Raw genomic sequence first — 72089 nt, forward strand, 5'->3', positions numbered from 1 at the left:
AGATCAACCCCATCTCCATTGATACAGATTATACCCATGGAGACATGACTCTCCCTCCTTGGGTTGGTGTAGCTGACTCTTCCTTCATTCTTGCCCTTGCAGGGCAGATGTACTTTTCATTATTTATTAGGGACCTTCTCCCAACTCTTATCGGATCATGTGTTTCATTCGGCAACCTCCCATGAGGATAGAAGTTCCATTCCTCAGTTTTATATGTGTCCACCCTGCTGCAAATGCTTACGAGACAAGAAGAGACGTCGTTAGGGAATTCAGATAAATCAAATTCTAACCATTCCTTACCAATGGCCAGAGATAATTTATGATTCTTCACATCAATAACTAAGGAGCAGTCCAACACCAAGCTTGATCTGATAATCCTCGAAGGTGTTGGGTAATAAATTTATGATTCTGTACTTAATTATTGTAAAAGGAAAGTGTAGCATGTTACACTTGTCCTATTCTTTCCCTTGTACTCGATCTCTCTTCCGATGATTCTAGAAGAGGTGTTTTAGTAGATTATCCATTAATAGGTTCGCGGGACCTGAGTCTTGGAGTAGGAGTCACCAAAGGCTCTGAACTAAGTAAAATTGAATCGTGTCTCTTACTTATACTTACTTTTGTATTTTCTTTCCGTTGCATACTTATTTCAAAAAGAAAAAAGCTTTTCAAAACTTGTGCATTTTCAAAATATGTTTCAAAAATACTCTTTATCTAACATTTTAGAAATAATACACTTATGTATTTTACTTAAAAATATATATTTCAAATTTCTTCTATTTCCTTTAAATATTTCAAAAAGTTGTTTTCTTATTTAATTATCATTTTCAAAATTTATCTTAATTCAAACTTAATTTTTTTTCAAAATCTTAAATTCTAACTTATGAAGGGGAGCCTTGGCGCAATGGTAAAGTTATTGCTTTGTGACCAAAAGATCACAGGTTCAAATCCTGGAAACAGTATCTTGTAAAAAAGTAGGGTAAGGCTGCATACAATGGATCCTTCCCTGGGATCTCACATAGTAGGTGCTTCATGCACCGGGCTGCCCATAGTTAAATTCTAACTTATGTTTGAAAACTTTGTTAAAATTTTTGAAAGTTAAAGTTGTACCACTCAAAGTTTCAAATTTTGAGACAAAATTTCTAAGACTATTTCAAAGCTTATTCCTTTCAATGAAAAAATAAAAGGAATTTTTAAGAAATTTATCTAATACTTTTGGGTCTAAGCTTTCTTTAGAAAATTTTGACAGTTATCATATTTTTAGAGTTATCAAATTTTGACTCAAAATTTCCAAAATCTTAGTTTTTCCCTTTGAAAGTTTTAAACTTGGTGTTTACTATTACCCTAATTTTTGAAGTGTGTCAAAGGGGAAGAGATATTGTCACGCCTCTAGAGGAATCCCTACCGAAAAATTTCGGTAGCATCTCCCCTGTACCGGTGACAATCTGAGGCATACATACATACAAAATATATCAGCCACATACGGCTGGAATATACACACAACCATGCAGTTAATAATGCAGCTCACATGGCTGAAACATAGCATAACCACGCAGTTAATAATGTAGCCCACTCGGCTGAAACATAACACAGTGGAAAGCACAAAATAAATAACATGAAACGAAACAAAACAATGAACTGCGAGCCGGCTCGGCTTGACACAAGATCCACAAAACATATACAAGATACCACAAAATAAAACTCCATATAAAAGAATACACAAATATAAGAACAAGTACAAGACCAACAATGTGAAAGGAAACACCAATGAAAGGAGAAGCTCGATGTGACTTGGGATTAACGGACAAGATCTCCAGGCGACTCCATAAATCCTTTACCTGCTATCTGGCGAAATAAACCAGTTTACGAGGTGGTGAGTACTAAGACTAAGCGGGTAATAGATATATAGTACATGAACATAATAAAGAACTAGAAATACAAAGATATACAATCTTGTAGGGAAAATAACAGATACAACAGTAATATCATAATTAGTGTCCATACCTGAAACAATATCCTAGGCTAGTAATAGAAGGTCAGGTGTAGCAAAGTCCTGCTACAGTATTGCTCATAACTACATGAGTAACATGTGAGGTATATACATATTACCAATAAGCAAACCAGTGTCTAAACTCATACCTCAGGTATATATCTCAACCTATGTGAGAATATGAGCATAAGTAAGCAATAACAGCGTAAGCAACAGCAGCATAAGTAGCAACAACAACATAAGAAGCAACAACAACAACAGGTATAATAATAATAGCATATGCACAGATGGTCACTCCCGCCCACCCCTCTGTACCATGATCCCTGTATGGCCGAGAGACCGGTACAATGACAGACTGTACACCACTCCAGCTACCACTACTCTCGAGTGGACGAGGGGACAGTTGCATAGTAACTAACTAGCTACATCTGCGGCGGGGTCCCTATTGCTCGCAACTCCAGCTATCACTATACATGAGTGAGCGAGTGGGAGCATGTTAGGACAAGCTGCACGCTCAAGCTACCACTACCCATGAGTGGCCGAGCGTGCGGCCCTGACCAACGACCCTCTCAACCACAAGGGAGACTTGGTCGCCAGCATGCATGCAATGACATGATGTGAAAAATACAACAGTCATCATATATATATAAACAGAAACATGTATGTTACATGAAGCCAGCATGCTCAATAAGAAACATGAATAAATAGCAATCAAAGCAAGTAAACATAGTATCTGGTATCTATATATCCAGTAACTAGTATCTAGTATCTTGTGTCTGGTATCTGTTAAATTTCATAGATAGCAACAAGAGACTGTATAGATACAGAAACAAGTACCTTAAATTTGAGTGGAAGTATCAAACGCATGAAAAATAAGAGTAGAGTCAAGATGAACACATTAAATATCTGAATATTTAGCTCATGCACCAAGATCAATGTGCTAAAGAGATAAAGTAAGAAATACCCGCCTTTATATATAGATCGAGCTAAACAATCCCCACGTCGAAGCGCTCGTCTCGAAATAACGTCCTGCATATAGCATATACAGCATAGTTAAGTTTTATCACAAACTAAATAGCTAAACCTAATCCTAATCTGATTAGGAAATTATACTTAAATTCCATCTAATAATCCAATACTTCCTTCACATCTAATATTCTTATGAATTAATCCAATTCAATTAGTAACCCTTCTTATTAACATGCTTTAATCCAACAAAACCTGAACTAACAATCCAACTTATCCAATCAGGTTTAATTCTATCAACCAATCCATCACAAATACAAACCAATCTCTATAAACAACTTACCTCATTATCTCTTATCAAATAGGTGATTAAGCATCAAGAACCATTTAACCAAATCAGTTGCTTAATTCTTACTAATCAATCACAATCAAATCCCATCATAATTCTAATCCATCCCTACACACCACAATATCAATCCAATGAATTTGATTAATGATCATGTAGTTATCTACAACAAACCACAAATTAAATCCATAACCAAATCATATTAACAACCCTAACATGTCACCAATCAATCTAGTTTTAAATTTAGACATAACTCAATCCAAAACTCACCTAAACCTCATATGCTCCCTATTAATTCATTGCTGAAGGAGCTGCTACTGGAAATTCATTATCGAAGCTACTGTGAAGCTACTGCCGGAAGAAGGGTGGCTGATCCAAAAGCTACAAGCATTTCAAACCAATTTCACATAATCTGATTCATGTACCCAAATCATACCAACAAGCGTATGCACTTACCAGAGGATAATCGGAGAATAAAAGCGTCGGGGCAATCGAACAGAGGCTGTATCAGGTGACGCTCAGCCCAGCATCGGCGGATTAGGAGCTGGAACACAGCCAAGGGGTGGTAACCTCAGGCAAGTCGAGAGGAGTCTGACGGCTCACCCTCGCGACAGCGATGACTACGGCATCACCGATTTGTCCTCATGCGGAGGAGGCAATAGCGTCGGGTGAGGTGGTCAGCAATGATGTAGAAAGGCGGAGGGAGATGTGGCAGGAGATCAAGGAAAAAGGAGAAGAGCTCGAGCTAGGGCTCGACCTTTTCCCTTCGTAGGGGAAGCTCTGCTCGCACGGCAGCGACCCGGAGAGAAGGGCAACCGCCAGTAAATTTCAAGCGATCGGTGGAGGAGATAAGGTGATGCTCTGTCGCCGACGATCAGTTCCCTTGTGGAGTCGGCATCGGAGAAGAAAAGTAATCCAAGAGGCGGAGGAGGAGGGTCGGCAGCGGTAGATGAAGAGAGGAATTCACGTAAATGAGAAGAAATAGGGAAAAAGAAATAAACTTAGGGCTTTTCCAATTAAAGCCTATTCTATTTCCTCAATCAACTCCCAATTAATTCATCTCATTATTTATTTATTATTTGGGTACCGTATTTTACATTCTCCCCCACTAATAAAAATTTGGTCATCAAATTTACTACTCAACTCAAGTATCCTCATCTAATAGTAACATTCGAGCAACATCCAAGCAACAAATTTTCAACCGTAAAGGATGACTCTATGGGTAATGAGCTCACCCTGCCTCCGCTACTTTCACACTGCTGTCTAGCCAACTGTAAGTAAATCAACCATCTCACAAATCCATAATGCCTATTATCAGCAAAGCCTCTAACATCCATATTATGCACTCAATCTGTCCATCTGTCTGAGAGTGAAAACTTCTATTATAACAAAACTCAATACTCACAGCCTGCTGTAAACACTACTGGAACCACGATGTGAATCACGAATCTCCATCTGATACCATACTCAGAGATATACCATGAGGTCCGATAATCTCTCTACAGTATAACTCTGCTAATCGATCCAACAAATCTATCCTAGAAATCGATAGCTAGGGAACAACTTCGTCAACCCAACAATAATTGCCCAAAACATCAGATCCTCTCTGTGTCTTGGGTAATCCGACAACAAAAATCCATCGTAACATGCTCACATTCCCATTCCAGTCTCTGAATCTACCAAAACAATTATGCTAGCCTCCGGTGTTCAGCCTTCACTTGATGACAAACTAGACATCAAGCTATAAAATCCGCGATGTCTTACTTCATGTCGTTCGACCTATCGGAACGCTTCAAGTCTCTATACATCGGGTGTCACCCAGATGTATCACAAATCCATATTAAAGTGTTTCCTGCAGTAACTCCTCCCGGATAAGAAGTGACTCAGGAACACACATAACCTCCCACAGAAATAAAGAATCTCATTCCTGTTATACGAGAATTTTGTTTACTAGCATAAGACTACTCTGCTCATGCTACATCAGAACTGCACTAAACCCCAGATATGATACATCTGTGTAGAGTACAAATCCATCTACACTAGAAAGTAACACTAAGACGAGTGCAGTTATCAGTTTTTCGTTTCAACTCCTGAAACTAGTCTCGTAAGCATCTGTCCAGGAAAGTTCTATACCCTTACTAGATAGTCCAGCTACCGACATAACAATGCTAGAGAAACCCTCATCCAATCTCCGGTAAAATCGAGCCAAACCAAGGTAGCGGTGAGTCTCCTGTACAGATTTCAACTACTCCCAACTAGTAACAGCTTTTATCTCTTGTGGATCCATTGATATATCCCTACTAAAGACAATATGTCCCAAAAATTCCACAAAAGATAATCGAAATACGCACTACTGAACTTCGCATATAGATGTTCCCGTCGAAACATCTCTAGAACTATACGAAAATAGTGTACGTGATCCACCTCGGATCGGGAATAAATCATAACCTCATCAATGAAGACAATAACAACTGATTCAAATTCTCTAAGAATACCAAATTTATCGAGTCCATGAAAACATCTAAAGCACTATAAGCCTAAATGATAAAACCAAAGACTCATAATATTCGTACAACGAGCATTCTCTACCTTAAGATCACAGCAATAGGTCTGTAAGCTGATCACCAACTACAAGTCACCAAATCCATAATATCAAGGCATACTACTACTCATATCACTATCAACAACAAACACCGAATAATAAATCACCAAGTCAAAGATCCATGAATAGATCATCAACAAATAACATATCACCACATTTGATCTAGTAGTATCTATCAATGTCAAACCATCCACAATATCAATCAAACCTGATAACTTTCTTAGTGCCCTATTCTCATCATGATATACTATCATGATGTTGAAATATATCACAATCCTACCAATGGTGTATACCTACTGAAGTCTAAGGGATATCTCTTGACTTCCTGATCGATAATCAACAACTCTCCAAGAGGTAGAGATACGATCCATCCAAAAGATATGTGCAGAAAAACTCTACTAATCCTATCCAAAAATATCCAAAAAGTTTGTCTAATCTCATCCTCCAGATACTCAAATATCCACCGTAAAGGAAATAACAATGCAAAGTCCAAAGGATCACTCAACCTCCTACTGAAAATCTACCCATCAGCGAATATCACCTCAAATCTCATAATCATACCCGAAATGTCTTCCGAAAAATGTCGATAAAATATCGAACAACTTGATCTAACATATAGACTTCAAGATCTTTAGTAAATAATCGTGTGGTCAAGGTCTTGAGCTACCTATGGAGACAACGTTAACTAGGACAACTAACCATTGTCTTGTAACACATACTACGATTGCTCTAGAGGCTTAGTAACCCCTAGCGACAAGCCACGCACATAACAACAAAGTAGTTTATCACTAGATAGTTGGTCGAAATAACTATCAATCAACACTCTGCTACTCGAAAATCATCGTCTGATATTTCCACTTAGTAACATATTGATTTCATAGGTGTTAATAAACTAACACCATGTTCTCCACACAATTACGGGTCATACAACTCTAGGTATCAACGAGGATATCCGCGATCGGTCCATGAGTCAGGATCCCCATGGAACAACATTAGGCAAATTGACTGGTCATCACCCTATAAACCATTACGCTTCTAAAGGAAGTAGAGAAGTACTCTCTCAAAACACCTCAAAATAATCACCGAGATGTTTTGTTCTCAAAACCATCTTTTGCATTTTCCTTTACGTGGTGTCGGGCCACGTAAGAGATACGCAGCTAACATTATCTGTTCCACATCAGTACAAGTCATGTATCTGAATATGCTCACCACTTCATACACCTATATAACAAATGTATCACGTAAGTGTTAAGCAGCTAGCTCTATATTTTTCCACATCAGTGGGGGCATCTATCCAAATATACCCTCTAGGTCATCCTACCAAGTATATACAATCCATGGTCAGAGTCCCCATGGAATAGGATACATCAATCCTCTACAGACTAGTCAAGCCAACAATGGTATGCGACTAACTCAGTCAATTCTATGTCTATGCAAGTCATGAACTCAAATGTGCCCTCTGGGCTATCTAACCAAACACAAATAACCCAAAGGTCAAAATCTTCATGAAATAGAGTAAGTCAGTCTCTTACTGACCAAACTAATAAAAATATCTCAGTACTCTACTAACTACACCAATAAAAATGGATCAGTCCTCTACTGACCAAGTCAGCAAAGGTAAATCGAACCTCTACAGACTGAAGCAACTAGGATAAATCAATCCTCTACTACCCCAAGTCAACAAAGGTAAATTGGTTCTTTATAAACCGAAGCAACAAGAGTAAATTGGTCCTCTACTGATCGAACCAACACGAGTAATTCGATACTCTACTGATCAAGCCAACATGATATTTAACAGATACTATCTACTACCAAACTAGTGATAATAGAAACTAATAATACTGGTAGTATGGTGAAAGAAATCTCATGAGACTATAATCCTTGATCTCCAGTAGAGTCAACCGTGATCAGTGATTGACTCAACACATGTGATGTATGCTACAAACAACTAGACAGATACTAACAAAAGAGTACTAATATATGACATAACTATCAGAACAACTATGCATGTACAACCAGAAATATGAGATAATAATATGTAAATATACCTCCTATAGCTTGGAGATTCCTGTCGTTGTCTGGTCCCAAAACTCAAAAAGTCACATAGAGAAACCAAATTATCGAATACCAAAACACAGTAAATATGCCTCGTAAAATCTGGCTCTGATACCAATAAATTGTCATGCCCCAAGAAGAGTCCCTACCGAAAAATTTCGGTAACATCTCCCCTGTACTGGTGACAATCTGAGGCATACATACATACAAAATACATTAGCCATATACGGTTGAAATATACACAACCATGCAGTTAATAATGCGGCCCACACCGTTGAAACATAGCATAACCATACAGTTAATAATGCAGCCCACTCGACTGAAACATAGCACAGTGGAAATAATAAAATAACAAACATGAAATGAAACAAAACAACTAACTGCGAGCCGGCTCGGCTTGACACAACATCCACAAAACATATACAAGATACCACAAAATAAAACTCCATATAAAAGAATACACAAATACAAGAACAAGTACAAGACCAACAATGCGAAAGGAAACACCAACGAAAGGAGAAGCTCGATGTGACTTGGGACTGACAGACAGGATCTCAAGGCGACTCCATAAATCCTTTACCTACTACCTGGTGAAATAAATCAGTTTACATGGTGGTGAGTACTAAGACTCAGCGGGTAATAGACAGATAGTGTATGAACATAATAAAGAACTAGAGATACAAAAGTATACAATCTCGTAGGAAAAATAGCAGATACAACAGTGATATTATAATTAGTCTCCATACCTGAAACCATATCCTAGGCTAGTAATAGAAGGTCAGGTGTAGCAAAGTCCTGCTACAGTACTGCTAATAACTACATTGGTAATATGTGAGGTATATACATATTATCAATAAGCAAACCAGTGTCTAAACTCATACCTCAGGTATATATCTCAACCTATATGAGCATATCAGCATAAGTAAGCAACAACAGCATAAGTAAGCAATAACTGCATAAGTAAGCAATAGCTGCGTAAGTAAGCAACAACATCATAAGTAGCAACAACAGCAACATGTATAATAATAACAGCGTATATACGGATAGTCACTCCCACCCACCCCTCTGTACCATGACCCCTATATAGTCGAGAGGCCGGGAAAATGACAGAATGTACACCACTCCAGCTACCACTACTCTCGAGTGACCGAGGGGACAGTTGCATAGTAACTAACTAGCTACATCTACGGCGGGGGTCCCTGTTGCTCGCAACTCCAGCTATCACTATCCATGAGTGAGCGAGTGGGAGCACGTCAGGACAAGCTGCACGCTCAAGCTACCACTACCCATGAGTGACCGAGCGTGCAACCCTGGCCAACGACCCTCTCAACCACAAGGGAGACATGGTCACCGGCATGCATGCAATGACATGATGTGAAAAATACAATAGTCATCATATATATATAAACAGAAACATGTATGTTACATGAAGTCAGCATGCTCAATAAGAAACATGAATAAATAGCAATCAAAGCAAGTAAACATAGTATCTTGTATCTATATATCCAGTAATTAGTATCTAGTATCTGGTGTCTAGTATCTGCTAAATATCATAAATAGCAACAAGAGACTGTATAGATACAGAAACGAGTAGCTCAAAGATTGAGTGGAAATTTCAAACGCTAGAAAAATAAGAGTGGAGTCAAGATGAACACGGTAACTATCTGAACATTTAGCTCATGCACCAAGATACATAGCATATACAACATAGTTAAGTTTTATCACAAACTAAATAGCTAAACCTAATCCTAATCTGATTAGGAAATTATACTTAAATTCCATCTAATAATCCAATACTTCCTTCACATCTAATCTTCTTATGAATTAATCCAATTCAATTAGTTAACCCTTCTTATTAACATGCTTTAAATCCAACAAAACCTAAACTAACAATCCAACTTATCCAATCAGGTTTAATTCTATCAACCGATCCATCACAAATACAAACCAATCTCCATAAACAACTTACCTCATTATCTCTTATCAAATAGTTGATTAAGTATCAAGAACCATTTAACCAAATTAGTTGCTTAATTCTTACTAATCAATCACAATCAAATCCCATCATAATTCTAATCCATCCCTACACACCACAATATCAATCCAATGAATTCGATTAATGATCATGTAGTTATCTACAACAAACCACAAATTAAATCCATAACCAAATCATATTAACAACCCTAACATGTCACCAATCAATCTAGTTTTAAATTTAGACATAACTCAATCTAAAACTCACCTAAACCTCATATGCTCCCTATTAATTCATTGCTGAAGGAGCTGCTACTGGAAATTCATTATCGAAGCTACTGTGAAGCTGCTACTAGAAGAAGGGTGGCTGATCCAAAAGCTACAAGCATTTTAAACCAATTTCACATAATCTGATTCATGTACCCAAATCATACCAACAAGCATATGCACTGACCAGAGGATAATCGGAGAAGAAAAGTGTCGAGGCAATCGAACAGAGGTTGTATCAGGTGGCGCTCAACCCAGCATCGGTGGATCAGGAGCTGGAACACAGCCAACGGGTGGAAACCTCAGGCAAGATCGAGAGGAGTCCGACGGCTCACCCTCTCGACAGCGATGACTACGGCATCACCAATCTGGCCTCGTGAAGAGGAGGCAATAGCATCGAGTGTGGTTGTCAGCGATGATGCAGAAAGGCGGAGGGAGATGTGGTGGGAGATCAGGGAAAAAGGAGAAGAGCTCAGGCTAGGGCTCAACCTTTTCCCTTTATGGTGGAAGCTCTACTCGCACGACAGCGACCCGGAGAGAAGGGCAACCACCAGTAAACGTCAGGCGATCAGTGGAGGAGATAAGGTGATGCTCTGCCATCGGCGATCAGTTCCCTTGTGGCGCCGGCGTCGGAGAAGAAAAGGAATCCGAGAGGGGGAGGAGGAGGGTCGACGATGGTAGATGAAGAGAGGAATTGGCGCAAATGATAAGAAATAGGGGAAAAGAAATAAACTTAGGGCTTTTTCAATTAAAACCTAGGTTATTTCCTCAATCAACTCCTAATTAATTGGGATATTACAAACAGGCTTTCACTTAGCTTACAAATTTATCCCCTTAAACTCGTCATACGAGTTCCAAAAAATTTCTAAAAATTTCTAAAAAATTCTAAAAAATTTAATAAGATTATTTGTTAAATAACCTTATTATTTACTTATTATTTGGGCACCGTATTTTACAGATATTATGGCATAAATTTAGGATAAGTTATTAAACTTAGGAGGAGAGTTAAGTTAAAATGCTTATTTACTTATTTTTGAATATTTTAAACTTAACTATGAGCCTTGATTGCCAAACATCAAAAAGGAAGAGATTGTTGGTGCAGAGTGCACCAGAATCAAACTTGAATTTTGATATTGTCAAAGGTTCAAGTTAAGTCTTGTTGTGATCTGACAAATTGACTAAGTGTGTAGGCTATTTACTCAATCGGTAAAAGCCCTAGTCACTCTAGGAAGGAAAGTCTTAATAGATCATGGAAGTCAAGCAGGAAGTTCAGGTGGGTCAAGAAGCTGACACTTGGCAGTTGGAGTCAATAGGTCTGAAAGACCTGATATCAAAAGGTAGCTTGGTGAACCAATTTGATGCTAAGTAGAAGCCCAAACAGATTTGGAGAACCTGATGTTTGGCAGGTAGGTTGAGGTAAGCAAGTGCAGTGGAGCGACGGGGATGTCATGTTCCGGGAAGGAACAAAACATGTTGGAACCCCAAGGTTATTTTGATGTGATCAACCAAGTTAGGTTAGGTCCTGTGGTATTTTAACCTTGTGTCTAAGTGTGCAGGAGTTTAGGAACACAAGAAGTCAAGCAAAAGACACAGCTAGTGAGAAGGACGGCACGGGAGAGAGCCGACGGGCTTGGTGCATCCAAGGGACGAGGTACTACGGAAGAGTACGAGGGTAGATGAGAAGGAAGCGTGCAGCGTTTCCGAGAGACAAGAAGCCAGAGCGAAAGGTTGCTCGAGAAGACCGAAATTGGGTTCGGGTGATCCTTACTTCGGTTGGCCGAAATCACCCAAGCGAGCGGAGCCGAAGTGGAAGACCCGGACTGAGGCGAGCAACACCGGAGTAAAGGGCCCGGATCTAATCCGGGCGCTCGGAGCGATTCCGAGCCCTCAGAACCTGATTTTGACCAGATCACGTTTGACCGTGATCTGTTGCGAAGGGGATAAAACTTTATTCCTCTTCCAGACGTCTGGAACCCTCCAGTCGCCTGGAACCCTCTAGGCATCCCGACCAAAGTTATAAATAAACCTTGGTCTAGAAACTTTTTAATTCGAACAAGCAATTAGCAATACAACACTTGTGCTCTTCCATTTTTAGTTTAGCTTATCTTTTCTATTCTTTCACTGCTGTAAGAGGCTTCTCTGCCTGAAGGAGATACTTAGTGTGATTCATTCCTTGGATTAACAACCTCCCCGGTTGTAACCAAGTCAAGTCTGTGAGCCTCATCTTTTCAGTTTCGTTCTTTATTTAATTTATGCAAGTGTTACTTTAAAAGTCCGAGAAGGGTTGTGTTTTGATTTTATGCAGGGCTATTCAACCCCCCTTCTAACCGACCACCAATAGTCATAACAAGTGGTATTAGAGCAAGGACGCTTCAGGAGGACTAACCTCCGATCGAAGCAAAGACGATGACTGGACCAAGCATATACCTGCCAAAGTTTGAGGGAGAGTTCGCTAGCTAGAAAAAGCGAATACATGTATTTTTTAAAACTGATTTTGATTTACTTCTAATAATGGAATTCAGTTTTATAGCACCGGAAGGTAAGGAAAAATATCAATGGACAAAAAGGAGCAGGTCGACTACGTGGCAAACGACAAAGCAGAGTTCCATCTATTGAGCGTCCTTCCGCCACAAGAAGTCAACTGGATCGGCAACTACGATTCAGCAAAGGAGCTTTGGGAGAAGTTCCTTCAGCTACACGAAGGGACGCCCGAAGCCAAACTTGCGAGACGGGACTTACTTTACAACTAGCTGACCAACCTACGGCTTGAAGAAGACGAGACAATTGCGCATCTCCACTCGAGAATTAAGGAGTTCATCACCGGACTATCGAATCTTGAAGAAAAGGTAAGTAACCGAGATTCGCTAAGGTACGTATTAAATGCATTCCCTAGGAATACGAAATGAGCTTCACTTGTAGATGTTTTTTTATATCTTTAAGGACTTAGAAACTATTACCTTATAAGAATTAATTTCTATATTTGAAGTCCATGAATCTAGATGTGCAGGTACAAAGGAGCCGAAGCACAACATCGCCCTCAAGGCAGCGAGAGACGAACATGAGTCAGAATCTTCTCTCGACGATGAGGAAATGGTAATGATGGTAAGGTGCTTTAAAAAGTTGTTTACTTCAAGTAAAAGTAACCATTCGCAGGGTAGAAAGAAAAGGACGATCAGATGCTACCACTGCAACGAAGAAGGCTATGTCAAAGACAACTATCCCAAGCTAAGGAACAAAGACAAGGATAAAAGAAAGAAGCCTATCCAAACAAAAAAATTCAAGACACTAAAAGCAACGTGGGACGATACGTCGTCCAAATCGGAAGTCGAGGTTTTCTCCGGACTTGCATTAATGGCAAGTCATCAAGACGAGGACTACGATTCAAGCTCGTCCGAAATGAGCATCGAGAGCATCGATGAAGGGAGAGCTACCTCAAAAGAAAGCAGCAGTTCAGGGGGAGCCACAGATAACGAGATTGACATGGTAAGTCAAGTACGATCTCTTCCTCCCAATAAATTATTTAAGTTTGTTAAAATATTAACTAAAGATTGCTGCAACTTAGAAAAAGAGATTAAAAAATTAAAATTAACTCTAGCTAAATCTTACCCGTTAGAAGAGTTTGATAAAGTAAAATTAGAAAATGATAATTTGTAAAAAGAAATAAATAACTTAAAAAATCTTGCATGCTCATCTAATACAAGTGTTAGAAAATTTAATAATCTAAATTGATATTTTAGATATCACAAAGGACAAATTAGAAAATTTTCTAAGAAACACATTCCAAAGAAATTACTAGTTAACCCAGTAGAAAGGAATCTTTATTGGATTCCAAAGTCTTATCTTAATTGAAAATTTTAGGACTTTCAGAGAGTTCTTTAAATCTTTAATTTTTCTATGAGGTTTTGACTAGAAGTGGTTGATGATCCAATAACCAAGAAGGCCTAGTGCCTCACCATAGTCTGGAAGTCAAAATATTAAAATAAAATATTTAATTGACTAACTGATAAAGTATTAAAATTGGGATTAGTTAATGCTTTAAAAAAATTTTCAAATATTTTTTTCTTACTTAGAAATGTCTCAAAAATATTTTTCAAAAATATCTAACTTAGATTTTTTTTTTGGCTTGAATTTTTTTATAGTTAGTCAAAAATATTTTTCTGCTTAAATTTTTTTTTTGCTAGTTAGAAATTTTTACAAAATTTTCAGTATTATAAAAAAAAAATTTCAAGAGTTTTCAAATTTTGATAAAGTTATCTTAAAATTTTTTACCCTTAAATTTTTCTTGGTACCCCATTTTTATGTCATCAAAGGGGGAGAAGGAAAAGATTAAGCCTAGGGGGAGTAGATTCAATTTTTTTTTGCACTTTTATTGCAGAATTTATTATTTTAACTTTATGTCTCTTTACCCTAGCTTAACTTGGGTTGCTCATATCAAAAAGGGGGAGATTGTTGAAACCCCAAGGTTATTTTTATGTGATCAACCAAGTTAGGTTAGGTTCTGTGGTATTTTAACTTTGTGTCTAAGTGTGCAGGAGCTTAGGAACACAAGAAGTCGAGCAAAAGACGCAGCTAGCGAGAAGGACGACACAGGAGTGAGCCGACGGGCTCGGTGCATCTGAGGGACGAGGTGCTGCGGAAGAGTACGCGGGCGGACGAGAGGAAGCACACGGTGTTTCCGAGGGATGAGAAGCCGGGGCGGAAGGTTGCTCGAGAAGGCTGAAATTGGGTTCGGTGAGCCTTATTTCAGTTGGCCAAAATCACCCAAGCGAGTGGAGCCGGAGCAGAAGACCCGGACTGAGGCGAGCAGCACCAGAGCAGAGGGCCCGAACCGATAGTCAACTATGTTGACTTTAGTGGTCTGGGCGCTCGGACCCTATCCAAGCGCCCGGAACTCGATTTTGATTGAATCACGTTTGACCGCGATCCGTTGCGAAGGGGATAAAACTTTATCCCCCTTCCAGGCGCCTGGAACCCTCTAGGCGCCCCGACCAAGGCTATGAATATAGCCTTGGTTCAGAAGCTTTTTAATTCGAACAAGCAATTAGTAATACAACACTTGTGCTCTTCCATTTTTAATTTAGCTTCTCTTTTCTGTTCTTTCACTGATGTAAGAGGCTTCTCTACCTGAAGGAGATAATTAGTGCGATTCATTCCTTGAATTAACAACCTCCCCGGTTATAACCAAGTCAAGTCTATGAGCCTCATCTTTTTCAGTTTCGTTCTTTATTTAATTTATGTAAGTGTTACTTTAAAAGTCCGAGAAGGGTTGTGTTTTGATTTTATGCAGGGCTATTCAACCCCCTTCTAGCCGGCCACCAACGGTCCCAACAAAACCTAGGTCACTGATCTAACTAAAGAAACTAGGAGGTTTCCAAGTTCATATCAAGACAAGTTTATTGTCTACTCATGAATTATACTTTACTACTCATGTATCATACATTACTACTCATTCATCATACTATACTATGCTAACTCTAATTTGCAAGAGTATTCGAATTAACTCTGTTTTGTAAGAATCGAAGGATCAGTCGACCAAACATGAGGTTCAATCGACCAAACCAAGCTGACATGGAACAGAGTTTTGGATCGAGCAGAACAAACTTGGTAGAAAGGTGGATCGGTCGACCGAACTTATGGATCAGTTGACCGAACTAGATATGACAAGCATAGCGGTAGATTCAATCTCGACCGAAGTTGGAAACTACAGGGATCGGTCGACTAGTCATGGTGATCAGTCGACCGGTCAATTAATGCTCTTAATTACGCGAAGATTGGAGCTCGTCACCGAAGGAAAGCATAGTACCGAACGGATTAGTCGATCAAAGGATTTTTTATTTGACCAATCAATACTTATAAAAGCAAGGCTTGAGCACCAAGCAGAAGTAACTTTTTTGTATTCCATTGTTCTACTACATTGCCACTCGTGCCGCTTCTGATCTTCTACTCAGCGTGCAAGCTACATCACTAAGAAGCTCCGATAATCTTCGTTGTTGTATTGTTAGTATTTCTAATTACCTTGCATTCTATTGTATTAACTTCACTATATGCATTACCTCTTTTTCAGAGTTTTTGGAAGGAGGAATATTAGTGAATTGCTCAACGGTGCATCAAGAATCACGAGCCTTGGAGTAGGAGTCGACTAGACTCCGAACCAAGTAACCACCTGAGTCACCTATATTGCTTTTGCTTTTCCATTTCGCTGTTGATTTGATATTTGCTTTACCAATCGATACGAAAAGAAAAGTTTTTTAACGAGCGATATTCAACCCCCCCCCCCCCCTTCTATCATATTTTTTATCCTTCAGGAATAATGTTCTTGGTTTGTTAAATCTGATTACCATAGATGGCTCTATGTTATAGACTTATAGAGGTGATACATGTGGCAAAAGGTGATTCGCTCGCCCCCAGCGCCCCCGCCAACCCGTCTTATAGAGGTGATACATGAAGAGTATGCAAATGGTATTATATTAAGGTGAATCGAGAAATACCTGAGATAAATCTATATTAAATAGATTAAATCTGGAAGGAGATTAAGAATAGTTTTCTTTGGTTAACACTCCTTCAAATTAGATATGCTAAAATTCTCCGGGTTGCATCAAACAGAAATTAGACCTTGTAGATTTTTTTGGGGTAATCCAAGTATTCAATTCTCATGATTCAATTAATCCTAGAGGTGACTAACCTAGTCTCACAGAAATTTTCTATCAATCATCAAAATAAATCGAGAAGCGCATAAGATCACAAGTTTTTCAAACTCCCCAGATGTCATGTGCCTTAGGTGATATTTAAACCCTTATTGTCTAGAAGTCCGTCTCACCTCTTACCATCGCACCATAGACTTGGGGAAGACCTTTTAGATTATTGAATATAGATCGGATGGCACACTAGCTCGTGATGATGATATGTAAACTTCATGATGCTGGAGTAACATGTATTGGATTACCCTCTAATGCCAGATGAATCACATAGTCACTCACAACTTGTACAAGAGCCTATTTAATCAATCCTATACTCAACACCAATGGAAAAAAGCAGAAAACCTCACCTCTAGCACTCTTTGGAAATTAAAGACACTAACGTAGAAGAAAATCCTCGTCTACAAATCTCTTAGTCTCCCATTGCTTTTTTCACACACCTCATGATGTTTCTAAGGCTTTGGAATGCTTCCACGATGAGAAAATTTCAAAGCCCCTATTGTCTTAGTTATCACTTCCTAAAAACTATCCAATATATTCCTCTAGAGTTGTCCTACTCCTATCGGTGATTTGGTTAATGTGCACACCAAGGTCTTATGATCCACATGCTCACTCCACCTCAGTTGAGCTTGTGTGCATCTGATTATTTTCATGGTGCTACTCAATCATGGTGAGAGATTCCTTGGATCCCTCTATTTGAAAATAATCAATAATGGGACTACTCTTTTGCCCATATGTATCTAAGCACCATGTAAATGTTAACCATCTCATCTATCCTGAAGATATCTAAAGATGATACGACCATCTCATCTATCCTAGGAATGTCTAAAGATGAAACGTGTCTTTCTACAATCTTCGTGTCATATCGATGAACTTGCCACGAATCACCCTTAAAATTCTACCAGTTACTATGTAGTGGCAACCCTTGAATCTAATTAATTGTGTGAAATTAGATTTCTCTTCATCTTTAGGACAAAGACCACCTACCCTAAATGTGTTGTACTCTATGCAAACTAAGTCTGATTGTACCAATTCCTTGAGCTTCCTCCTCAAGTTATCTTTTAAACTTGTGATCTCGGTCACACTTGCATCCAAAGTAAAATAACTTTTTTGTAGTGCAAACATGCATCACACAAGCTAATTCCAAATAGCAGATTGTAGAAGATATATTCTTGTTCTTTGAGATGACAAGAGCTATAGCATACATTGCCTTGAGTTTCTTCCTTCACTACATAGTCACTTTTGTTGTGACCATATGTCTTGCACTTAAAGTGCTAAACATCTTATGAAGTTTAGGTTGGAATCTAAGTTTGCATTGTTGAGATTCTTGCTCCTATGACTCTCCTTTTGTGCCCATTTTGAGTTAACTAGTTCACTTTTACTCAAATTCAATAATATGAACATTCTTCCTTTAAACAATGTCTGTTATAGCTTTATTTGTCATCTCTTTCATAGTCATTTTATCCCTACAAAGTTTAAATGTGTGATTAAAGTCCTTTGACAACCTTTAATGCTTGCTTTAAGAGTTTTTTGTCTTCTATTCTTCTTTCTTCCCTATGTTTTTTAAATTAATTTTATTTTAGAAAAATTCTAACATATTGAAGGAAACCTTAGCCTTAAAAGATTTAAATCTGTTCCATTGGAACATTAAATGAAAATTGTATTAGTTTGAATTATTCTTATTATATGATCTTTCTCCATAGAGATTTATAAAAGATTTGTAATTAGGTTCTCTCACTGCAACGTAGAGTAACACATTTGTAAAACATGTTCTTAATTGGCAGATTGGTGCATTTGCTGCCCCAGACAAGATTCACTGGACACCTGGACTTCCCAAAACTAGGAGTGGTAAGATAATGTGCCGGATCCAATAGAAATTTGCTTCTAAACAGCTTGATGAGATTGGGAACACTAGCACACTTGCCAAACCCAAGTGTCGTCAAGCAGCTAATCGAGTACGCTGATGGCTAGCGTCAAGATTCAACCACTTCCCCAGTTGGTAGTTGCTCCATCAAGCAATAAAACAAGATTGAGCATTTGAAAACGTCTATGTTACTACTCCCTTGTTCATGGTTCAATCAGAGTTGAGAAAGATGTTCACAACTTGTTATCATTTGTGAGGTCGGTATCAACAAATACTTTGCTTCGACTTTGATGCCTAATTCCTTACAATTCTTTGATAGTATATTGATCTTATCTCGATGCGTGTCTTCTGATGGTTTTTCTCCTATTATGAGATTTCAACAGTGTACAGATTGGTAAATGAATGAAATCTCTTGAACCACCTATGGCTTGTGAAATTTCTTCTAATTTTGCCATTGTGACACTGTAATGACCACTCACATTGGTCATCGCAAGCTTTTGCAGTAGATTTAGAGACTTCTTTCAAGTCTACAAGGTCACTTAATATCTCAAAGTCATAAAAGATATTGTCGATAAGTTCCTAATTACTATGTTCCCTGCACATTGTTTGTCATAAGTTAAAGCTAATAAAGATTTAGCACATCCATTCCATTTTGGATTATCTCCTGGATTTTTAGATTTAGTAGTAATTGAGCACATCTCCTCTTTCTCAACTTTCACTCTATCAGAAGACATGAAGTTTAACATTTTATACTACATCAATAATAATTAAACCTTATCCCATTAGGTAGGGTCGATTATATGAATCCTTTTACGTCATTAAGTTCTATCTCTTACTATATCGTCATTTATACTTAAATAAATTTTATTTTATTTTATTATTAACCAAGTCTTTTTTTAGTCCTCCTCTTCCTCGTTTAATATGTGTGTTTGTCATAATTTTGCATCACCTAACTAGAGCATTTATGTCCACATATCCACCTTAACATCATCTGTAAAATACCGAAAAATTACGAATAATGATAAGGGAATTTTCCGAAATTTTTAGAAATTTTTCGAGAATTTTTCATAGCTCGTATGGATGAGTTTACAGGGATAAAACGGGGTCCGAGAAAAGCTTGTTTAGGCTATCCAATAAAGCGACCGGCAGCCGACTTCACCTGTGCCCTAGGGTCGCTGTCGTGCCACTGACGATCCACCGCTGGCACCCGTGCGCTAGTACTGTCGTCGGATCATTGACCACCTCCGACCAGTGGAGAGGAAGAAGGTAAGTTGGTTGGAATTAGATTATTGTTTGGCAGTAATCTCCACTCTTGATCTTGATCTTTTCCTTGCTGCTAATCTAGGTTACGGGTTGGTGAGGAAGTGGTGATCTGTGGTGTCATTTGTCCAGCAACAGAAGACCTTAATCCACAGAAGTGATGGCTGTGATTTTTAGGTAAAGAGTGGTGATCTTGATACATTTTGTAATTGATGTGGTCTGTGAATTTAGCTTTTGCTTAGTTGTTTATGTGTAAAAGGAATTAGGTTTTTATTTATGGTGGATTGGGGATTAGGTAACTAACCCTAATTGATCATCAATTTTGTTTAGGCAGGATGATGGTCATATGATTTGGGTTTTACCCTAAATTAGGGTTAGAGATTTTTATTTAGCTATTTATAAGACGCGTATCTCGACGTCAGATTTGGACCGGATACGATCCTTTCTATTGGAGGCGGGTACTTTGACTTTATGTCATTTGATATGCATAGTAATGTTTTTAACAAATAGCAATGATTGTGTTTCTTATTTGCTTCGGTTGATCAGTACCCGATCTGTTACATGCTTGTTTACTTATTTGTTATGCACATCATGTTAGTACTTATCTGATTATACATGCTTATAGGGGTGGTGACACAATCATGTTATATATTATGTTCAGGACCTAGGGTTTTACATCATCATCTTTGCAACTCTCATTTTCTGCTCATGTGCTTGAGTCATAGCCCAACATTCATCTCTATATAACATAGCAGGTCTAACTGCGGTTTTGTAAACTTTTTCTTTAAATTTTAGAGGTATTTTACGGTCACACGAAACACCTGACGCTCTCCTCCATTTCAACCATCCTGATTGTATTTTATGTAAGACATCTCTTTTAATCCCTCCATCATTTTGTAAAAATGATCCTAAATATCTAAAACTCTCGATTTTGGACAAATCATCATTTTCTATCCTAACAATTGTCTCATTATGTCTAATATTGCTAGACTTAAATTCTATATATTCTATCTTTATTCTAATAAACCTAAAATATTTCTCTTCTAGTGTTTCCGTCAAAATTCTAATTTAGCATTTAGTTCTTTATGTATTTCATCTATAAAATAATATCAACTGCAAACGACATGCACTACGGTACCGTATCTTAAATATATATAGTTCGTTCATAATTAGTGTAAAAAAGATAAGGACTTAGATTTGATCCATATCTTTATTGAAAATACTTCAACTACTCCATTTGAAGTCTTTACTCTAATCGTTACATTATTATATATACCCTTAATTTGTTCAATATATTACGCTAACACCATTATTTTCTAAAATTCTTCATATAATTTTTTTTGGGACTCTTTATAAACTTTTTCTTAGTCTATATATATATCTTATTTTTGCTCCCTTTACATTTTATCATAGACATAAAATAAAGAAAAATAATTATGAATTCACAGGAGAAAAAGTATAATCCAATAAAACTATTCTTAATTTCACTGATAAAGTTGCAAATTTACTACACAAATCTTTTAAATGACACTGAATTTCCACAGAATATTCAAATCAATTTGAAAAAAACATTGATATTAATGTAAATACTATTAATTATATTAATTACAGTAGTTAATAATATACATAAGTAGTGACTACCTAGGAAGATATCTATTTTGAATTTTTTTCACCCTATAACAAACTTAAACATGCTTTTAGATGGGTATCATAGTTTGCTTTCTTCTGCTACAATTTGGTTAGGAATATGCTTCATGATTGAAGAAGTCTTGGGCCTGAGTTTGAAGCCATCCACGATGAAATTGTATCGACGAGCTTATCAACATCTTTAGATACTTGTGCCCTTACAATCCCTGAGTCTGTGCCCAACGTATTGCTTACTTCTCTTGCAACAGCTTCCCATGGTGTTCCTACTGTTAGGTTTGATAGAATCTCGCCTCCACGGTTTACAGCATCTGCCATAGCAGGTGGGATGTCGGGGAGAATCTGCAAATGATAGATCTATCAGCAAGTGATTGCAGTAACAAGAATGAATCCAAATAGCAGGATGGTTCAAAAAATTCAAGACAGATTCATTTTCAGGTTGCGCTCTATTAGCAACAAAAAGTAATACATGCTTGCAAGAATTGGCAGACTTATTATTTCTAACTACAGAATTGTGGTTAGATTGAACGAAGTAAAATCATGAGAATGGCATGTAGTATGTACCTGCTGTAATGGGAGCCCATGATCTCCAGGCAGTAATCGCACCGACATGTCCAATTGTGAGCTAATGGCAGATCCTCCACTCAGCAACTGTGACAGTGTCGGAGTTTCGTCAATCGTATCATTGTCAAACTTTATCAAGAGGTTCCTTGAAACACCGTAATATGATTTTATCTGCAAAAATTGGAGGGGAACTGCACGTGAGTATCAAATTGGATCCATCAACATTTAACCAATGAAGTGTAAAATCTATACAAGAATAAATGGTTATAGGAGACAAAAAAACAGATGCTGAAGTTGTAGGTAATATGATTTTATTTCCTTTCAACCAATTATTTAACAAAACGAATTTATTACTTGTTACAATGCCATCGTATTATTCTCTGTTCTTAGTTAGGTGTGATCCTTTGCTTGTCTTAGAATTGAGCAAAAGCCCAGAAAACAATCGACCAGATAAAATTTAGAAAGAAGGCTCTTAGTCAACTAGAAGTTTCATGCAACTACAATGACATGCATATCCAACTAAAGAATGCAGAAGCAATCAAAGAACTCTTTTTTTTTTCTCCAAAAAGCAATCAAATTAACTTGACAGATAACCTGAAGATCTATTTATGAACCCCAATTTTTTTTTTTGTACAGCAGTTATGAAGATATGTATATACGCCCCATCTACTACATAAACATCTTACAAACTTTATGAGTTATGCAACATATTGAGGCCAATCAATCCAGCTATGGTCCAAGTGCCAAATAAGTTCTATTTTAGAGTTACTTGGATGATTTCCAGTATGATTTTACATAATGATCGCTAGGCCTATAAATTTCTCCCAAGTGGAGAATTCTATAGCATAGGAGATGCCTTGGGGAGATGAGTTGTGAAAACCAACAGACTTGCAGATAAGAGAATTTTAATTTTTTAGTGTCCGAGAAGCACTTCATTTTCTCCACAGGTGTTAAGAGAGAAGTTTAGAGAGGATTGAAAGTCCTTTTGTACAAGGTGTGAGAATCGATTTGTCCAATCTTCATTACATTATATAAATTTGAATTCTCTCTGCGGATGTGGTTTACACTGAACCACATTAATTTAGTGTAAATCCACAATAGTTTGCTTATCCTTCTCTGTGTGTTGCATTTTACCAAGGTAGATGAAGATTCTCCTATATGGCCTTCTGATGGAAATTATTATGTATTCTAGAGACACTGATTTTAGATTCACAAGTTCATGGTTGGAGATTATGGGTTTTTCTCTATTGCTTTGGTTTCCACATTCTCTCTTTTCAGGGTATTCTGGATAGATGGGTTCCCATTATTTGGGAGCCTAATTACCATCCCAAGAATCATCTATTGCACAAGAATATCCAAACCTTGTGCTAGCCCCCTACAATGGCGTCTTTTCCTCAGCTTATTAGGGCATTTGAAAGATCTGCTAGCCACTATCTAGTTGGCATTCTATTGTGTTACTTGTTTATTTTTTAACTTGGTCTCTAGGTTAGATGAGGTCCTTTTATTTTGCCAACATGACTGATCGGGCAATCCGCTAGCCCTCTTCTTTTTTTTACCTTCATATGGTGAACATTTGTTTGCCGTTATCCTTCATTAAAAAAAAGGAAGATAGAAAGCTCTTAAGCAAACTAGAAGTTTCACACAACCAAAATGATATGCATATTCAACCAAGGCACTACATGAGCACTTGCACCTCTATTTCCCTGAAAATGCAATCAAATTAACTTCACTGATAATGCGAAGATCTGTATGAATCCCGTCGTTTGTGCACCAGGTTATGAATATTTGTATACGAGTCCCATCTATTACTTAAGACACCCCACAAACTACTAAAAGAAAGACCAAGCAAACAGTATAGAGAGATTGAATAACATGAATACCAAAACACAGTTCAAGATGTAAGAAATATCATACCAATCGGCGTGTCTCCTCTGGTTTTGGAATGAATTCCTCTCTTCCATTAGCTAAATCCATATACAATGGAGGGAGTTGCTCAACCAAAGGTAATACTTGCTTCATAATTGGAGGACTAATATTCTCGAGCTGCTTCATAGCCATTTCTGCCTATTCGTTGAACAACAACAAAATAATAAGCCCAATGGAAGAATGAAAGGACAAACACAAGATGACAATATTACCTAAAATTTATTAACCTCGATTATCTTTTATAGCATAATACTTGCATTAAAATGGAAAAAACTTCAAGCAGCTGCCGAAGGTTTGCTTGACTATTTCAGAGCTAATGACTTGCCTTACAGAAATGAGGTAACTGTAAAGATACAGTTAGCAGGTTGAGAAATGGTTTGAATGAGTACCAGGATTCAGAGAATACATGGATCAATATCCAGATTAATTTCAAACAATAGATATGAGTGCCAAGATACAAACAAAGAATGAAGAAGATGGTCTTTTTTAAATTCTTGGCTGCACGACTCATTAAATTATTGCCTAAGTAAACCTCAAGTATAATTCCACAATAAAAAATTCAATTTCTTTGAGCTCAAATTTAGAAACTTATCAGAGTCTTGACCTCAATCTAATATGGAGTTTGTACCTCATATGCTTTAACTCTATTCTGATACCATCAAAATAGCACTACGACACCTTAGACATCTCTATAAAACCTTCGTTAGACGTACAGATGAAATTAGGCAAATGCCACTAATCAAGAGCTACAACTGAGTTTGCTCACAAGTTCATTCCTATGGGAAAATTTAATGTTTCTCAAGTTTGACTCGTTTAGAAATAAAGCCTTAAAATACAGCTAAAACTTGCCTTGTTGAAATATTGAGCTGAGCTTCAAAAGGTATTTAGGAATCAAACTCCACGAAGCTCAGCTCATTTGCAGACCTGCTAGTAAGATCCACCACCAGATTACAACACATGTAAATTGCAACCAGATCCTACTTTGGGTTCTTTATTGGAAATTTGAGAGAATCCTAAACTGATAGGTGAATTTCAACTCCAGAGAAAAACAGATCTCAAGAATATCAAGCTTGTCCTAATTTTCTATCTAAATCTAAGTCAGAAATTGAAAGATTTTAAAGAAAATCCAAGAACTTTTGGCACCTCGTGACAAATTCTAAGGATAAGTTTTCCAAGTGACCGAGTTCACAAAATAACCTATCTTCAGAATTCAGATGCATTCTGATATGCCAACTTCAGATGTATCCCTCAACAGCTAACCTGCTTTTGAAAAGCAAAATCCTCAGGTGGCTAAAGAGTGATAAACAGTTTTATGGTGCAGATGCTCAGAAGAATGTACAAGATGCTCAACGTCATCTGATATTTACGTTTAAAAGATGATAAATGCTTCCCCTGAGGTACCATGGAGCATAAAATACGAAAATAAGAGTTTTGACGATGCCTTCTTTTTGCTAAAATTATTCAACTTGTGATCAGCATTTTCTGCTCACCTAACTGTGAAATACCAAAAATACATCCGATAGACCATCTGCATAAATCTTGGATGTAACCAATCTTCATTTGTAGATATACATCTAGAGCATAACTTTTAATTCTGTTATTCTAGCAAGTGATAGTCCTTGTTTTATGATAAATTAAGTTTTATAGCCTGTGAATTTCAATGAATTTCATAGCTATAAATATGTAGATGCTAATAATGCATATTCAAAATCAATTACATAGGTAAGAAACTATCTGCAGCATCAGAAAAGAAATATGTATACTCACACCACGACGAAGTGATGGAGACGATGTGAGTTGAGATAGAAGAGGACCAATACTTTGGGCCATTGGCACAATGACCGGAGAGAATAAGGGAACAGCTGAGCTTGCTTCCTGTAAAAAGAAAGAAAACAGGATCACCTTTTACATATCATTTTGATACAATTGAAGGGTAGAATCATGACTTCTCACTTCAACATATGTAAAGCACGATATCTAGTTACATATATGCATGATACATGAATTGATCTCCTATATCGGAATAATTTCTCCTGGCGTGTAAAGCAACTAGTTTGTAACACAAGATTCATACAACAAAAATATTTTAGTTTCTCTTCTGTCTCTTCCCTTCCCTCTTATATCTATTTTATTTGGCATAGATATCAGATCTTTGTTTCGGACAAACTCATGATTGAGAAAATCAGCTGGCAACCATGATCAGAGTTTTGAGATCCCAAGAAAGACAAGGCCTAAATTTTACTAAAAGCATTAAAAACAAGATCTATGGCTACAACAACAACAAAGCCTTTTCTCACTAGGTGGGGTCGGCTGTATGAATCCTTTTATGTCATTGAGCTCTATCTCCTACTATATCATCATCTATATTTAAATAAATTTTATCTTGTTTTATTGTTATTAACCAAATCTTTTTTGGTCTTCCTCTTCCTCGTTTGATATACATGTTTATCATAATTTCACATCGCCTAACTGGAACATTTATTAGTCATCTAAGTACATGTCCGTACCATCTTAAACGTGTCTCTCGAAGTTTTTCCTCAATAGATGCAACTCCGACTTTCTCTCTAATGTTCTCATTTCTTATTTTGTCCATCCTCGTATGTCCACACATCCACCTTAACATCCTCATATCTGCAACTCTCATCTTCTGCTCATGTGCTCGAGTCATAGCCCAACATTGAGCTCCATATAACATAGCAGGTCTAACTGCGATTTTATAGAACTTACTTTTAAGTTTAAGAGGTACTTTACAGTCACACAAAACACTCGACGCTCCCCTCCATTTCACCCATCTTGCTTGTATTCAATGTAAGCCATCTCTCTCAATCCCTCCTTCGTTTTACAAAAATGATCTTAAATATTTAAATCTCTTGGTTCCAGGCAACTCATCCTCTCCTATCTTAACAATTGTCTCATTACTTCTAATATTGCTAAACTTAAATTCCATATATTCTGTCTTTAATCTACTAAGCTTAAAACATTTCCCTTATAGTGTTTCCCACCAAGATTCTAGTTTAGAATTTACTCCTTCACGTGTTTTATCTACCAAAATAATATCATCTGCAAATAACATGCACCACGGTACTGTGTCTTGAATGTGCACAGTGAATTCGTCCATAATTAGTGTAAAAAATAGGAACTTAGAGTTGATCCTTGATGTAACCCTATCTTTATTGGAAATGCTTCAGTTACTCCGCCTGAAGTCTCATACATATCCTTAATTAGGTCAATATATGTTACGCTAACACCTCTCTTTTCTAGAATTCTCCATATAATTTCTCTTGGAACTCTATCATAAGCTTCTTCTAAGTCAATGAATACCATTTGTAGATCTTATTTTTGCTTCTGATATTTTTCAATTAATTGTCTAAGAAGATGTATAGCTTCTATTGTCGACCTTCCAGACATAAACCCAAATTGATTTTTGATCAGTCTCCTTCCTTAATCTTTTTTCTATTACTTTTTCCCAAAATTCATAGTATGACTCATTAGTTTAATACCCCTATAATTTGCACAATTTTATACGTCTTCCTTGTTCTTATATAAGGGAACTAGAGTACTTATCCTCCATTGATCAAGCATTTTTTTTCGTTTTCAATATCATGCTCAATAATTTTGTAAGTCATCCAATACCTTGTTTCCCTAGGCACTTCCATACCTCTATCGAAATATCTGGTCCAATGGCTTTTCCATTGTGCATCTCATTTGAAGTTGTTTTAATTCTGAAGTTTGAATTCTACTATAAAAATTAAAATTTCTATACTCATTTAACCTACTTAAATTACTTAAGTTAAGTTGGTCACCTAAACCTTCATTAAAAGGTTGATGAAAATACCTCTTCCACCACTCTTTTATTTCTCCATCATTTACTAATATCATATTACTTTCATCTTTAATACATTTTATTTGGCTAAGATCTCTTATTTTCCTTTCTCTCACTTTAGCTATCTATAAATATCTCTTTCCCCTTATCCAATTTTTGATATAATCATTCAAAAGTTTTATTTTTTGCTTCACTCATTACTTTCTTGGCTATTATATATTTTTTTAAGTTTTCCTCGTTCTTACAAATATATAATTCCTTATAAGTTATTCGTTTTTCCTTCACTTTCTCTTGTACTTTCTCATTCCACCACCAAGATTCCTTACTTAGTGGTACATGTCCCTTTGACTCACCGAGTACACTCTTAGCTACTATTTTTTAACTGTGATACCATCTCCTCCTATACCATCTATAGCTAGGTAACAACAATTCATTTTTCACAGAGAAAAATTATTTGTAATATTATCAAAGCACTTAGTATGATCACTAGAGTGAATGAATAGGAGGAGACGGAGAGGAGGAAAGGGGAAAAAGATAAATGTTATAAAATGCACGGATGTGGATTCAATTTAGCAAATAAAATAAAATAAGCATTAGCGGGAGCTTAGTGTACCAGACTGCCCTTTCATTAAACTAGGCATTGCAATCAATCTTAGACGGATTAACAGTTAGGCAGTGAATAATCTTACTGCAAATAAAATAAGCAATGAGAATATATCTACATTTAAAGTTAAATCCACAGTTAGTTATACACGTGCATGAAAGTATCACCTTGTTGTTGAAAGCCATCAATATATTCCCACATCTTTGAACAGCATATCTTGAACCTTGCATATCAATAACTTGTTAAGGATGAAGATACATAGACTAAGAAATAACTGTGTTTTAATTTAGTGCATCTACATATGCATGTAACAACTATGTCTGTATAAAGAGAGAGAAGAGACAAGAAACTACCAATGAGAAGATGGATTACAGATCCTAAAGAATGGCCAATACCAAATGTTGGAAGGTCATTCACCTGCCATGTAGAAAAAAGGTTGATTTTTTTTCTTTTATGGAAAATAAGCAATAGACAATCAACTCACACTGTCCTGTAAGAATCTTAAGCATCTGTCAAACTTAAATTGCACTTCATCTGCAATCAAAAAGTGATCAAAACCACTAGCAAAAGGTGTTGCAATCACCAACGCCCCCCTAAATCATGAAAACAACTTTAACTAAATAATGCCCGAAGAAAAATAACTTCAGTGCACAAATAGAATGACACAGAGCCGACTAATGGAAAATATAGCTGACTTATGAATAAGAACAAACTGATAGTAACCAAAAATATATTGAACTACAACAAGTCTGAAAATTTGAAAGAGGAAGAATCGTGATTCCTGAAACATAGTTTTCACTGAAAAAGCAGATATATGCTTAAAGAAACACAGTATTACAAGGTGCAAACACCTACTACCTAGCCAATACAACAAGTTCCTGTAAATGACAAGGTCTTTCAGAAGATACATCATGTACAAGAAATCACTATAGTAATAAGGATTCAGATAAAAATGTTTCATGATCTTAGCTTATGGTCTATAGTAGAAAGGCATATGAAAAATAATTAACCTTACACACAGCATTGCTAGATGGTATATCCCAAAAATTGAAGAAAACAACATAGATCACTAATAATGAGATAACCAATGCTAAACCTTTATAACAAGATACTGGCAAAAGTCAATTGCTATGTCAGTTATGAAGGTTAGAAGCTAATCCAAATGAATAAAAATGTCTACATACTTTTTGGAGAGACGCTCAAGAAAAAGGCGGTATGTAAGCTGTGGAGCAGCTCCAACAAAAATACCACCCACAAAATGAACAACAGCTGTTGGGCTTCTATTTTTAGGTCTAAGCACCCATGCTCCCTGAAATTAAACAGAAAAAAAAACAAAATATGAGTACAAACACTGACAAATTCTGTTTGGATAAATTGAAAACCAAAACAAAGACTTTCTAGATTTCTTGGACCTACTGACAATCTGCAAGTTTACCATACAAGGAAAGAAAGTTTTTCCACTTGAAACGTCATTGTGGTCGTTTCTTTAAATTATTTTTCATTGAAATGATTTGGACATGAATTTAAAACAAAGAGACAAAAAGAAAAACAAAATAAAATATCAAATAAGGAACTTCGAATATTGGCATTCTCAGCTGAGAATGAAATATTGAATTAGTAGCTTTTAGACAAGTTGATTTCCCTTGTATAACTAACGCGGTCATAACAGCTTGGAGCATGTGGGCAGACACTTGTTTGACTTTGCCATATCAAGAAGTCATCTCAATGAAGAACAACCATAGTACTCTTGTTAACACTTTTCTGGTTAAACATATATTGAAACAATACTGAATATTTAAGAAAAACATGATTGAATATTCAGTTTCTTTCCTATACTACAACTCGATTGAATAAAGGACAGCTCGATGTATGAAGTTCCTGCCAATGTGGGGTCCCGAGAAAGGGTTGAACCACATTTGATCTATTGTATGCAGCCTTATCCTACATTGCAAAAGGTTGTTTCCACGACTTGCACCTGTGACCACCAAGTTACACGGTAGCAACTTTCCCATATAATAATATAATTAATTTAAAATTTCCAAAAAGCATACTAGCAAAAGGTGAACTCCCCAATCTACATTGTCGATGTTTCAATTTGATTCCAAATTTCTTTTGCAATTCACATAAATGACCCAATTTATGGATGCTTATGCCTTGTCGGGTCTAATAAAAAAATACAAATAACTTTGCCTATTCGATTGTCTAAAATGATCAAAGTTGTGCACATCACACATTCATATATTAAATGGAAGACCTCGATCTCACTCCAGTCTTCAGAACCACCCCAAGCTTCTTGTGACTGCCTAGCTGTCTCAGTGATTAATCTGCATGAGCACAATGGATTATAAATTATTATGTTTAACATCAAATCAAAAAGAAAAACAAGACAAAACTAAAAAGTTTAAAATTGCAACCTTGATAATATCACAATTTTGATGATTATAAAGTAATTAAAGAAAGACTAAATTTTTTTTAGATTATTTAACAACCCTGCACAAAATCCAACTTAGGAATTGAAAATTATGAATAATTAAGGAATCATAAAAAATAGTTTATAAGATCAGTTCAAATGAAGGTTTTTCTTTAAAAAAACTGTCATTGCGCCTAAAAGCGTTCATCATTCTAAATCTCATTCTAATAATTTATATTATTACATCACACACACCACACGCATGCAAGGATACAACAAGGTCAGACATAATCATAAAACAAAAATTTCCTAAAATAACTTTTATTCTAGTGGATGATGCCAAGTGGAAAGGAATCAACCAAGCAACACTCGGAAATCTCGCCTCTATTTGTATCCACGTCGAGCGATCATCAAAACGACCTCACAAATCCGAATCGAGTCTCCGTTTTGGTACCAACCAAAGTGGAGAGACAGAACGATCCGAGAGAGGGATCAAAGCTCGATTTGTGTCTGGCGGCCGAAGCAACCTGACGACACGAATCAAGCATGGAAAAAAGCCCTTGTTCCAGCGATACAGCAGGTCTATACCCGCTGTTCGCATCCGAAGAGGGTCCCTTGACCTATAGAGGGTCGACCGAGGAAGGGCGGATGGCCGACGACGCTAGGGAGGTGCTGACAACAATGGGACAGGAGCCGAGGGCTGCTGTTCAGCTAGGGGCGACGGCTGTTCGATCGGAGCTGCTGCTCTGATGTTTCTTGCTGGCCGGTTGGAAAAGGCAGCAGGTGTTGTTGGCAGCGACAAGCGGTAGCGGAAAGTGTGAGCGGGGGTTGAAAAAACACAGTACATTTTTAATTCTATTCTCTTTTAAACACTATAGCAGGTCTATACCCGTTGTTCGGCATCCGGAGCGGGTCCTTGACCTGTAGAGGGTCGACCGAGGAAGGGCGGATGGCTAGCGGTGCTAGGGAGGTGCTGACAACAATGGGACAGCAGCCGGGGGCTGCTGTTCAGCTAGGGGCGGAGGTTGTTTGGCCGGAGCTGCTGCTCTGATGTTTCCTGTTGACTGGCTGGAAAAGGCAGCAAGTGTTGTTTGCAGCGACGGACGGCAACGAAAAGTGTGAACGGCGATCGAAAAAACGCGCATTACGTTTTTAATTCTGTTATCCTCTTTTAAACGCGGGTGAGAAAAGAAGAATAAAAAGAGGAGAGAGAAAATAAGAAAAAGGAAGAAAAAAATAATTACAAAATTTAATTTAATTTAATTCTAAAATTAAATTTGATTCCAAAATTAAACTTATTTCTTCTTCCATATCAAGTTTAGATCAAATCCAAACCTGTATCCACTAACCCGCAACCCATACCATTAGCCTTAAGTTTGGTTCATAACCAAACCACTTGGTTCAATAATCAAACCATTTAGTTCAAGAATCTAATTCTCAAACTCGTTTTAAGTCCTTCAGATAAACTCGTAATGCGTGGGACCCAATAGATTCTTAGTTATGTTGGTCGTCCATAATTAACCATTAATTATGGATCAATCATGAATGACACCTAGTAATACATCATGACCCCCACTTGACTGAAAAATCAAACAATTGATTCCAGAAGCACTTATGAACCTTTCAGCAGCTACAGTAAGTCGTGTCTTGTTCCTTTCACTGATCTTATACTCAGGTTCAGGATACGGTCTATGTGTCAGTCCCCACTAGGTTGACTATGTCACACCTAGCCCAAGTAATACTTCCTCATCCGGTGGATTCAAATTACTTAGACATGTGTCCAAGAGTCTTATACTCTTAACATGTAATGCTTTAACCAAAGACTTCGAGTAATAATCATTATACGTCTCCTTGTAAGAAGTGGTAAATCCTTTGTTAGCTATCCAATCACCTTCGAGCACTTCGACTTGTACCCAATCATTCCGGGTTCACACCTCCTCGGAGATGCTTGCTTAAGATGTCAAAGTATAAGTCTTCATGATCAAGATGATTTGAATACCTTAAGTCGAAGGAAACTCGCACTTAAGCTACAATGAGATCTTCATTGACATTATATTATATATATATATATATATATATATATATATATATATATATAGAGAGAGAGAGAGAGAGAGAGAGAACCATATGAAGTCTCATGGCCAGGTCACTTCAATAAACTAGTTATTATTAACTAGCATTCATGTTTAACTCTCGACATTCCAATGTCTCCGGCCAATCAAGAGCAGCTGCTTGGACAACCCATTGAGTATAACCCGTGCTAGTCTCACAGAATCGATGATGTTTAAACTCATCAATTCATTATTAGGGAATATTTCAATATATTCATAATTACACATGTAGAGATGCTAACCAGTTGTGATCCAATCATAAGTTTTCTCATTCTATCAATTGTATTACGAACTTTCAATAAATGAGTTTAAGATCCAATCATACACATAGAGAATATGCACTCAATTAGTGAAACTTTATTTATCCAATAAATATGTACAAAACATAAGGTAATTGTCTTAGGACATCTCTCAAATACCTCAACCCAAGTTTGGTCAAACTTAGCTTGAACCAAAGCAAAACTGAAAGAACTTCTTTCTTAGAGTTGCGCCCAAAAAGTAGTGATAGAGTGATGAGTGGAATCAGATAGAGAATTAGACAAACTTCCTATGATCGACTAATCAAACAAACCCATGTCACAACCCCAGAGCTATTAGAACAGAAAACTTCTATCTTCATAATGTTTGGATTACAAAATTCTCATTCAAGGTAGGACACTGCATCTTTTCCTAGGTAAGGATACAACCAGCTAGCTAAGCTAAATTCAGATGTACAATGTTCTCTTTTAGTCACTATTTGTTGCTTCAGGAATCCCATTGTGTCGCTTAAGTTTTCTAAAGACGGAAGTACAATATGTTTGTCCTTGAAAACTAGGTAGTAGCAATGTGCTTTTTCCATAGTAACCCCAGCATTGCATGAACAACTGGTAAAAGAATAGAACAGTTGACTATGAAAGGGTAGAAAGAAGCAGCAAGCAAGTATACCTTTCAATTTGAGAGTAGAGCTGAATGTCAGTAGTGGAATTATTTCTAGGAGGCTCTGGCCTGTTTCCGGTTCCTTCTGCATAACAGATGGTACTTCTTTTGATCAATGGACTCTGATGCTGCAACCTGCACATTTACTTCTAGTATTGAATTCCTGTAAATACCTAGAGACACGCATTCAACTAACTGTTCCTGTAAAGTTTTACATAATCCACACATTCAAGGTCATGCAGATATTTTCCATTCAGCATGGAACAAAATCTCGTGTCTGTGGGGGTTTTTCTCTTTTTCATTCTTGATGTGTATGTTATTAAAAAGGGTTACAGATAGAGGCCATCGGATGGGGGAGGATGGGTCAAGTAGATAATTAACTTTAACCTTTTATTCTGACTAGTGACTAATCAACATAACCCAATAATTCAAGGCCCTCTAAAGTGACCACATTCAAACCTAAATTAACAAGGCTCCAAAATGGGAATGGTCAGGTCAGTTTACATGAGTTGAATAAGCTGTGCATTTTATATGAATGATGAATCTGCATCAAGGGTTGGAAATTTTCTGTGTCTCTCAACTGTTTTGGTTGATCAATCCTTCAGACAAATACCCAACCTTCTAGTCAAAACCAAATGAGTCAGATCTTCGAATTTGACAAGATTCACTTAAACTGGAAAGTGTTACACCCTTCAGTTGCTTCTTAAAAGACAACATTATATTGTCAATCAGAATTTAAATTGACGAATGTCATCACAAGATTGATGTATTATAGGTTCTACAAAATCACAGCAAGTGACCTTTTATTGTTCTTCCAATTATCCATTTTTCCTCACATATGTATATCAACTAACAAAGTACAGATTACGATTTATTATGACAATAAAAGCATTGTAAATCTGATTGCATATGCTTTTAAAGAGAAATTGTGGGGAAAATCATGAATTAACCAATCTGAAAGCAAAATAACACAACTTCTGTTATCTCAAAACTCCATGCATTTTCAGAATAAAATAATTTCAAAATCTCTCTTAGTTTTCATGTCACGCTTGCCGTATATGGTAAGGATGTAATAGTAATAAATGCTTAATTTCTTACAACAGAACGATTGGATATTTTCAACAAGTAACCTCACCTACTACGACTAACACCTGAGCATCTTTTCTTTGCAATGTAAGAGACATCAAAATTATGAGATTTAACCATACGACTGCAGGCAAAATCCTGAAAGGCATGGTACGATAATCATTATTTGGAATTAGGTAAAAGTACCCAAACAATTAAAGTGCAGTAAGAATTTTAACAAGAAATAAACTTCTGCAACACAAAAAAAATATATCAATAGGTGAACTTAGATTATTTATCATCTCTACGTGACTTCCAAATCCTTATAGTAGCATAGTGTCAGCAAAAGCAGTAAGTTCGATAAATATACCAAAAAAAGGTCGAATTGCTTAGATCCCTTGTTAAATCTTGGAAGGATAATGGAAAAATTTTGCAAAATTCTGTGGAAAATGCGTTCTATTTCAAAAATTGGCTCGGAATATGTATCTTGCTCTTATTTTTGTGTAACTCAACTTCCATTCACTAGGAAGCAGCACACAACCAAGCAAGCGCGCAAAACCACGATTTTAACATAACCGCCAAAAAAACATCTACAAGGAGTTGCAATTAAGCCGCGCGAACGAGGATTCTGTAGCACAATAAATATACTCCAAAAGGAGGCAGGAGATCCTCAAGCTACAATCCAGAGCGAGAACAGCAAGCGGCGACAAAAATCGTGAACAAGGAATGAGGAGGTGACCTGGGCGACGTAGAGGAAAGAGATGGACCGAGGGTTGCGGCCGACGGCGAGGGAGGAGGTCGCGGCCGGAAAGGCATAGGAGACGCCAGGGGAGAGAGTGCCCATTCGATTATCGACGGAAAGACCGATTGCGTAGCTGAGTGGGTGTTCTGACTTCTGAGTGGACGAATAAATATCTATGGTGCTCTTAAAAATTATGTAAAAATAATCAAAAATAAAATATTATAAAATCAAATTCATTGTTTTTTTTAAAAAAAAATATATTAAACATATTCGAATTACATCCAAATTCGAAAATTTCATATACAAATTAAATATATCTTTTTGACTCGGTTGAAAAAACTCACGAACAACCTCGATGCGTTTGCGTCCCTAGTTTAGGGATCTCTTTATATATTCTCAAGTTCTGGTTAGAGCAGGTGATATTTCTAGGTCACATCATTTCTAAAGAAGGTATTCAGGTGGACCCTGCCAAAATAGAGGCGGTCTGCCAAAATAGAGGCGGTCAACAACTGGTGTAGATCCAAGAATGTCAGCAGGGATCGAGATCAGAAGTTTCCTTGGGTTAGCTGGATATTACAGAAAATTTGTGGAGGACTTTTCTAGGATAGCCTCTCCACTAACAACCCTAACTAGGAAGAACAAGAAGCTTGAATGGTCAGACAAATGTGAGCAAAGTTTCTAAGCATTGAAGAAAAGACTTACCAGTGCTCCCATTCTGACTGTTTCAGAGAGTGACAAGAGTTTTGACATATATAGTGATGCTTCCAAGATGGGCCTTGGAGCTGTTCTCATGCAAGAGGGGAAGGTTATAGCTTATGCTTCTAGACAACTCAAAGACTATTAGAAGAACTACCCCACTCATGATCTTGAGCTGGCAGCTGTGGTCTTTGCACTAAAACTCTGGCGACATTATTTGTATGGAGTTCAGTGCAGAATCTTGACCAACCATCAGAGCTTGAAGTATTTCTTTACCCAGAAAGACTTAAAAATGAGATAGCGCAGGTGGCTAGAGTTGGTTAAAGATTATGACTGTGAAATCCTCTACCACCCAGGTAAAGCTAACAAAGTGGCGGATGCACTAAGCCGAAAATCCAGTGCAACCCTGATGCACTTGTCATCATTAGCACTACCACTGCAGAAGGAATTATCAGACTTTGGAGTTGAAATTATTTATGGGCAACTCTCTGCATTGACCTTAGAGTCAAAGTGAAGATCCAGATATCCAGAAGATCAAGCAAGGGATACAAAAAGAAGAAAACTCAGAGTTTCGGGTATCAGACAGTGGAATCCTCTATCAGGGGAGCTGCCTTTGTATCCCCAATGATGGGGAATTGAGAAAGAAGATTCTAGAAGAAGCTCATAGTACACCGTACTCCATGCACCCTGGTTCCACCAAGATGTATCAGGATTTGAAGTAGAGATTCTGGTGGTCTGGACTCAAGAGAGATGTTTCAAAATATGTCAGCACCTACCTGACATGCCAGAGAGTCAAAGAAGAGCACCAGAGGCCAGGAGGAGTCCTACAACCCCTCCCAATACCAGAGTGGAAGTGGGAAGAGCTATCCATGGACTTTATAGCAGGTTTTCCAAGGACCACTAATGGGTACAATGCGATATGGGTGATAGTGGACAGGTTGACAAAGTCTGCCCATTTTATAACCATCAAGGTGTCCCACTCTATAGAGCAGTTGGCACAACTATATGTTAAGGAAGTGATCAGACTTCATGGAGTCCCGAAGTCGATTGTTTCTGATAGGGATGGGCACTTCACCTCTCATTTTTGGGAGTGTGTTCAAAATGCATTAGGCACCAAACTCAAGTTTAGCACAGCCTTCCATCCCCAGGCTGATGGACAGATGGAGCGAGTAAATCAGATTTTAGAAGACATGCTCCGGGCTTGTGCATTAGATTTTAAGGGCAGTTGGTGCAAGTATCTGTACTTAGCTGAATGACTGAGATGATAGATGAAACCACTCAGGCTATCCAGAAGATCAGACAGAAAATTGAGACTGCCCAGAGTAGGCAGAAAAGTTATGCTGACGCACGCCGTAGGCCACTTGAATTCCAAGTAGGGGATTCAGTCTTCCTCAAGGTTGCTCTTATGAAGGGAGTGATGAGATTTGGCAAAAAAGGCAAGTTAAGTCCCCGCTACATAGGACCCTACCTGATCACAGAGAGGATTGGGAAAGTAGTTTACAAGCTGGACTTACCACAAGACATATCAGCAATACATAATGTATTTCATGTCTCCATGCTAAAGAAGTATCTCCACGACCCTAGTCAAGTGGTTCAGCTATGAGAGCAGACCTACACGGATAGTGGACAGAGAAGTTAAGAGACTAAGGAACAAAGAAGTACCACTAGTGAAGGTCATTTGGCAAAATCAGAAGCACGAGGAAACTACTTGGGAGCGTGAAGACAGTATGAGACAGAGATATCAAGAATTATTCTAAGTTCGAGGACGAACTTTTTATAAGGTATGGGGAATTATAACAACCCAAATTTCCTCATTACGAGTCCTAATAATGCTTATAAATGTTTAGAAATGCATTAGGAATATTCTAGAGATTTTTAGGAATTTTTAGAGTATTTTTATGTAATTTTCGGAGTTCATTTGGTATTTTTACCAAAAGAAACAAAGTTGAGGCAAAAAGAGGTCGGGCCGAGGATCGAACCGGAGACCTCTAGTTAAGGAAAGTCTTAAGTTGTTTCGGATGACCAAGAAACCAGCAGGGTCGTGCTGATCAAATAGATAGCGAAATAAATTTAAGGGACAGCAGAGAACAGAATATCCTAGGTATAAAGGGAGATAAGTTAAGAGAGGAACTTATGTTTTTGTTTTCTCGTGACCTAAACTCTCCCTTCTCCCGATTGCGAGCACGGCGTCCCTTGCATGGGCGAAAGCAAAAAGAGGAAGCTAGGGCTTCATCTCCGGCGGCCGGCAAAGGACCCCATCCGAAGGCTTTCCACTTCTTTATGATCACCTCGTCGAGGAGAGCGCGTAAACGTGAGGAGACGCCGGAATTTCGAGCTTCTCTGAAACCCTAGAAACCGATCTCGGCTGTGAGTCAAGGGAACTAGGTAAGCGCTTCTCACCTGCAGTAGGAGTAGCTCTCGGATTCCTTGTTTCTTCTGGATTTTTGAAACATGCTGTAAGGAACGTTACTTTTGAAGCTTGCTGCCGTGAATCTGGAAAAAAAAAAGGAAAAAGGGAAAATAAATAAATTGTATAGATTAGGCATGTGATTTAGATTCTTCATCCCTTGTAATTAGTATTTCAGATTTTGATTTAGATGGTTCTATTTATGATCTTAATGGGCATGATCGGTTCATATGGAACCTTGCAGTGTTCAGTTTGTGCTATATAAGGGGCACGAACAGCCCCTTGGGAGCTTACTGCTTGGTTTTGATTTGTGTTATGCAATGGGCATGAACAGCCCTTACTGCTTGGTTTCGGTTTGTGCTATGCAATGAATACGAATAGTTTTTTTTCAGCTTACTGTTAAATTTCCGAGGCATTCTTTTATTAGAAGTATTAACAAGTAACAAGTATTTATTTGAAGAGGCTAGTACCCGATTTCCGAGGTTGTTGTTAAACAAATCCAGGTGACCGGTTCCGAGGTCTCGACCCTGGTAAGACCAAGGTCTTCACCCTCGTAGGACTGGTGGTTCACCACCCCAGTCTCTATTAGGAAGCGCGCTTTGGTACTATGCCTGGGCCCAAGAAGAAATTATCATTATTTTAAAGTAAAAAAGTATAAGTTTTGAACAAACGAAACAAGCTTTACATAGGCTTTACTTCCAACAAGTTTTAGTTTTGTTTTGTGCTGTAAAAGGGGCACGAACAGCCCCTTTAGAGCTCATAGTGTAGATTTTTGTTAAGTATTACAGTGCAGTTTGTGTTAAGTATTACAGTGCAGATTTTGTTAAGTATTACAGTGCAGTTTTTGTTAAGTATTACAGTGTAGATTTTTATTAAGTATTGTAGTGCAGATTTTTATTTAGCATTTCAGTTCCAGATTTTCTTTTAGCATTTAGTTTTTAGTTCTGTTATATATATATATATATATATATATATATATATATATATATGCACCATTGAGTTTTTGTGAGTTAGATAGCGCTTACTAAGCTTCTGCTTATAGTTGCATTTCCTCTTACTGCAGATAAAGGAAAAGGAAAGCTATAGTGAAGGAAGGTGACAAGGAGGTGTGAGATGGGTGTGTGATGTCTGGACTATGGAAGCCTTGGCACATTTCACAAAAAGTTTTATTAAGATTTTGTTTAGAGTGATAGGGAAACTTAGATGGTTTAAATTTTTGCACTGCTAAAATTGTACTTTTCGTATTGGTGATTCTGTTCATAGAATTCTTTCATTTCTATTGCTATACAATTAGTCCCATTATTTGAGTCGTATAGCTGTAGTATGCATGTGCAGATTTGTATTCAGTTGCTCTCTTTGGTTTTTCGATCAGAGTATTGAGATGAACTATCTACATCTTTAGGTTTCAACTACTACCTAATTGCATGCCTAATCAATATTTAGAAAATTTCTGAAAGTTCTAAGTATTATTATCAACATGTGAGCAACACTAGTTAAGTAAAGTTTATAGTTAAGTAACGACCACCCCCACAGACTAGTAGGAGGAGGGTGGGGTTGTTACACTATAGGAGACTAAGTACTAAGTAAACTCGATGAATCATGACTATTTTCAAGGTTATCAACCATTCAAGACATAAGCTAAGTGAAATGAGAAACTCAATATCAAACTAATTTTCAAAAAGCATTCACAATAATTCATTGCTCATTTTATACTATTAGATATAGAAATAGGGATTCCATTAAAAATACTAGAACAAGTTTTATTACACATGCATCAAGATATAAACGTGCTATGATTTCTACTCTAAGACAAGTCAGCAAATAAAGTGGAGAATGATGTAACTCTATTGCTATAAAATGTAAACAAAGAAGCAACAAAACAAGAACTAAAGTGCAGCAAATAAAAAATAAAAAAACTAAACTGAAATAAGAAAACTACAACTAAAACAAGCAAAAGTGCAGAAAAAGAAAACTATGTATAGTTGTGTACACTCCCCCCAGACTTAAATGTTTTCATCATTCCAATGAAATCAATATTGAGGAGGAGGAAAATAATCAAAGGTGGAGGGTAGTCTGCTAAGGCTGCCAAAAACTATTTGTCTTAAGGAAGCTTTCCAAGACTTCGCAAGTGTTTATAAGAAATAAAACCCTGAGTCAAAGTTGACTTCATTAAGCATAACCCCAAATAAATAAAGCTCCACCTTCCACAACACCCCATCACTTTCTTCTCTATCGAAGATGGTTTTACTCATCACCCAGAGGAGGTATCAGAAGACAAGATTTTGTATGTTGGAAGCTTTAGATCATGATGGATCATAGGGTTCATTTTGGCCCATCAGTGAACTCCAAAAGGAATTACTATTGAAGTTATAAGCTTGCGAGGCCCCCCATTTGGTAGGCCAAAACAAATATTAAAGTCATATAGAGTCCATTAAAAGTCTTAATTCATCAATCTAAAGTTAATCTTACCATCATAGTCCTCATCAGATGAAAAGTTAGTCTCTATTGTACTTAAAAATAACACCGTACTTATTTTTGTTACCTTAGTCGTGTGCCGCTCATTTTCCTTTGCTCTTGGAAGTCACCTTTCCTTTCCCTTTGTCTTTTCCTGAATCATCCCCTCCACTTGAGCCACCGGTTCCTTGCCTAATCCTTTTCAAAATGTTAGATATGATAAAACAAATATGGGAAGAGTGCTTATTATCTCAATAAGAAGATCTAAGAAGAAGAATTGAGAAAAAGAAGAAAGGATGAGAGAAAAATCATTGTTTAAATCTAGATCTAGGTCTAGATCTAAATATGTGCAGTGAATTAGAGGAAAAAAAACTATGGAAGAGAGGTTTTGAGAAGGAGATCTTTGAGTTTTGGAAGAGAGGTTTGTGAAAATCTAGAGTGGAAGAGATCTTGAGAAGGTGAAAGAATTATTTTTTGGAGGTGGAGAAGAGAAGGATAGTTAGAGAAAAAGGTTTTAAAGAAGGAGAGGGGGTGTGTGTGTGCCTCCCACGGTCGTGTCTTAAAGACACGGGTCAACCATGTTCGGTTCGACAGCTAGGACATGGTTGTGCCTACAAGGCATGATTGTGTCAAACCCCTTTATTCCTCATGGGTCGTGACAAATGACATGGCCAGACCATGTTCACCTCAGCCACCTTGACACGGTCGTGTCAAAAGACACGACCACAACAAGGTTGGTGTCGAGTGGCCTCACAAGGCCGTGTCGAGAAACACGACCACCCTTTGTTCCACACGACTGAATTCACATGGTCGTGTCAATTAGGCACTGCCTGAGCTTGTTCTACTTAGCTTGGGTCACACGACCATGTCAAATGACACGGTTAGGGTGTGTGGGTGTGTTTTATTGAAACTTTATCTCCTTATTAGTTACCAAAACACCTCTTCACCCAAAGTAAGTGCGTGGCATATTCATGGAGGTCCCTATAAACTTGAAAAAGGACACAAATAAAAATAAAATTATTGTCTATAAATAGAAAGAAGGAAAAAATACAAACTAAACCAAAGAACCCTTAGGTTACCTCCCAAGAAATGCTTATTTAAATTCTTTAGCTCGACCCCATATGAACTCCTTTAAGAGCTATGTATCGGAGGAATGGATTTCTCCTCCTATTGTGGATGTTTCAACTTTTTCCTTCATCCGAGCTCTTGCCGAACAAAGACACTTTTCATTTTTAATGGGAGTCCTTCTCCCTCTATTTGTCGGGCTTAATTCCATGTCCGACGACCTCCCATGTGGATGAAACATTCACTCATCAGTGTGGTACTCTTCAAGTGTTCTACAGTCATTCAATAGAAGAGCAACATGGTTAGGAGACTTAGATAAATTAAATGTAAGCCTTTCCTCACTAATAGCTAGGTCCAACTTATAAATTTTCACTTCGATTATGGTTCCGGCTGTAGTAAGAAAGGACCTTCCAAGAATTATTTGAATTTTAGGGTCCTCCATATCAAGTACCACAAAATCGGTGAGCACCAAGCTTCCACTCACCTCAATCGGTACATCTTCAATTATCCCTATTGAATATATGCATGAATGATCAGCTAGTTATAGTGTCATGGTAGTGAGAATAATATCTTTTAGTCCTAACTTATTATAAATTGAGTAAGGCATGAGACTAACACTTACCCCAAAATCATAAAAAGTTTTTTCTATTAAAGTAGCCCCTATCTTGCAAGGGATGGAGAAGCTTCCTAGATCTTGGAGCTTTGGAGGTGTGGCATATACTAACAAGGCACTACTCTCCTCCGTCAAAGCTACCATTTCATATCCTCCTTTCCTTCTCTTGTTTGACATTATTTTTGTAAGAAATTTAGAAAATTTGGGCATTTCTTACGGTGCATCAATGAGTGGAATCTCAATGCACAAGCTCTTGACTTTTTCTAGGAATTTGTCAAACTCTTTATCTCTTTTTAAGTTGGCCAATCTTTGAGGGAATGGAATTGCTTGTGTTTGAATAATAGGCGGAGAATACTCTTCAACCTTTGTAGTACTCTCCTCCTCTTCTTTAGTGCCTTCATCATTAGGTAGAGAAGGAGAGAGTTCTCCATTGTTTTGAGTTCCATGACTTTGAGCAGTCACTTGGGGATCCCCTAAGGTCTGTCCGCTCCTTAACTCAATCCTATTACAATGCTCAATAGGATTCACATCTGTTATCCCTAAAAATGTACCCGGTTCTCTTATAGAAGATGAAGTTATTTGAGTTGTCTGACTATATTAGATTTTTTGATGTTTTTTTTACATTGTCTATCCTTTGACTCATTTGCTTGAATTCATTCTTCATCTCCTTTTGCTCAGTAAGAATTTCCTCAAGCATATTTTCTATTCGGAATAGTTGATAGCCTTGTGATGGTTATTGTTGGTAGTTTGATTGTCCGGGTTGGTAACTCAGCTTTGCCTCTGAAGACGGTCCTTGATCTTGATTGTTTCAATAAGAAAAATTTGGATGATTCTTCCACCTAGGGCTGTATGTTTTAGTACCCCGGATAATTTTGATGTGGTCAACTAAGTTCAGTTAGGTTCTATTGTGTTTGATCCTTGAGTCAAAGTGTGTAGGAGCTTAGGAACACAAGAAGTCAAGCGGAAGACACAACTAGCGAGAAAGATGACATGGGAAGAGAGTCGACGGGCTTGGTGCATCTGAAGGATGAGATGCTACGAAAGAGTACACTGGCAGACGAGAAGAACGTGCGTGGCGGTCTGAGGGATGAAAAGCAGGGGAGGAAGGCTGCTTAAGAAGAAGGCCGAAGTTGGGCCCAAGTGAGCCCAATTCTGGATGGACGAAATCACCCAGGCGATTATAGTAGAAGAAGAGCAAACGGAGAGTTGTGGAGCTGCTGGAGGCGCCTCCAATGATGTTGAAAGTGTCCTTGTGCCTTTCTAGTGGAAGGCGCCTTCAACTAGTTAAAAGTGCCCTTGCACCTTTTTAGAAGGTGCCTTAGACTAAGCAAACAGTAACCGTTAGCGAAGATAGAGTTTTATCTTTGCATGAATAACTCTTGCCACGTTAGAGGCGTCTTCTAGTCTATTGAAGGTGCCTTTAACCCTCGGATAAGATTTTCCAGGAGCTATAAAAAGGCCCCTAGATCTAGAAAAGAAACAACTGAACTACAAATCTTGTATTCACTTCCTAGTCATTCTGTGAGCTGTCAACGTCTATATGAGGCTACTCCGCCTTCAACAAATAAGTTTTTCTAGTGGAGTTTTCTTCAATATCTTGGATTAACAACCACTTAGGTTGTAACCAAGTAAATAGATTGTCCTCTTAATGTTCTTTAATTGTTCAATTTTATTATTTTATTTATTATTATTGTGTTACTAATCAATTTAAAAGAATGAGAAGGGGTTTATTCTTTCTATAGTCAATTCACCCCTCTCTTGCTAACCTCGCTATACCAACAATATGTGTTGGAGTACAGATTGTTCTATCTTTGATTGTAACTTATTATTGCATCATACTGCTCAAGTTGATCAATTTGTGTAGAAATGAATCCCAAAGGGCAAGTTTCTTGAGCATGGTCCATGCTTCCACGAGAATCACACACATATACAATTGCATTTACTGTGCCGATACCCATATTCTCAAGCTTTCTGGACAAGGCATCCAACTTTGCCAATATAAGAGTGATTACATCTACATCAAATTTGTCAGACACCATGACAGGATTTCCAAAGTAGGAGCCCACAATTCTTCCAGTCACCCATTGATGATGATTCTGAGCTACACTCTCAATGATATCCTCAGCTTCATCAAGACTTTTGTTCATTAGTTTCCCTCCAGCTGCAGAGTCAAAGGACACCTTTGTGTGATAGTTGATGACGTTATAAAAGGTGTGTATAACTAACTACTTCTTGAGTCCATGATGTGGGCATTTCCTAAGCACATTTTTAAAATTATCCTATATTTCAAATAATGATTTTAAATCTAATTGTCAAAAGCTTGCTATAAGATTCCTCATATGAGTAATTTTACTAGAAGGATATAACTTATCAAGGAATTATTGCTCACATTGTGAGATCTCAGAAAATTTAAATAAATAGGGTTATTTCATAAATAGCCTTATAAAATTTTTCCGGAATTTTTAGAAATTTTCTGGGAATTTTTCGGAGCTCGTATGGACGGTTTTTAGGGGATTGATCGACTGGTTCGGATAAAGCCTGTCTGGGATACCCGTTTAAGGGAGGAAATGTTTTTATTATACAATTATTTTTCTTTTATTTCCGCCCCAAATCACCGTTTCCTCCAAACCACTGCCGATCCTGACCCTTCTCCCTCTCTGCCCCGACGCGATCCCGATCTCCCCTCTCTTCCTTCTCTCTCTCTCTCTCTCTCACGGACGAAGCAAGCCGAGAGCTCCGGTGATCTCCTTCTGCCGGCGACGCCACCGATCCCGATCACCTGCGAGCTTATCACAGCCCTAGGTCACCGACGCACCTTCTCTTCTTGGCGGCTGAATTAGGTCACGGATTGGAGGGGATCAGTGAGTTGTGCTTGGGTTGTCGGGTAGAGACCAGAGGAGTTGTGCTGGATCAGTAATCTTTCGGCTTGATTCCAATCTTGATCCGATCAGTGAGGTAAGATTGGGTAATCACTGCTTAATTTCTGTTGTGATCTGTTTGATTCCTGTGAGGATCTGTCTGTGGATTTCAATTTGTGTGCTGTGGATTGTTCTTGATCCAGTAGCTCACCTTCGTCTTGGCAGAACCTCCATCCAGCAACATCTTGGTTGACAACAGCTCGATCCGGGCAGAGAGTAGGTTCTGTTCCATTCTATTGGGTTTTATGGATTGCTGGGTTCCAGCAGTGATGATCCTCAGTGGTGGATCAATGGATGAGGGCTGTGAGATTTCTTGTTCTTGGTTCTGGTAACATTCCCACCAGTAATTTCCCCTAGTTCCAGCAGATCACCTTGTATTCCAGTGGCTGAATTGAGGTACGTATAGAGGTAGTTGATATATGATGTGTAGATCATGATTGGATTTGATTATTTTAAATGGATGATCATGTGTAGGTTTGATTGGAGGTTGTAATTAGTTGTTGGTTATGATTAGATATATTTGCTTAGATTTAATCTAATGGAATGATTAGGGTTAAGACAATTAACCCTAGTCAACTATTGGATTTAATTTAAGTTTATATTTCTAATCTAATTGGTGATTAGGGATTAGGTAACTAACCCTAATTGATCGTTAGGTTTAATTATATAGGTTGAGATTGTGGATTAGGGTTTTATCCTAATTTAGTGTTAGAGATTTTATTTAGCTATTCATATGGATTTAGCTAAATAAAATATATATATTGTTTGACACAGGACTCTGATTCGAGACAGACGTCTCGACGTTGGATTTGGCGTGATACTGTACCTTCTATTTGAGGCGGGTACCCTCTGACTTATCTTTCGATAATGTCTTATGATATGTGTAGCTTATATATAATTACTAGTGGTAGATAGTAGATTTACTTCTTCCCTGGTCTTAGTTAATTGATACCTTTCACATGCTTCTTCTGCTAGTTGCTTTACTTTAGGACTGGACATTTTATCTTTTGCGATGTATATATATGTTTATGGAGATGGATACACTATGTGAAAAATGACTTTTTACTTCGCCACAATTTACTTCGTCAATTTAAATATACGAAGTAAAAGTTTATAAGCAACTTCGCTGAAAAAACCGACGAAGTATATACAAATATAGACTTCGCAGATTTAAAAACACGGGCTTCGCTTTAAACTGAAATAAGCTATTACTTCGGAAAGTTGTTAAATACCGAAGTAGTAACCTCGTGAATACAGTTTTTAGCATTTACTCCGAAGTAATAGTACAAGAGTTAACTTTTATTTTGAGACCACTTTTATTTCCCCCCACTTTTTCGTTTTCTTGGGTTAGGACTTCCCTCTGCCGAAATTGATTTTTTGGACCTCCTCTTCCTTCCCCTTCATTTCAGTCCTCTCCGTTCCCCCTCGTTAGGGCTTCCGATTTGGAGTCTTAGGCAACAGAGACGAAGGTTTCCTCGTTAGGGCTTCCGAAATAAGGTTTGGCAACTTGAACTTTCTTACGCAGGGTTTAGGTTGCAAGTGTTTGAGATATATCGTATGTTTTCAATTTGACAGAGCTGGCGGAAGGCTGAGGTCCAGGTTTCTTTCCTTCGATTTCTTTTTCTTATTCTTCTTCTTTTTCTCCTCCTTTATTTTGCAAAATCATGTTTTAGACGGTCTCCAATTTGTTGTAGGTTTGGTGCTATTCTTCCAACAACGACAAGTGTTTGAAATTTTTTTTTGCTTTTTTTTTTCAGTCTCTATGTTTACGAGGTCATTACCTAAAGGGCTGATTCATGATGCTTTCTTGGAGTAGATACTTCTGTTTTCGGTTGTTCTTTATTTGGTTTGTTGTTTTGGATCGTGATGAGACCAATGGTGGGGGCTGCCATAGTCCTCACTGGTAAGTGGGAAGGCAAGGAACACAAATTTCCGGCGACGACAACTGCTTCTAGTGGCCAGCAGACCTTCAAAGGTTTCTCCGGTGAAGTCTTGGGGAAGAAGAGTGTGGCAACCTTGGAAACCGTGGCCAGTAAGGCAAGAGAGGTTGCATTCAAATTTTGTGCCCCGAAAGTCAAAATGAACAGGGAGGGCGGTGGTTTCAAGAATGGCACGTCACCGCTGGAGCTGTGCACGGCATTTTCCAAAGTCGAGATCAGTCAAGGCACGACATTTGAAATACAAAATTTGAATTCATTCTAAGCAATTCAGTCAAGGCACGACATTTGAAATTTTGAAATTTGAATTCAGTCAAAGAAATTCAGTCAAGACACGACATTTGAAAGTCGAAAATTGAATTCAGTAAAAAAAAATTCAGTCAAGGCACGTCATTTCAAATTCAAAATTTGAATTCACAATTTGTTGCTATAAAATAGTATCAACTACTTCGGTTATTACCACAAATTTCGAAGTAGTATCTATCTATTATTTCAATCCAGAACGAAGCTAAATGTAATTTAATCGATAATTACTTCAGAAATTAACGATATATGATGAAGTAAAAGTAATCCATTACTTTATTTTTAACCGAAGTTAAAGTAGGTATATTACTTCACAACAAATACTAAACGATGAAGTCGAAAAGGATTAATTACTTCGGTGTTTTTAAAAACCGACGAAGTTATATGCACTTTTTACTTCGTAATATGTCTGAACCCGACACCCAATACGACTTCATTTTTTCTGGGCCTACGACTTCGGAGTTTATCCGAAGTAAAATGAATCTTTTTACTACACGCGTGTCTGCTTCGGTAAAAACAGGTATTTTACTTCAGGTAATCAACGAAGTAAAAAGTCGTTTTTCACATAGTGATAGGTACATTTAGAGTTACTTTCCACTGGATTAGTTGTTGTAGGTACTTGTTCATGTTGTTGGATTTATGCTGCTTATATTATTCTGGTTATATATGTGTTTATCTTTTTGGCACCTACACATATGGAGGAGGATATGTCCAGGTATGACATACTGTAGCCGCATGCACCATATTGCATGATTGCATGCTGGGCAATTGACGACTCCATTATTGTTGAGCTCGTCGGCCGGCTACATGAGGGTCTGCACACAGCGTGACCACTGCATGGGTAGTGGCACAACACTCAGGGTGTGTATGGCAGGTTGCTCGGTGGTGCACCGCCGGGGTGCTCATGGGTAGCACGTCATTGTGTACCGGGAGATGAGAGCATTGCGCTCCCTCACTATGTTTGAGGCGGAGGATAGGTGTACTCCCCGTCCACTCGGTCACTCATCGGGGTAGTGACAATGCAGTTGCCTACCAACTCGGTCTCACCATTGTGTGTGAGCCGGCTAACATGGCAGGGGTGACCAGGACATGTCATTTGCATCATATGCATGATTGCATTATTTATGATTGATGCATTTTGGTGATTGCATATGATTGACATGCATCTGAGATTATGTTTTTACTCTGACTATTCTTATGTTCACGATCGGTTAAAGCCTCGCAGGTGAGTCTGATTTATTTCGATATGCATTTTCTTATTATTCTTGCTATACACTGTACTTTATGCCTATTGCTGGTTATTACAGTTTATTTCAGCTATGCATATCTGTTATACTGTTAGGAGACTGTACCGTAGTTACGAAACTATACTATAGGCTCTATGGTTTAGTGTACTACCATAGGATGTTACTGGTGGTTATATGTTGTTGTACATATCTATTGGATTACTTGCTGAGTTCTTTGAACTCACCTCGTTGTTACTATTTTTCAGGTTGAGGCCGTCGGGAGATATTCCAGTCGCTAGCCCCTTTATCGCGAGGATTTGCCTGTTGTCGGGATTTGTTTTGTTTTTGCATCTTATATACTTGTGATGTGAGTTTTGTACTGTGGACTTTATATCGAATACTTGGGTTTACTACTTTTGATTTTCCGCTGCGGATATATTTTCATTACTTCATGGATTTTGTCTTTCCTCGTTGTAGTGGAGTAGGATGTTTACATATATCTTCGAGATTCTATATCGTCTTTCCTTATTAAACTGCGTGGATTGATTATATGTTGAATTGTGTGGAATGTTGATATAAACTGCGTGGTTTGTTCTTATTTGTATTGTATTGTTCCGGCCGTGTGTGACCGAGGTATAGATATATGTATTCTGGATTCATATTGTCACCCGTACAGGGGAGATGCTGCCGAAATTTCTTCGGACAGGGACTACCTGAGGCGTGACAATTTATTTGGTATCAGAGCTAGGCTCCGATTTCGGATTTTTGTGTCCTGGAGTTTGCGAGCGTATCTGGATTTTTGGGATTTTGTTTGATACTAATTTTTTTGGTATCAGAGCGAGGTACACGATACTTGCTCTTCGTTTTGGATTTTCGAGGTTTATCTGATACCAATTTATTTGGTATCGGAGCATCGTTTGCGATACCGGTATGTTCTTACAAGTTTTACGTGCTTATCTGGATATGTTCGGATTTTGCAGATTTTCGTCGATTTTTTGATTCGAAATTCTGAGGTATTCTGACGAGGTTCTATTTGGGGGCTAAGCGACGACAGGATATCTCCAGACGACAATTAGGTAAAACAGGTAATTCTATAGTTTTATACTTGTAGTGATATCTGGGTAACATTTTGTTTTCAGATATGATACCTACACGTGTTCCGGTATCGAGACGTGGGCGATCCCGTAAGAGGGCGATAGATTCTCTGGAGATAGAGTCTCCAGAGAGATCTGTTAGGGTCGAGCTTGTCCGTTAGGGATAGACTCGTCAGGATATTATAGGCACGTCGGATTATAAGATCCCGACGATTACGACTTCAGAGGTACATAGCTCAACTATACCACTAGTGGTATCACCTTCAGTATTCTTGGCACCCCCTCCAGTCGTGCCTACTACTGCGTACTTGAGGTATGAGATGAGATAGAGATCTGGTGGGACACGCAGCGCTCGATTATAGTCGAGCAGCATATTACCTGGACGAGATTTAGGGAGGCATTCGAGAGTCAGTATTTTATCCGGAGATATCAGATGACACGTCGGCAGGATTTTCTGAGTCTTCGGCAGAATAACCGCTCAATGATGGAGTATAATGCTGAATTTAATAGGTTGGCTAGATTCTGTCCTGAGTTGGTTGTCGAGGACAGATCTTGTATGCTCCAGTTTGTCCAGGGATTGGACGGGCATCTTCAGGTGAAGATTGACGATTTTGGGAATTTATCATACACCGAGACATTGGATAGAGCTCTTATGATTAAGTCTACTCATCAGAGAGTAAATGCTGATAAGAAGAGGAAGTAGTCTGACCGAACTTCGGGACAGATCCAGCAGCCACAGACTACTGGACAGCAGCAGAGCAGTCGTACTCAGACGGGTCAGGGTACTTCTGGGTCATTTGGCCGACCCCAGAAGTCAGGACGCTCTGCATCAGGACGTTCCCGGTCTGCTATTATTGCAAACTGCTTGGACATTTGAGCCGAGGTTGTTCGCTGAAGGCTCAGCATGTAGCTTCCGGAGTTTCTGTTCCGGGAGGACAGTTTGGTCAGCCCGGGACTCAGCGAGGCGGGCCGAAAGCCCAATCTTCACATCATCAGCAGAGGACAGCTCCTCCTGCAGCAGCTGCATATGGCATGCACGGGCAGGAGCATTCCGGTGTCCTTGTGGAGAACCCCATGGTATTCCGCCTTAGGATTCTCCTGTACTATTCGTCAAGAAGAAGGATGGTACTTTGAGGTTGTGCATCGATTATAGGCAGCTGAATGCAGTGACTATCAGAAATAAGTACCCCTTGCCACGGATTGAGGATTTATTTGATCAGCTTAGAGATACCTCAGTGTATTCTAAGATCGATCTGCGGTCTGGATATCATCAGCTGAGAGTTAGAGATTCTGATATTCAGAAGACAATATTTCGCACTAGATACGGACATTATGAGTTTTTGGTGATGCCATTTGGGCTTACCAATGCTCCCGCAGTATTTATGGATCCGATGAACCGTATCTTTCTGGAGTATTTGGATCAGTTTGTTATTGTGTTTATCGATGATATATTGATCTATTCGCGTTCCGAGGAGGAACATGTACAACATCTTCACATAGGCTTGGAGACTCTTCAACGACATCATTTGTATGCGAAGTTCAGCATGTGTGCATTTTGGCTATCCTTAGTTGGTTTTCTGGGACATGTGGTGTCAAGTCGAGGTATTTCAGTAGATCCTTAGAAGATCGAGGCTATCACTAGATGGGAGCAGCCGAAGTCAGTCCAGGAGATCCGTAGTTTCTTGGGCTTGGCTGGATATTACCGACGATTCGTTGAGCGTTTCTCCAGCATTGCTATGCCATTGACACGTTTGACCAGAAAAGGCGTGAAATTAACGTGGTCAGAGGCTTGTGAGACCAGCTTCCAGGAGCTGAAGCGGAGATTAGTATCAGCACCAGTCTTGGTTTTACCTTCTGGTGATGACGGATTCGTACTTTATACAGATGCATCTCTTCAGGGCTTGGGCGCTGTATTGATGCAACATGGTAGGGTAGTCTCTTATGCTTCTCGTCAGTTGAAGGAGCATGAGAAGAACTACCCAGTACATGATTTAGAGCTAGCCGCTATTATCTTTGCTTTGAAGATTTGGCGACATCATCTTTATGGTATTACTTTTGAGATTCTTACTGATCATAAGAGTCTCAAATATATTTTCACACAGAAGGAACTCAATCTCCGACAGAGGAGATGGATGGAGTTCCTGAAGGATTATGATTGTACTATTAATGTGGTTGCTGATGCACTTAGCAGGAAGTCCAGAGGGACTTTAGCTTGTCACCGAGTTTTAGTCACAGACTTGATTCAGGGATTCTCGAGTTGGGCCTTGGGGAGCAGGGAAGGATTCTTGTTACCATGGTTGCTCAGTCGTCGATTAGGATGAGGATTTGAGAGGCCCAGGCCGGAGATCAGCATTTACAGTTCATTAGCAGCCAGATAGCTTCCGGACAGCAGACCGAGTTTACACGAGATGATGAGGGGATTGTTTATTTTCGAGGCAGATTATGTGTACCTCAGTCTCACCCGGTCATGGAGGAGTTACTTCAGGAGGCTCATCGTTCTAGATTTGCTATCCACCCTGGTGGGACGGCATGAAGAAAGACATCGCGGAGTTTGTAGCTAGATGTCTTGTTTGTCAGCAGGTGAAGGCTGAGCACCAGAGACCTGCTGGTTTACTTCAGAGGATCCCCATTCTCGAGTGGAAATGGGAGCACATTACTATGGATTTCGTGGTTGGTTTGCCTAGGACTCGACGAGGCCATGATGCGATTTGGGTAATCGTTGACCGATTAACCAAATCCGCACATTTTATAGCGATCCGGAAGATTGATTCTCTGGATCGATTAGCAGAGTTATACTGTCATGAGATTATCAGGTTGCATGGTGTTCCTTTGAGTATTATATCAGATAGAGACCCCCAATTCACGTCCCGGTTCTGGCAGAGTCTGCAGTAGGTTTTGGGCACACAACTCCGTTTCAGTACGGCATTCCATCCGCAGACAGATGGACAGTCAGAGCGGACCACTTGCTGAGGTCTTGCGTTATGGATTTCGGAGGCAGTTGGGAGGACCACCTGCCATTAGTGGAGTTCGCCTACAACAACAGCTATTATTCAGCTATCCAGATGGCACCGTTTGAGGCGTTGTATGGTAGGTCTTGTTGGACACCCACCCTCTGGGAAGAGGTTGGGGAAGCCCAGTTGGTAGGACCTAAGAGAGCTCAACAGGAGGCAGAGTTGATTCGTACTATCAGACGGAGGATGACTGAGGCTCAGGACCGTCAGAAGAGTTATGCTGATCAGAGACGGAGACCCCTGGAGTTCTCTATTGGTGATCATGTATTTCTGAGAGTTTCACCCACGAAAGGGGTGAAGAGATTTGGTCTTCGAGGTAAGCTAGCTCCCCGATATATTGGGCCATTGCAGATCTTGGAGAGGATTGGAGCAGTAGCTTACCGTTTGGCGCTACCACCATCTCTAGCTGGCATCCACGATGTATTCCATGTATCTATGCTGAGGAGATACGTATCCGATCCGGCACATGTTCTGTCAGATGTATCCGTTCCTATTCATCCTGACGTCACTTACGAGGAGGTTCCGGTATGGATTCTGGACCACAGAGAGCGTCAGCTACGGAACAAGACTGTCCGGCTGGTTAAAGTCGGATGACAGTATCATTCTAACAAGGAGGCTACTTGGGAGTTGGAGGATACGATCCGAGCTCGATACTCTCATCTCTTTACTTGAGTTATGTGGGTTAGAGTTTCTTTCAGCATTTATACTGTTTGGTTATGTTATAGTGTTGGCTGTTGGTTATAGCGAAATTTGGGGACCAAATTTTTATTAGTAGGGGAGGATGTGAGATCTCGGAAAATTTAAATAAATAGGGTTATTTCATAAATAGCCTTATAAAATTTTTCCGGAATTTTTAGAAATTTTCTGGGAATTTTTCGGAGCTCGTATGGACGGTTTTTAGGGGATCGATCGACTGGTTCGGATAAAGCCTGTCTGGGATACCCGTTTAAGGGAGGAAATGTTTTTATTATACAATTATTTTTCTTTTATTTCCGCCCCAAATCACCGTTTCCTCCAAACCACTGCCGATCCTGACCCTTCTCCCCCTCTGCCCCGACGCGATCCCGATCTCCCCTCTCTTCCTTCTCTCTCTCTCTCTCTCTCTCACGGACGAAGCAAGCCGAGAGCTCCGGTGATCTCCTTCTGCCGGCGACGCCACCGATCCCGATCACCTGCGAGCTTATCACAGCCCTAGGTCACCGACGCACCTTCTCTTCTTGGCGACTGAATTAGGTCACGGATTGGAGGGGATCAGTGAGTTGTGCTTGGGTTGTCGGGTAGAGACCAGAGGAGTTGTGCTGGATCAGTAATCTTTCAGCTTGATTCCAATCTTGATCCGATCAGTGAGGTAAGATTAGGTAATCACTGCTTAATTTCTGTTGTGATCTGTTTGATTTCTGTGAGGATCTGTTTGTGGATTTCAATTTGTGTGCTGTGGATTGTTCTTGATCCAGTAGCTCACCTTCGTCTTGGCAGAACCTCCATCCAGCAACATCTTGGTTGACAGCAGCTCGATCCGGGCAGAGAGTAGGTTCTGTTCCATTCTATTGGGTTCTATGGATTGCTGGGTTCCAGCAGTGATGATCCTCAGTGGTGGATCAATGGATGAGGGCTGTGAGATTTCTTGTTCTTGGTTCTGGTAACATTCCCACCAGCAATTTCCCCTAGTTCCAGCAGATCACCTTGTATTCCAGTGGCTGAATTGAGGTACGTATAGAGGTAGTTGATATATGATGTGTAGATCATGATTGGATTTGATTATTTTAAATGGATGATCATGTGTAGGTTTGATTGGAGGTTGTAATTAGTTGTTGGTTATGATTAGATATATTTGCTTAGATTTAATCTAATGGAATGATTAGAGTTAAGACAATTAACCCTAGTCAACTATTGGATTTAATTTAAGTTTATATTTCTAATCTAATTGGTGATTAGGGATTAGGTAACTAACCCTAATTGACCGTTAGGTTTAATTAGATAGGTTGAGATTGTGGATTAGGGTTTTATCCTAATTTAGTGTTAGAGATTTTATTTAGCTATTCATATGGATTTAGCTAAATAAAATATATATATTGTTTGACACAGGACTCTGATTCGAGACAGACGTCTCGACGTTGGATTTGACGTGATACTGTACCTTCTATTTGAGGCGGGTACCCTCTGACTTATCTTTCGATAATGTCTTATGATATGTGTAGCTTATATATAATTACTAGTGGTAGATAGTAGATTTACTTCTTCCCTGGTCATAGTTAATTGATACCTTTCACATGCTTCTTCTGCTAGTTGCTTTACTTTAGGACTGGACATTTTATCTTTTGCCATGTATATATATGTTTATGGAGATGGATAGGTACATTTAGAGTTACTTTCCACTGGATTAGTTGTTGCAGGTACTTGTTCATGTTGTTGGATTTATGTTGCTTATATTATTCTGGTTATATATGTGTTTATCTTTTTAGCACCTACACATATGGAGGAGGATATGTCCAGGTATGACATACTGTAGCCGCATGCACCATATTGCATGATTGCATGCTGGGCGATTGACGACTCCATTATTGTTGAGCTCGTCGGCCAGCTTCATGAGGGTCTGCACACAGCGTGACCACTGCATGGGTAGTGGCACAGCACTCAAGGTGTGTATGGCAGGTTGCTCGGTGGTGCACCGCCGGGGTGCTCATGGGTAGCACGATACAGCGGGGTTGCAGCGGGGATCCCTCCCCGTCATTGTGTACTAGGAGATGAGAGCATTGCGCTCCCTCACTAGGTTTGAGGCAGGAAGATAGGTGTACTCCGACAGCATCCCGTCCACTCGGTCATTCATCAGGGGTAGTGACGGCAAAGTACACGGTTGTCACAGCCCTACCCACTCGGTCTCACCATTGTGTGTGAGACGGCTGAGCATGGCAGTAGGGGTGACCAGGACATGTCATTTGCATCATATGCACAGCTTGCATTATTTATATGCTTTTGCTCTGACTATTTTTATCTGTGTATGTTCATAGTCAGTTGCACAAGCCTCGCAGGTGAGTACAGTTTATTTCAGTTATGCATTTTCTTATTATTCTTGCTATACACTGTACTTTATGCCTATTGCTGGTTATTACAGTTTATTTCAGCTATGCATATCTGTTATACTGTTAGGAGATTGTACCGTAGGTTGTACTATTACGAAACTGTACTGTAGGCTCTATGGTTTAGTGTACTGTACCATAGGATGTTACTGGTGGTTATATGTTGTTGTTACTATTTTTCAGGTTGAGGCCGTCGGGAGATATTCCAGTCGCTAGCCCCTTTATCGCGAGGATTTGCCTGTTGTCGGGATTTGTTTTGTTTTTGCATCTTATATACTTGTGATGTGAGTTTTGTACTGTGGACTTTATATCGAACACTTGGGTTTACTACTTTTGATTTTCCGCTGCGGATATATTTTCATTACTTCATGGATTTTATCTTTCCTCGTTGTAGTGGAGTAGAATGTTTACATATATCTTTGAGATTCTATATCGTCTTTCCTTATTAAACTGCGTGGATTGATTATATGTTGAATTGTGTGGAATGTTGATATAAACTGCGTGGTTTGTTCTTATTTGTATTGTATTGTTCCGGCCGTGTGTGGCCGAGGTATAGATATATGTATTCTGGATTCATATTGTCACCCGTACAGGGGAGATGCTGCCGAAATTTCTTCGGACAGGGACTACCTGAGGCGTGACACACATTGCTCCCAAGATGTAATACTATTGGCCAGTAAGGATGTAAGCTACATTTTAGCCCTATACTTTAAAGAAAAATCAAACAACATTAATCTCACAACCTCTGTAGGGACTCCATTTATCTTCATGATCCCATAAATTTCATAGAAGACCTTAAGGTGCTGGTTTGAATCTTCCTCCCCTAAATTGGTGTTATTGTACCATTGTTATTACCGCAGACTTTATTTCAAAGTGATTAGCTTCAATGACCGGTCTCATAATGCTTGACCTCAAGCCACTTGCATAGGGCGCTGCATAATCTTTAAGAGGTCTATTGATCATTTCTGAATGTTATTGCTCTACTTATTACCTTTGTAGATTCTTCCTCTTATGAAATGTCTTATCAATCTCAGGATCAATAGGATATAAATGTCTTGCAATGTTAATTCTACAAGAGCATACTAAATAATTAAGTCCAAAAGATAAAAGTATAGAAAATTGGAAATAGAGAAAAATAGAATATAAGAGTAGAAATTAGAAAACTTAAATGCAAAAACTTAAATTACATAAATGGAATGCAGAAATAGATGTGCAGAAATAAAAGTAAAAGAAATATAAGATGTATACAAAGGATTGTGTAAGTAAATTTGCAAAAAGAAAAGAAAAACAGAGTTTAGACTAACTCTAATTGAAAATTAATAAGTGTTAACAAATCCCTGACAACGACGCCTAAACTTGTTATGAAGCTGCAAGTGCAAGGTTATGTCATCAGTAATAAAAATATTGATCCCACAGGTGTTTGTGCAGGGTGCACTAGAATCAAACCTGAGTTTTGATGTTGTCAAAGGTTCAAGTTAAGTGATGTTATGATCTAATAAGTTAACTAAGTATGCAGAATGTTTACTTAACTGGGGAAGTCTTAGCAGATCGTCGAAGCCAGGCAGGCATCCCAAGTGGGTCGAGAGGACCCGACACTTGGTAGGGAAGCTCGATAAGTCTAGAGGATGGAAGATTGAGGGAAAGTCCTGGTGAGCCAATCCGATTCCAAGAGACAAAGTACAAATATGTCTGGAGGACAAATGTTTGGTAGGTAGGTTGAGGTAAGCAAACTAGAGAGGAGCAACAATGAGGTCGTGTTCTTGGATGGAACAAACCCTAGGTCACTGATCCAACTGAAGAAACCGGAAAGGTTTCCAAGTTAAGATCAAGATAATGTTATTATCAATTACTACTCTTGCATTATACTATACTGTGCTAACCTTTGTTTTGCAGGGATATATTATGTTTAACTCTATTTTGCAGGAATCGGCCTGATCGATCGACCGAACCAGATCGACTCAGACCATAATTTAGACCAAGCAGAATAAAGTTTAATCAATGTTGATCGATCAATCGAACCAGATGATCGGTCAACCAAACAATGATGATGTGGTATAGATCAGATCGAGCCGAAGCAAAGAAGGAAGCCAGGCTGATCGGTTGACCAAACACAAGAATCAGTCAATCGAACGTATGCAGTATTAATGAAGAATTAAATACAAATCTCAAAAAACAGGGAAAGATCACTATTCTATCAACCGAATATGGTGATCGGTCGACCGAACTATTAAATCTTATTAATGCTCAAAGATCGGACCTCGATGAAGAAAGAAGGGAGCGCGTTCAGTCGATCAATAGGAAGTTTGATCAACCAAACTGATCAGTCGACCAAACAATCTATCTGTCGATCGATCAAGGACTATATAAGTAGAGCTCGAGGTCCAAGGTGAAGCATCAATTTTGAAGTCAATGTTGTGCAAAGCTCCTGTTCATTCTACTATTCTATGCTTCACTTTCACAAGCAAGTTGCTCTATTCGGAAGTACTGACTGAGCTTCATCTTTTATCTAATGTTGGTATAACTTTTTGTTTATGCTTGTATTTTCTTAATTTCTAAAAGATAGTAGTTTGTTACTATCTTACATTCTCTATATTGTATGCATTGCTTCTTTCTGAAGATTTCAAAAGGAAGAGTTTTAGTGGATTATCTAACGGTGCGATCAAGAATCATAGGTCTTGGAGTAGGAGTTGACCTAGGCTCCTAACCAAGTAACTAACTTGTGACATCTGTATTGTTTTCGTTTTGATTTCTGCTACTTATTTTGATTTATTTTACAAGCAAAATAAAACTTTTTAACGTGCAATATTTCTATCGCATCTTTCGATCCTTCAATTGGTATCAGAGCTTGGTTGCTCTGAGATTACTTAACTATTTTTTAAGCAATTTTTAAAAAAAATCTTTTTCTCTAAAAGTATTTTTTTTAATTCTTAAGTAATACTTTTTGTTCTTTATCCCACACTGCTAATCCTAAGATGAGAGTCTTAGAAATTTTCTTTTTCTTTATTCTTTGATCGCAAGGATGTCAAACTCCTACCAAGAAGGGTATAGCACCGTCCATCCTCCATTATTCAAAGGTGAGAACCTTAGCTACCTGAAGAATAGAATGAAATGCTATTTCAAATCTGACATCAAACTTTGGTTTACAATACTCAAAGGATACACTCCTCTGATGGTAGATGGAAAGTCGATAGAACTAGAAAACTGGACTCCTCCAATAATCAAGAAAGCGTAACTAAATTACAAAGCAATCAACACCATTTAGTACGGCCTAACCGTGGAAGAATTGAACCAAGTCAGGCCCTACGAAAATGCAAAAGAACTCTGGGGCCATTTGGTAAAGCTGCATGAAGGAACCAACGAATCTAAGGAAAATAAAAGAGATTTACTATTAAATAATTTATTTAATATTAAAATACTTCCCGGAGAGACGACCACACAATAGCACGCGAGACTAAAGGATATTCTCAATGACCTACATCTGATTGGACACAACCTAGAGAACCACAACATGATAAGGTATGCACTAAAAGCCTTACCAAGAAACGCTTTGTGGGCATCAATAGTAGATGCATATAAAGTTTTAAGGGACCTCTCAATTCTTAAATTAGACGAACTTTTTTGTGAATTAGAATTACACACACAGTATAACGTGAGCCAAATCAAGAAAGGTGTTGCCTTGTATGTAGGATCAAGCAAAGAAACTAAAACTAGAGCCAAGAATGAACCAAAAAGTGAATCTAACTTATACTCAACCAATGAAGAGGAGCTGGCCAACATGGTCAGAAAACTACTAACAAAAAGGAGGTTCAAAATAAGAACCAAAAAGACACCAACCAACCAGACACAAAACAAATCAGAAATAATTTGTTATAGATGCAACAAGAAGGGGCATTTCAAAAAGCAATGCCCTAATAAGAAGGAAGAAAATTCAAAATCAATAAGGAGTCCGATGTGGAAAAACCGAAGCACTCGAGCCCTTATGGCAAGAAACAAAGATTCCAAGTTCGAGGAAGAGTACGAGTCCGAGACCGACGCCGAGTCCGATATTGACATTGAGTCCAAGAAAAGGCTCGGATCCGTATCCATTTTCGAAGGTCCCAAAATGGTAACCTTTTATTCAAAGTCAAATTCACTTAAAGTAGTTAAATATTTGTTTAAAAAATTAATAAAATCCAAAAAAAATAAAATAACTTGTTACTTAATAAAATTGACCACTATTAATGTTCCGCAAGTGTACGGATACGTCGTCAGTAATAAAGAAAGATATTCTATCCACAGGGACTAGAATAACCACTAAAGATTTCTCAACGCGAATTAGCTAAACAACAAATCAATTGGTTTTCAGAAACTAAGTGCAACTAATGAAAAGCAAACATAGAAATAAAAGAAATAGAAACAAGAATAAAGGATATGATAAATGGATGTTCTAGGAGTTTTGGTTTCTTTGTAAGGTTAATCAATGTAAACGATCTACCAAATCTTATTCCTCAATTGTCCATCATTTATAGAAGGTTGTCGGTTCTCTCTTGCAATAGACAGCCGACCTAGGACTGAAATCTATACCTAAATGTAATCAATTAGAAATGAATCTATGTTGTCCTTACACGGGCTTGCCTGTCACGTGTGTCCCTCGGATAATCAACATAAGAATTCATCACTCCTCAACCGCATCAAGATATAAGATATGAACGCATACAATCTATCCTACCCCCTTGAATGACCCTATTTCACCCTCAAGATCATCCCTCAAACGTCCTTACACGGGCTTGTCTGTTACGAACGCCCCTCGAAAAATCGAATGAGAGATTATCTCTACAAGATCCATAAGGTATTTAAACATTCAATCAAGAATGGGAATTAGGTCCAAATCACAACAATCCACACAAGATTAAATAGGTATAAACAGGACAAAATCATAGAAAATAGGAAATTGGCAAATCCACAAGAGTTTTACATCAATTCAATTTACAAATACTTCCTCCATCCTAGAACAAAGAGATCTAATCCATAGAACGAGGAAGGAAATCTGAAAAGAGAAAGATTACAAGCATTCTTGATCCCCAAATCTAAGAAAAGAGAGAGAGAAAGCTTATCTACGATGAAGAATGGTCTTTGGATCCAATCCTCGATTCCGGAGTCGATACGTTGAAGAACTGCCATTGAATCATCGGAAAATCCCTCCAAAATGGAGAGGAATTGCCCAAATCTTGCTCTCTCCCAAAGGGGAAAAGATCCCCTCTCAAATCATGAAGAAGGCTTTATATAGAAGAGGGGTTTGGACGCCACATGGCTTCGAGACACGGCCGTGTGAAGCTCACACAGCCTGTGCTGCTCCCCTCTCTACTCAACTCACATGGCCGTGTGTGAGACATGGTCATGGTATGCTTTGCCACTACTCCCCTTTGCACGGCCATGTAGATCTACACGGCCTGCCCTGCCTCCGGCTTTGGAACTCTCTCACAGCCGTGTGGTGCACACGACCAGGGCATTCTTGACTTCTGGAGATGTTGCACAGCCGTGTAAATATACACGATCGTGTACTGCTTCGGCTCTGGAAGGCCTGCATGGCCGTGTAGTGCACACAGCCATGAACTTTCTTTGCTTCAAACCTGACACGACCGTGTGATGCACACACGGCCATGACCACTTCCTCCTCTGCTGCAGCCACACGGGTGGTGATCACCACATGGCCTGGACAACCCCCCATGTCAGGGTCGTGTGGCACTCAAGCCTCTTCCTTCATCCATTGTAATATTTGCCTTGGACATTAATTCTTCTCCAAAATCGACTCCTGTGTACAAAAAAATGCACAAAAGCATAGTTTCGAACAAAAAGAGTAAATATGCTAAAAGCAAAGTTGGAAGTACGAAAATGCATAGATAAAGCATGTGCAAAGTATGTGAATGTGCATCAAAACATGCTAAACAAGAGTATACAATCTACGCACATCACACCCCCAGACTTAAACTTTTGCTTGTCCTCGAGTAAAAATGTCGCAATCTAGATTCATATATTCACTAACGCATCATAATCTTTAATGTACCTTCCTAACTCTATCAAAAAGTTTCATTGATGAGCATGATCATGAAAACAACTCAAGTATGGCTTAAGCATAAGTATCTTGTGCACAGTGCAGAATATACCCAAACTCTTGAAGTTTTCAATCTATGTCCTAGTCAAGTCATCATCCAATTGAGTTCCTAATGTTTTCGGTGATAGGCACTTACCTACCACACACTTGGTTCATATTCCTCAATCAACCCAAGGTCTCAAAGGCGTGCTCTATATCAGGAGAAACCTAGGAGTCATTTTCCCAGTAACCTAACTCGGTCTCAAAGGGGTGACAAGCTAGTTTCCACTCACGACAACTATTTTTTATATCCCTTATTTCAACATCTTTTTTTCATTTCACTTTTTTTTCTTCTTTCCATGCACTTTTTTCCTTTCATACATTAAGTGATTGCATTGTGCAATACTTAAACTCATAAGTATATAGGCAACTAATTTGGGATATTTTGATTTTTCCAAATGAGTTTTTCAAGACTCGAGCCTCATCCAGTAACCAAAATGAAGTTTGAGAAATTACCATGGAAACCAAGTACTAAACAAATAGGATGAATCATGACTATTTCAATGACATCAACTATTCAAGTTCAAGCAAAGTGAAGTGAAGGTAAGACCCTTAAGGTTAAGCCAAGACTCAAACTTATTTCCATATGATACTTAGCTCATGTCATGCTACTCAAGATAGAGAAAAGAGGTACATTAAACATACTAGCATCATTTACAATATCATGAATCAAGATAATAAACATGCTAACATTTTTATAAGAAAGACAAGAAAGCATATAGGTGAAGTTTGATGTTCTCAAGATGTATGCCACGAAAAATCAAAAGAAAATGCAAGACATAAGCAAAAACAAACAAAGCAATTCAAATGCATCTAATGCATCCCCCCAGACTTAAACTTTTCATATTCCCAATGAAAACTAAAGACAATGCAGAGGAGATAAAAAGTAAGAGAAGTTATCAAATGATGCATGCCAAATGCCCATGTCATTAACTTCTCCATCATGTAGTTACACTCCTCCTAATCTTTGAGTCCTATAAAAGAAGATTGACAATAAAAATTAAGTAGAGGATACAGGTTTATTATAAAGAATGAAATGAAAGTAGAAAGAACTAAAGACAAATGAAAACAAGGAAAATGAACTTGGGTTACCTCCCAAGAAGCGCTTGTTTAAGGTCATTAGTTCGATCACCTCATTAGATTTATCAAAATCTCGCTCTTGGAGGGGTAAGATATTTCAACACCCTCCAACCAAGGGCTCTTATTATGGAGGGATCTTTCAATATAGGAATTACAAAATTAAGTATTGCTCTCTCTATCTTCATCTTCTTTAAAGTTCATTCAGGTGGTCGAAGACGGTTCAGTATGAGCTTCCAATTATTAGCCCAAGTAAAATCTACACATGCAAAGAAAATACAAATCTCCCACAAATATATTAGATAAGATAGAGCCATAACCATATTAAGATAAGCAGAATAAAAAATAAAAACTGAATCACATCTAACAAAGTCAATGATAGGTACCTCTATAAAATTTTCTAAAAGATTACAAGAAATACTAACCTTACTTTGCTGAGAGATACCTAAAATTTCTAAACATGTAGATGTGACCTCATATGAATCAAATGATAGTTTTGGCTCTGGCTTAGATGTTGATGATATCAAAGATGGTGATTCTTGAGACTCAACTATATCTACATGAGCCCCTACACATTGGTCCACAACATGCTCAATCCTTGCAACTCTTACAACATCTAAGGATTGTGTGGACAAAGGAGGTGATTCTTGAGATGCTGCTTCCACAACACAGCTCCCTACACATTGTTCCATATCAACATCATCAACACAAATATCAAAAACCAAACCAACATCAATATCCTCAATAGGAGAATCAACTATAGAAGGATCAATAACTTCACTTGCAGTTTTAAGTTGATCTACCACATCACATTCATCATCTGAAAATTTAATTTCACTATAACTTCCAATAAAACCTGGAGGTAGATCTAAAAACTCGTTATCCACTGTATTATCATCACAATCCTCATCTGAAGAGTCCTCATCTTCATATATATTCAAAAATCTGCACTCAACCATATTAGTGTCACAAGATTTGCCGAAGTCTTTATTTTCATTGACCCCCACTAACCTTTGTGGAAAAGGAACCCTTAGTGAAGGTCCTGGGAAAGATTGAGCTTCCTTTTTCCCAAATTCCCTTTGAGCTTTTGGAGGAGGACCAACTTGCCTATCTAGTGTTGGTGTGATCAATCGTTGAGGGAAAGGTACTTGTGACCTTTGGGAACTTCCTGGAGAAATGAAACTGAGTTCTTGTGATCTTCTATTATTCTTCTCCTCAATTTTAAACATGTCCTTCTTCAAAAGTTCTTCATGATTTTTTCCAATTCTCAGCCCAACATCATCACACTTTTCACTAGATCTTGTCTGCGAAGGAGGGGGATCTTCTTTAAACCATTTTGAAACAATACTTTCAATCTTTGCCCCCAAATGTTTGAACTCCCCGTTCTGTAACTTGTGATTTTCAAAACTCATAGATGGTTGAGTTACAATTTGTTTGACAGGCTCTATAGCATTTATGGCTTGCACTTCTTGAATGTTTGAAGGATATTTCATCCAACTTATGTTTGACCATTCATGGAGGTTCAATGTCACTTGATCAATTAACATATATGCTTCATCTACACTCTTGTCCATAAAAGAACCTCCAGCTGATGAATCCAATAAACTCTTGTCTGAGAAAGAAATTTCCCCATAAAATATGTGCAGAATCAACCATTTTTCAAAACCATGATGAGGGCACTGTCTTTGAAGACTTTTGAATCTATCCCATGCTTCAAATAATGATTCTCCATATGTCTGAGCAAAATTTGTTATGCAATTCCTCATTACACTATTTTGCTTGGAGGGAAAAAATGATTCAGAAATTGCTTCTCCAATTGCTCCCAACTTGTAATACTTTGAGGATGGAGAGAATGTCACGCCCCAGAGGAGTCTCTGTCCGAAGAAATTTCGGCAGCATCTCCCCTGTACGGCGGACAATCTGAAACTTTTCTACAAGCACTATATACCTCAGCCACATGCGGCTGGAATAATAACAATAAAAGAAAACAAACAACCACGCAGTTAAAAATAAAGCAGCCTACTCGGCTGTACCAAAACCAAAACACATAACTGCTAGCCGGCTAGACTTACACAACCAATAACAAATACAAAACACCACATAACAACATCAACTCTCCAAAAATAAAACCAGAGTACAGAGCTAAACAAACTGATACATAAAACAAACAAAACATACGTGAAACCGATAAGTCTTCTGATGTGACGTGGGGACCAGCAGACAGGATACTCCAAGCGACACCAAAACCAACCTGGTACCGAAAAATAGTATCAGCGGGGTGAGTTCAACAACTCGTGAATACCAATGGACATGAGTAGTAAGATATATCTAACAACAATAAACGGAATACTTCCTAATCATATATAGGGAATATGCAAAGCGAAGGTGGCGAAAAGATCACTCACGGGAACTCCTATCGCATAGACAAAGGGTGTCACCAAAGTGTCAATAATCCGTATATGCAGGTCAAAAGTATACATCCACCAAATGCAACAACCAAATGCAAACAAAATCATAAGAATATAAATGCATCAATGCATATGATGCTAATGATGCGTCCAGCGCATGACGAACACACACAAATGGTGAGGCCAAGGGTAGGGTTGTGACAATGCGCTACACTCGTCACTACTCACGTGGACCGAGTGGGTGAAGGATCTTGTCGGCTGGTACTCGTGACCCCAAATCATAAATGGGGGCTCAATGCTCTCAACTCCGTTACGATGACGGAGGTATCTCGCTACCTACACATGAGTCACGACCAACGGCAAACGAGTCCATCGTCTCTGCGTCACTACTCCTCTACACTAAATGCCAGGGCCACATCGCCCAGGCTGCTACCACGGGGGTCATGTGACCATGATAAGCAATGCCACTCGCACACACGATATACCACTAAACCATGAGTGGAGGTGTGCAGACATATGGCGGCGATGGGCTCAACCATAGTGGAGCCGATAATCGCAGCATGCAATCATGATGCATGTCACTATGCATAGCAAAAACTGATCAACATAACCATATACATATATACAAAATGGGTACTGTAAAAGTGATGGTCACACACCAAAATCTAAAGTACACAGGTCAGATAGAATATCAAAAACCTATGTCCTGAACATAATAAGTATGGAATATCCTGATCAGCATAGAAAAATCCATATATACATAATATGGGTACCACAGTATCAGTAAGCCAAATGTTGGTGCAACCTTAGGTCAAGGTTGACCTGGTTGACCCGACTCGAGTTGACGTGACTCGGGTTGTATTTTGATGTTTGACTTGGGAAGATTGTCGGTGCAACCTTAGGTCAAGGTTGACCTAGTTGTGTTGCATGTTGATGTTTGACACTCGTGAGAGAGTTCTATTCTTGATGTGGGACAAGAATAGATGTTTGGGAGATTATTGATGCAACCGTAGGTCAAGGTTGACCTGGTTGACCTGATTCGGGAAAAGTCCAAGTATGAAGACTTGGCACGGAAAAGTCCAGCGGAGGCAGCAGAGACTTGGAGAGAAAGTCAAGTATGGAGACTTCAGAGACTCACGGGAAAGTCAAACAGGAGTTTGGCACGGGGAAAATCCTAGTGAGTGAAGCTAGGTGAAGGTGGAAGTCCTGGTGAGTGAAGCCAGATTGGAAATCCTGGTGAGTGAAGCCGGTGAAAATCCTAGTGAGTGAAGCTAGGTGAATGAGAAAGTCCTAAGCGGGATGTTAGGCGGTGTGGAAAGTCACAGTGAGTGAAGCCGAGCGGTGGGAAAGTGTGAGTGAAGAGAAAGTCCTAAGCGGGATGTTAGGCGGTGGAAATCTCGGTGAGTGAAGGAAAGTCCCGTGAGTGAAGCCGAGCGGAAAATCCAGATGGATCGATGATCGGACTTAGGTGTTGAAAGTCCAAGTAGGTCGAAGAGGATTGACCGGACACTTGGTAGGAGTTCTAGCAGGTCAAGGTGACGGATGCTTGGGATGAAGTACCAATAGGTCAAGGTTGACCGGATATTGGTTTGAAGTCTTGGAACTTGGTTTGGGCAAAACCGTTCGATCGGACACGGACCGATCCAGTTACTACTGTTTGCTACGATCGTCGATGACAAGTGGATATCGAAACTCTATGTTAGATTCTTGCGATCCTGTCTGTGACCGTGTCGGTTAACGAGAAAGAAGGGGCAGGTCATCGGTCGTAGCTGATCGATCTGGTACGTGGGGACGACGACCGGTCGGAACCTGTCCAGAGCACGGCGTGTCGACGGGTCGGACCCGAAGCTTAACAGCTCGGTGGGTCCACGCATCGCGGAACGATCGGGGCAGTCAACACGATCTCGGTCCGGCCGAGATCGTCATCGGTCGACGAGACCGATCGAGTGTCGTTCGCTAACAGACGCAACGCTAGTTCTTCCTGTCTTCTTCGGTATAAAGGGAGGGGTCGACTGCGCGGCCGCAAAACTTCTTTCTCTTCTCTCTACGCTTGAGGTTCTTGCGGTGCTTGAGCTTTGTTGAGCTCTTCTTAGCTGAAGCTTCGCGTGAGCTTAGGAGCTGCTGCTTCAACGAATCCAGTCGGCAAGGAGGCAAGAAAACCTGTGTTTTTACATTCATTGTTCTTGTCTTCTTGTATCTCTTGTTGTATTCCTTTCTTGCTGTTGCAAGAATATTGTGGCGAGGTTTCTCCACCCACAAGGAGTATATTGTATTAGCCGGTTTTCCGGGGACTCATCCACCGACGGATTGAGAGGCTTCGTCCACCTTACGGACACGCCGAGGAGTAGGAGTATCATCTCCGAACCTCGTTACATCGACGCGTTGAGGTTTGATCTTCTTGTTTTCGTTTCCTTGTTTGTTTTTCCGCTGCGCTGACAAATTGTAGGAAGAAACGAGAGAATTTGGGGTCGGCTATTCACACCCCCCCTCTCTAGCCGTACGAAGGATCCTAACAAGTGGTATCAGAGCGAGGCCGCTTTTCGACGGATCAACACCCGTGGGAGCAAAGCTAGAGAATGGATCTCTATGGAGAAGATGTCACCATTCCACCTTTCTACGAATGCGGCGACTTCGCGTATTGGAAGGTAAGGATGAAGTATTTTCTTATGACTAACATAATGAATTGGTTTTGTGTACAAGAAGGTTTTACTCCTCCGGTGGATGAAGAAGGAAAACCACTTGAGAAGAAGGAGTGGACAAGAGAACAAATTCACAAATCCGAAATCAACGAAGAGGTAACGAGAATAATTGAATTTTCATTGCCTACTAACATTTTGTGTAAGATAGGATACAACAATGCCAAGGAGTTGTGGAACAACTTGGCCAAGTACCATGAGGAGAGCTCCACCTCAAGCCATGAAGAGGAGCCTAGTGAGCTAAGTAGCTCACATCATGGAGGGAGCGAATTGGAAGTTGAGGGCTACTCAATATCCAAGGAAGAAGAGGAGGAGAGTTCCTCTTGTTCAAGTTCGGAGCAAGAAGAAGAAGTTTCCACCTCCGGAAGGGTTGAAGAAGAAAGCTCACACCCATCCCCAAACCTAGGTAACTCAAGCATCTCAATTTCAAATAAGTTACATATAATATGCTTTGAGTGTAGGGAGTGTGGACATTACAAGAGCAAATGTCCAAAGAGAGTTAGGAAGACTCCACCGGCACCAAAGGTCAAGGAAGCCGGAGTCCCAACACGCAAAGGCAAGAAGCACATGGTGTGTTTTCAATGCAAGCAACAGGGACACTATAGGAGCCAATGTCCGAAGAGGAGGAAACCTCACAAGGACAAAGGATGCACATCGATAGGGGGAGCTAAGGCAAACCCTAAGGTATCATTTAAGTCTCATTCGTGCAATACTAGTAAGATGCATGCTAGAAATTTTATTGCACTAGTCAATAATGATAAGCATGATAACATTAGAAATCGATACACATGCTTAGGTGCCAAACATGTGAGCCTAGATAAGGATAACACTAGGAAAGCCAACCCTAGAATTACCTCATCTAAGGTTAAGGAGAACCTAGGTAGGAATCCCAAATCAACTAGACACATGCATAGGAATGCCTCAAAGAAAAATGACAAATAAAAAATTGAGGTATTAGAGAAGGAGAATCAAGTCTTGAGGTCAAGACTTGATACTTTGGAAAAGGCTCTTAAGAACTTGGAGAAGTCATCTCTAGGGTTTAAGAGTCAAAAACCCAAGTCCAAGGACAAGAAAGGTTTGGGTCACAAACCTAAGTCCCAAATGGTCAAGCCCACTTACCACAATGTTCCATTTGATTATGGAACAAAACCTAGGGCTAGGAAGACCATTACCAAGGTTACAAGGGGAGTCACCCCTATAGTTGACCTTGATGAGACCCAAATGACCAAGGCTTCAAAGCCTAAGAGGGTCATTAGGAGGGTTTCTAGGGAAGTTATCCCTAGTGAATATTTAGTGAACCCAATGAGCTCTAATAGGTATTGGGTTCCTAGGAGCATCTTCTCTATCCCATAGATGGGTTAGAGAGTGTCAACTCCAATTAGAAGGGTAGTTAACCCAACTTTGAGGAAATTGACACTCAAGGAGCATTTTCAAGGTCTTGATAACCCTTGAAAATGAAAAAGGATTATTATTTACTCCTTAAAGAGTAAATTGTGCCATATTTGAAAAATATCGATTTTAATCTCATTTGGCACAATTTAAGAAAACCTAGAGAAATACCATAATTGGGATTTTGGTTGTCTCTTAGGGATATATGGGCAATCTAGGGTTAGATTCTAAGTTAGCTAAGGCTAAGGATACTTAGATAGGGAATTTAGGTATTTTATTTGTGCTAACTTCCCATGATTGGTTGTCATATGCCATGCCATGACATCATATTTATTTTATTATCATTTGAAATGTCATGATCATGCTTAGGCTAGTTTTTATGTCATGTTTATTTAAGTTTCAAACTTTATGCCATGACATCATGACATTGGCACATGTTTTCATTTATGATACCATTTTATGCCATGTCATCATCTCTTGCATTAATAATCAATTGAATTGATTTAAGGATGAAAAATACATTTTGATATTGAGATCAAAGTTGTGTTTAGAAAATGCATGAGACCTTAGTCTAAGATATCTAAACTCATATCTCACATCAAATTGACTTGAATGTGGTTTGATACACTTTAGATGTGTGAGAGATATTAGGATCATGAGTTAGGATCAAGGTGCATAGTTCTTGTACCTAGATGAGCCTAATTCAAGAAATGAAGGATCATAGGGAAAGCTTGTGTACAAGTCATGTACATTTAGCCCTAAGATTATGGTCCTAAATTAAAAGGTTTAAAATCATTTTGAAATTTATTTGGAAAACCTTGATGAAGCCATCTTAGTGATTGCATTCATCATTGAACAAAGTGATACAAAGTTTTTAAAACTTTGAGCTATTTCAAAACTTTTCGAACTTTGTATCAAGATTTGAAAATGGAAGTTATTTTCATCTAAAACTATTTTTCCATGATAGTGTATGATATGAGGAATGTATCCTCAAAGTTTCGTAATTTTTGGAATTTTCTTGAATTTATTAGGAGTTTCTAATTTAAGGGGAAATCGGAAGTTCGATTCAGCTGATGGGTCCCGGGACCCATCCAGATGCGATCCGGGTCGATGCGAGATCGGTCTGATCCGTCGTCGCAGCCCAGATCCATGTGATCCAGTACCAATGCGATCCAGGATCGATGAGACTGTCCGAGGACCGATCAGGATCTGCATATCTGATTTTTGATTGATTTTGGTAAAATTTCAATTATGGAAGTGGTGTTTTTGGATTTATAAAGGTTTGAAACTCGCCAAGACATTGTTGGTGCAATGGTCAAGGGGAGTTGACCTTTAGGGGAAGTTTTACCTAATTGTCAAGGGGGAGTTGACCTTTAGGGGGAGTGTTTACTCCAAAAGACTTTTAAGGATTAGTGATATGGGATTATGACTAAGTGGATTGTTGAGTTGAGTATCAAGGTGGAAATTAAGAGTTTCAAATGAAAGGTATGGGACTTTCATTAGAATAAACTCTTGACCTTGATGTGTGTCAAAAAGGGGGAGAATTATTGGGGAACCCAAGTTAGGTTATCGGGTTAACCTAAGTTTGGGGGAGAAACGTTCAAGGGAGAATATTGGAGTTTGGAAAGAATGTTCAAGGAAGAACATTGGAAAACCTGAGTTAGGTTATCGGTTTAACCTAACTTGATTATGGTTTTGTCAAACATCAAAGGGGAGATTGTTGGTGCAACCTTAGGTCAGGTTGACCCGACTCGAGTTGACGTGACTC

At 38.7% G+C, this 72089-nt stretch overlaps 1 protein-coding gene, 1 long non-coding RNA gene and 1 other non-coding gene across 3 annotated transcripts; 1 reads left to right on the forward strand and 2 right to left on the reverse strand.

The window, feature by feature from the left end:
- Positions 1-8241: 8241 nt before the first annotated feature.
- LOC121987466 lies at positions 8242-10896 on the reverse strand. Its single transcript, XR_006113607.1, has 3 exons — positions 10385-10896; positions 10199-10309; positions 8242-8543 (listed from the first exon to the last, which is right to left on the reverse strand). It is a non-coding gene; the product is annotated as an uncharacterized LOC121987466 (long non-coding RNA).
- A 10678-nt stretch (positions 10897-21574) lies between these two features.
- LOC121984483 lies at positions 21575-35973 on the reverse strand. Its single transcript, XM_042537418.1, has 12 exons — positions 35818-35973; positions 35149-35237; positions 34023-34148; positions 30832-30901; positions 29762-29886; positions 29062-29170; positions 28931-28994; positions 28745-28800; positions 25918-26025; positions 24139-24288; positions 22225-22395; positions 21575-22002 (listed from the first exon to the last, which is right to left on the reverse strand). The coding sequence occupies exons 1-12, from the start codon at positions 35920-35922 to the stop codon at positions 21769-21771; spliced, it is 1407 nt and encodes a 468-aa protein (XP_042393352.1). The 5' UTR covers positions 35923-35973; the 3' UTR covers positions 21575-21768.
- Positions 35974-65490: 29517 nt separating this feature from the next.
- Positions 65491-65597, forward strand: LOC121988034. The gene has a single exon (XR_006113796.1). It is a non-coding gene; the product is annotated as a small nucleolar RNA R71 (small nucleolar RNA).
- The last annotated feature ends 6492 nt before the right edge of the window (positions 65598-72089 follow it).

Source organism: Zingiber officinale, chromosome 5B (genome assembly GCF_018446385.1).
Source record: "Zingiber officinale cultivar Zhangliang chromosome 5B, Zo_v1.1, whole genome shotgun sequence".
NCBI lineage: Eukaryota > Viridiplantae > Streptophyta > Magnoliopsida > Zingiberales > Zingiberaceae > Zingiber > Zingiber officinale.

What these genes read in the sequence shown, in the direction of transcription:
- LOC121984483 (XM_042537418.1), bottom strand. Translation starts at nt 35,922, where the DNA reads ATGGGCACTCTCTCCCCTGGCGTCTCCTATGCCTTTCCGGCCGCGACC. An exon ending in TCAGGTGTTAGTCGTAGTAG is followed by an intron (nt 34,149 to 35,148) that starts GTGAGGTTACTT and finishes GTAAATGTGCAG; the next exon opens with GTTGCAGCATCAGAGTCCAT. An exon ending in AAGACTGGAGTGAGATCGAG is followed by an intron (nt 29,887 to 30,831) that starts GTCTTCCATTTA and finishes GTTTAATTTCAG; the next exon opens with GGAGCATGGGTGCTTAGACC.